General features: G+C 47.1%; 2 protein-coding genes across 6 annotated transcripts in view; both read left to right on the forward strand.

Annotated features, from left to right (window-relative positions):
* Window positions 1-9928: 9928 nt before the first annotated feature.
* Window positions 9929-54691, forward strand: GCLC (glutamate-cysteine ligase catalytic subunit). 3 transcript variants are annotated; one of them, XM_019986064.2, is made up of 16 exons: window positions 9929-10521; window positions 34630-34742; window positions 35566-35748; window positions 38023-38136; window positions 39814-39872; window positions 39974-40107; window positions 43754-43828; window positions 44301-44417; window positions 45659-45797; window positions 46220-46332; window positions 46572-46664; window positions 46978-47082; window positions 51560-51641; window positions 51715-51821; window positions 51908-52028; window positions 53083-54691. In XM_019986064.2, exons 1-16 carry the CDS (start codon window positions 10372-10374, stop codon window positions 53292-53294), a joined length of 1917 nt encoding a protein of 638 aa, XP_019841623.1. In that variant the 5' UTR covers window positions 9929-10371; the 3' UTR covers window positions 53295-54691. The 3 variants fall into 3 exon arrangements, with proteins under 3 accessions (XP_019841623.1, XP_019841624.1, XP_019841625.1); XM_019986065.2 differs by having other exon boundaries at window positions 51718-51821; XM_019986066.2 differs by lacking the exon at window positions 44301-44417.
* Window positions 54692-63106: 8415 nt separating this feature from the next.
* LOC109576545 (DLA class II histocompatibility antigen, DR-1 beta chain-like) overlaps window positions 63107-70840 on the forward strand; it is a 20797-nt gene continuing 13063 nt past the window's right edge. Inside the window, exons 1-2 of one of the 3 annotated variants that reach the window (XM_019985179.2) lie at window positions 63107-63550; window positions 69097-69366. In XM_019985179.2, coding sequence (XP_019840738.2) covers window positions 63451-63550; window positions 69097-69366 — 370 coding nt within the window. In that variant the 5' untranslated portion in view covers window positions 63107-63450. The remainder of the gene's footprint in view (window positions 63551-69096; window positions 69367-70840) is intronic. The other 2 variants (XM_070777793.1, XM_070777794.1) reach the window with 2 other exon arrangements.

Genomic DNA, 70840 nt, shown 5'->3' on the forward strand with positions numbered 1-70840 from the left:
TCTGTCCCTCCCCCTGCTGAACTTCAAGTCTTGAAGCACAGGGTTAGTGCAGAAACATTCGAGAGTCAACGTCCACTGGCAGGTGCTGGCAGAGCTGGAGCAGTGATTAAGTGTTCCCAGCCTGGCCTTATGCTAGTGGTGCCACTTTGGGGCAACATAGGTAACCTCTCAGCCTCAGTATATCCTCCTTGTAAAATTGCCCAACTCCACAGGGGGTGATTGAAGAACCAAATGAGATATCAAACATATATGAAAGCTACGCTGTCATACACAAATATGAGTAATTAGTAGTGCTTGTTCTTAGAACTTGGAGAAGGCAGTGGCACCCCACTCCAGTACTCTTGCCTGGAAAATCCCATGGATGGAGGAGCCTGGTAGGCTGCAGACCATGGGGTTGCGAAGAGTCAGACATGACTGAGCGACTTCACTTTCACTTTTCACTTCCATGCATTGGAGAAGGAAATAGCAACCCACTCCAGTGTTCTTGCCTGGAGAATCCCAGGAACGGGGGAGCCTGGTGAGCCGCCATCTATGGGGTCGCACAGAGTCGGACACGACTGAAGCGACTTAGCAGCAGCAGTTCTTAGAACTAGTGGGGCATAGAGAGAAAATGATGACTGAGCAGCTTAAATTTGTAAAACAAAGCAAGGCCATCTACTATAAGTTCTGTGAATCAGGAATCCACACAGTTAAGAACATTCAATAAAATGGTTGATGGGAAGCCCTGATTGCAGGTTAGGTATATGAGACACGCTCATTCCCTCACCCGCTTAACGCCCCCCTTTCTTCTGTCAAAGCACTTGGTAGGCCATAAAGGCCGATTCAAAATGTAGGTATTACTGTTTACTCAGTTTTGTTTTTAGCAGTGTGAGGAATGAACTTGGACTTTGAAGGCAAACGGGCCTGGTATCAAACCCTGGTTTTGCTGTTTCCTTGCTGTTTCTAGGTGTGGCCTTTGAGGATGGAATAATCTGTGAGCCTCAGCCTCCTCTTCTGTGAAATGGGCTCTTACCTACAGAAGTTGTTCCCAAACTTTTTTATGACATTGAAAATTGAAACTGTTAGTCACTCGGTTGCTTCCAGCTCTTTGCAACCCCATGGACTGTAGCCCACCAGGCTCCTCTGTCCAAGGAATTCTCCAGGCAAGAACACTGGAGTGAGTCGCCATTCCCTTCTCCCGGGTGGGGGATGGGGGAAGTCTTCCCGAACCAGGGATCAAACCTGGGTCTTCTGCATTGCAGACAGATTCTTTGCCATCTGAGCCACCAGGCCACCTTGAAAAGGAGAATATTCTTACTGCAAAGGATGCTGCCACCCACAGTGAGATGTGAACGGACCAGGAGGCTCTGATCACCCAGATCAGGTCCTGCTTTATTTGGCTTTTGGGGGAGGAATAAATGTGAAGCAGGGAGGGGCTGCCCATCCCAAGTGGTGCTTCATGACAACTCATTTTGTGAACTCACTGGCCCACGCTGCCACAAGCTGTGACCTGCCCTCCTTGACATCCTTACAACATCCCCACCCGCCACCACGCAGGCAGCTGCTGGGTAGCAAACCGATCTCCACTTTGTCCAGGCTTCTTCTTGGGGAGAAATATGGTAGAAGAAGCCCATGGAGGTTTGACTGAATTACCCTTCCCAAAAACACACTAGAAGAAATCATAAAACCTTAAAAATGAAACTGTCAGAGAGGCAACTTTCAGTGGCCACTGGAGAGCTTTGAATCCCAGTGTTTACAGGCTGTTGTTACTCAAAAGCCCAGTATCTGTCGGCCTTTCCAGAAAAGAAGCATCCAGGGCTTGGAAGATGCTTTGTGAACTCACTGGTCCTTGAATACAATAGCGCTGGTCCTCTGGAAATTCCTCCCCTGCCTTGGCTGATAAAAAAGAAATAACCATTTCAAGAGCCTCTACCTAATACGTGTCAGATGTTTTGCATGTTATTTTCAATCTTTACAATCAATCAGCAAACTATTGCCCAGGGTTAAAGGTGGGCAGAGCTGGGATTCCAATTTTCAAACTGAAATTTCTTCCAGAATGCTGTCAGGCTGCAACCAGCAGGCCTCAAAGTCCTGAAGGCCAACTTCGAAACCGAAGAAAGAGCCTAGAGTCAGCAACGGAGACATCAATGGTGTAATGAATGGGGGAGCTCGCACGTGGGAAGCAAGGTCCTGGAGCAACACCCCCCCCGCCACGTGGCAGTCTTTGATGGGGGTGGAGGGTGGGAGTAGGAAGGGTATGTGTGCTGCGGCGGGCTACCGGTTATAGAGGAATTGGTGTCAGCTTGAGGTGGCTCAGATGGTAAAGCGTCTGCCTACAATGTCAGAGACCGGGGTTCAATCTCTGGGTTGGGAGGATCTCCTGGAGAAGGAAACGGCAACCCACTCCAGTATTCTTGCCTGGAAAATCCCATGGACAGAGGAGACTGGTAGGCTACAGTCCATGGGGTCGCAATGAGTCGGACACGACTGAGCGACTTCACTTTCCTTTCACTTTGACTCATAGATTACCAGGGAAACAAGCAGAGAGGCACACCCCTCCACTGGCCTTCTGATAAACTATCATGATGGAGATGTTCTAATCTAAAGTTAGGACAATCCCTAGCTGGGGAGGCAAGTATGTAGGAAGTCAGTCCTGTGAGTATGGTGTAGGTGGAGTAGGCGCTGGTGGAGCAGGGGTGGACACGAAGCAAGGGAACAGCCGTCCTGGGGACATCCTGGTGCTAGAAGAGTGGTTGAGACGCCACACTTCTGCTGCAAGGGGCAAGGGTTCGATTCCTGGTCTCTAAGATCCCGCATGCTGCACGGTGTGGCCAAAAGCTTTATTTAAAAAAAGAGAAAAGTACCTTTGTATCTTGGGTGGCCAGATCACACATGTACCATACTTCCTGTCTAGTAGGAACAGAGCTTTTAAGGGAGCTAATGAGTTTCCATTCTTTAAAACTGAATTTTCAAGAAATCTAGACAGGGGATTAAGAACACTGCAGTTTAATGTTAATATTGGTACAGGTATATCTCTCATCTCACACAAACAGAAAATAAGATGGTATGGGGAGTAGACCGGAGTTAGAGCAGTTAGAAGCCACGAGGAAACCAGAAACAGGATAAAAGTAAGGGCCCTACCCTCTCCCTCCTACGGTAAGTTCCATAAGGGCGTTACAGACCAAGAATGTACTAAGACAGTTGTACATATCTGTGTTCATGGTAACTGCAAATAAAGATACTAACCTTTGTATATACTCAGTTTGTCTCAACTAACCATTCTGATGAACTTAGAAACCCTCGCAAAGATTTAAGGAAAAGCACCCATGCAATGCTCAGGATTAATCCTGAGCCACGTAGACCACGGTTTCTCACTGCTGACATTTTGAGCTGGATGATTGTGTGGGGCCGCCCTGTGCACTTATAGGATAAGTTGCATTTTATTTTTTAAAAAACACTTATTTATTTGGCTATTCCAGGTCTTCATTGCTGCATGTGAGAACTTTAGTTAGAGCATGTGGGATCTAAACCCCTGACCAGGGGTTGAAATTGGTCCCCCTGCATTGGGAGCATGAAGTCCTAGCCACTGGACCATCAAGAAGTCTCGGATAAGGTACATCTTAGATGAGTTGATTCTCCCCCACCAAAGGTACCTATTACGTTTTAGCCTAAGTACCTCAATGAATGGCAGGGGTATTGTGCATGGAAAAATACCTTCAGGAAGAAAAATTACATTATTCCTTTTTTTTTTCCTGTTAGGAATTGATCTTATCAAAGCAAAATTGCTCAATATTTAGTACAATTGCCTTTTTCTGTATGTGTAATTATGGTTAGCGCCTTTTCACATCACGTCATCCACAAATGATGGCTTGCTGTGTGACAAAGGTGAATTATCTGATGTCATTTAACCTAGAATGAAGTTTGCATTTATCTGTGTGAACCAGTGTAAGTGAAATGGGAAGAAAAGGGTGTAGACTAACATTACAGATCTTTAAAAGGGTAAATCATGCTTAAAAGGCCTTACACTCCTTTTGACAATGGGCCTACTTTGACCACAACAATTATCCATTCCAGCTATTGTGAAATAGTTTATACTCCATGTGACAAGCACTGTTTTTTGGCTTTGTTTTTGGCTTTGATTTAAACTCAAGGTCCCATAATTTATAACAATAGTTAGAACATTTGGAATAAAAACCACTGGTTAACGTCAACCGTCTCCAGTTTCTGAAGGAAGGAAACCGATTTCCAGTAAGAGATCAGCCGACTGCACACTCCTTCCCAGCTTCCTGGCTCTCTCATCCCCATGTTCCTCTTTCTTTCTTACAGGCAAGGGCTCATTTAGAGCTCACCACTGGAGATCATTCTCAGTAAGATCCGCTCTAATGAGGGGATACCCCAAACAAGAGTAGCGGTGCAGCAACCCTGAGAGGGCGGTGGCCCAAATCCTGGAAATCTCTGCCCCCTCCCAAAAATAGTTGGAATAGTTCTCCCACTCATTAGCATATGAAATTACCCGGCCTGTAAAAACTAACCATGCCCCATTTCACAGCCGCATTCACCCTCTGAAATGGCCCACACTCTGTCTGTGGCGTGTGCTTCTCACTGAATCTGAATAAATCCACTTCTTACCTATCACTTTGTCTCTCACTGAATTCTTTCTGCAATGAGACATCAAGAACCTGAGCTTCATTTGGTCCTAAAACCAGGTACCACGGGTTTTGGCTGGGTTTGAGTCCCAGCACATGGGTTCAAGTCCCAGTCTGTGGTAAAAGGTTTCAGTTTCTCATGCCCACATCTTTAACCTCACCCCTGCTAACTCCTATCCACCTTCTTTACACACCCATGCTTTCCCAGCTTAATAGAGGCCTTCCCTTTACTGAGCAGATCTTTTGTAACTCTACATGAAAAAGAACATGTTTATATATATATATATATTCATATAAACTAGGGGTTGGCTTTTAAAGACCAAGTTAAAAGGTTTTTTTTCTTAAAATAACAATTGTGTATCTCAGCATCCTGTGTTAGAAATACTACACAATACAAAAAGATCTGCACTTTTTTCAACTAATTTAGTACTACTGACACCCGAGCTGTTTAGGTTGGAAAGGAAACCACATTTCCTCCAGATTCTCACTGAAACAGGTGAAGAGTGAGGAGATGGGTGGTCTCTGATGATGACACTGCTTTGCTTAGATCCACGCAGAAGGTTACCCCCTGAGCTAGGGTGAAGCCCGGTAGCTTCTTTTGGCTACTGTTCTTCTATCTTAAGGCTTAGGGACCTTCTTCAACATCATCAATTCAAATGCTGAACACGCAGCTGTGGGGAAAAATCCTTTCCACATCATTTGCATCATGTACGCTGAAGTTAACAGCACTGTGTGTTTATTTTCTACCAATAATTAAAAAGGAAGAAAATCTTAAGCTCCTCAGTGGCAGACCAGAGGTCTTTTGGGGAGAGGTGTGTCAAAACAGGAAGGCTGTGGTGGTATCAAGACCCAAGAAGAGTCCCACGGAAGGAAGCCCTCAGCTTCAGGCAGGATTCAAGGTGCAGCAGGAAGTGCACAGGCTTTGAAATTCACACTGCAGCTCAGCTCTGCATAGCAATGACCTGTTCACTGGATCTCTGCAGCTTCATCCAAGAACAAGGAAACAACCAGCGCTGTTCCATAGGCTTCCAGATCAAAGAGCTTGGTATAAGGCAGGCATAAAGAGTAAGGTGTTGACGACAGAGGATGAGATGGTTAGAAGGCATCACCGACTCGATGGACATGACTTGAGCAAGCTCCGGGAGTTGGTGATGGAAAGGGAGGCCTGGCAGGCTGCAGTCCATAGGGTCACAAACAGTCCAACACGACTGAGCGACTGGACTGAGCTGAAATGGCACCACCCGAGAGACCATCTGGCGGATGCTCAGGCCAAACGGAGCAGTAAGGCCTGGACAGGTCACCTGCAAACGACTTGAGGCTTAGAGGCCCCTAAGTACGGCCCTCTGCTTCCCGCATTGCCTCACTCAAGGCCAGCTGCGGGTTCTCCGCGGAGCTGCTGACTCAGGGGAAACCCAGAGCGATCTGGCTCCAGGGAAACACTATATATTTTTTCTCTTTGCCCGGAGGCCGGAAAACCGAAGAGACTGCAAGGGTAGCGGCTACACCCGCGGCCCCCACCGCCTCTGGGGCGGGAGCGGCGGAGCGCACTCCGACCCCACGCAGGCTCTCCCAGGTTGACCCCGGGGACCGAGCCGGCACGAAGTGCTGAGTCACGGGGAGGCGGTGCCGCGCGCGGGGGCGGGCCGCGGTCACGTGCCGGGGGCCGGACCACAACAACGGCGCGGCGTGCAGCGCCCGCGCCGCCTCCCCGCGCGACCCGCCGGCCCTCGGAGCCTGCGCAGAGCGCCACCCCGCCGCGCCCGGCTCCGGCGCCCGGGTTTTCCCCGCGGCCCTGGGGGCGCGGCTTGCCGCTGGCCCCGGCGCCTGCAGGGCCGGATGAGATGTTCGTAGAGTCACCGGGTTCTGGCCCAGTGGGTCTCTCTCTCTTCTGTAGAACTGACCCTGAATCCGCCTTTGGTGAAGGCTGATTGTGCAGGCTACAAGCGCCTTCCTTTCGTCCTAGCCATCGTTAAAGTCCTGAACGTTCTGTGTGGGGCTGTCCGCTGAGAACCCACTCCCAGAAGTCGAAACCCAACCGTGGTGCAATCTACGGAACAAACTCAAGAAGTAAACCAAAAAATGCAAAACACTAATAGAGGGGAGTGAGTGTTGTTAAATATGGCTTCCCTTGGCCTTTACAAGGCATCCTGGAGGTCAATTAATTTAAGTAATACAAGATATTGAAAATATTACTGTTGCAACATGTAATCAAAATAAAACTACTGAGATATTTATGTCCTTCGTGTGTGTCCTTGAATCTGGTATGTGTCTTACCCTCACAACGCATCTCCAGTCCACTAAATTTTCTTTGGAAATACTTGCTCTGTATTTAGAGTTTACAAAATTAACAGATGAAAAAGTGGATTTCACACTCCCAATCTGTTCCAAATTTACTTAGAAGTTTTCCAGTAGCCACATGGAACATCAATTTAAAATTTTCTATTTTAGTGAATTAAAATCAAAGTAAAATTCAGTTTCTCCAATTAGCCACATTTCAAGTGCTCAGCCACATGTGGCTAATGGCTATTGTACTGAACAATGCCAGGGTATGCATATGTGAGATGAGATTATTAGAATTACAAAATGATCCTTTGGATGCCTGGCTTGGATGAGAAACAGTGACCAATACTATCTCTTCCTCCCCATCCCCACACCACTTTCCTTCCATTTACACCAAGCACTTTTTTTAGAGCTAAAGATACAAGAGGCCTGAAATCAACTCTATCCCAGAGGAAGTCACTATCTAGCATGGAAATATTTTTTAAGCAATTCTATCATGATGTGGAGAAGGCAATGGCACCCCACTCCAGTACTCTTGCCTGGAAAATCCCATGGACCGAGGAGCCTGATGGGCTGCAGTCCCTGGGGTCGCTAAGAGTCGGACATGACTGAGTGACTTCACTTTCACTTTTCACTTTCATGCATTGGAGAAGGAAATAGCAATCCACTCCAGTGTTCTTGCCTGGAGAATCCCAGCACCGGGGAGCCTGGTGGACTGCTGTCTATGGGGTCGCACAGAGTCGGACACGACTGAAGTGACTTAGCAGCAGCAGCAGCATCATGATGTAGAAACAGTGATACGTACAAATGCAACCCAAATACAGAGAAGAGTAACTGGGACCCATGGAATGAATAGGATTGTGTCAAATGGAGAATTCCAACCAGAGAAAAACAACAGAAAGTCAGAACCACACAGGTCTTGTGATTGGTGGGGAGGGTACAAGGAAGATTGGGCTATGGACAAAGTAGAATGAGGCTTGATTTTTATCCCAGCTGTTGAAACAGATGATTGAAACATTATCTTCTGAGCTTCAAATATCCTCACATCCCCACTCACACTACACACACACACACACACACACACACACACACACACACACCCCTACGGACATTACAGCCAGACCTTGGGTTTCCATGTCCCCAGACCCTGAGATGGGCAAGTCCAATATGAAGGGTGGGGAGAAGAGACCCCTATGGTCATTTATCCATTTGATAATCAGTAAGTGTTTGGTTCAGTTCAGTTCAGTTGCTCAGTAGTCTCCCATTCTTTGTGACCCCACGGACTGCAGCATGCCAGGCCTCCCTGCCATCACCAACTCCCGGAGTTTACTCAAACTCATGTCCATTGAGTCGGTGATGCCATCCAACCATCTCATCCTCTGTCGTCCCCTTCTCCTCCCACCTTCAGTCTTTCCCAGCATCAGGGTCTTTTCAAATGAGTCAGTTCTTCGCATCAAGTGACCAAAGTATTGGAGTTTCAGCTTCAGCATCAGTCCTTCCAATGAATATTCAGGACTGATTTCCTTTAGGATGGACTGGTTGGATCTCCTTGGAGTCCAAGGGACTCTCAAGAGTCTTCTCCAACACCACAGTTCAAAAGCATAAATTCTTCAGCACTCAGCTTTCTTTATAGTCCACTCTTACATCCATACGTGACTACTGGAAAAACCTTAGCTTTGACTAGGTGGACCTTTGTCAGCAAAGTAATGTCTCTGCTTTTTAATATGCTGTCTAGGTTGGTCATAACTTTTCTTGCAAGGAGCAAGCATCTTCTTGCAAGGAGCAAGCATCTTTTAATTTCATGGCTGCAGTCACCATCTGCAGTGATTTTGGAGCCCCCCAAAATAAAGTCTCTGTTTCCATTGTTTCCCCATCTATTTGCCATGAAGTGATGGGACCAGATGCCATGATCTTAGTTTTCTGAATATTGAGTTTTAAGTCAACTTTTTCACTCTCCTCTTTCACTTTCATCAAGAGGCTCTTTAGTTCTTCTTCACTTTCTGCCATAAGGGTGGTGTCATCTGCATATCTGAGGTTATTGATATTTCTCCCGGCAATCTTGATTCCAGCTAGTGCTTCATCGAGTCCAACATTTCTCATGATATACTCAACACAGAAGTTAAATAAGCAGGGTGACAATATACAGCCTTGATGTACCCCTTTCGGAATTTGTAACCAGTCTGTTGTTCCATGTCCAGTTCTAACTGTTGCTTCTTGACCTGCATACAGGTTTCTCAGGAGGCAGGTCAGGCGGTCTGGTATTCCCATCTCTTGAAGACTTTTCCACAGTTTGTTGTGATCCACACAGTGCTCACTAAATGTTGGCTGTGGGGTAAGGGAAGCTGGCACAGTAAGCACACACTTTCTGGTCTCAATACGTGTATGACCTAGCTGCTGTCACTTTCAGCCTCATCTGTCATCTTATCGCTCTGTTAACACATTATTTGAACAGTTATTTGGGGGCGAGGTACCTCGTTCCTTCCCTTTCCCATGATCGGGCCAACTCAAGAAGTTTCTAATATCTTCCACCTCCATGGTAAGCTCACAGGAACGTCATTTTAATCGCTTGATGGGTGAATTACAACCCTTTGGTTGCAATGAATGGTTTCTGTGCCATCCAAAGAACCTATGTCATCAAATAGAGACTACACAAATACTTAATTAAATGTTTACGTCTTAAAGCCTATAGACAAATTTTATTGCCACACCATAATGCTCTCACCCTGTTTTTATAAGTGTGAGGCCTTTCTCACCTAAAAAATAATCTGGTGGGTTCTTCATTAGCTCGAATAATCAACTTTCTTCCCCAACTCAGTTTCTCTTTTCGGATTTCAAAAAAATGAATTTCACAGAGATCATTTGCCTAAAGCTAGGCGGACTCCGCCCTAACCACGCCTCCGCACGCCTACCCCGGGCCCCTGAGTCTCCGCAGCGCTCGGCCCCGCCCCTCACCGGCCCCGCCTCTTTCCCCGCCCCTTCCGCAGTCTATAAAATCCGGAGCGGCCTCTCGTTCCCGGGAGCGGCCGGCCGGCGGACGGGAGCACTGGGCATGCTCGGCGGCGCAGGTTTTGGTCACAAGTAGGAAGGAGCTAGTGCACGACACCGGCAAAGAGAAGCGCCAGCCGCCGCCGCCTCGGAGCAGGAGCGGTGCGGGAGCCGGAGTGGGCGAGGGGTCGGGCGGAGGGCCAGCCAGCCAGCCCGGCCTCGGGGTCGCCGCTGCCATCCGCGCGGTGCGCCCGACCCCTGGATCGGTCCCCGGGGCGGCGAGGACCCCGCGCTTGGGAGCCGGAGGGGACCGGACCCTCCCTCCCCGGCTGGGGCCCGAGGGCGCCTCCCCCCCGCCACACCCCACCCCGGGGCTGAGCCGCCGCCGCCTTCGGCGGGCAGCTGAGCGTCCGACCCGCGCCGCGCGCCCCGAGCCCGGAGCGGCCGCCGCCGGCCCCGAGGGCGGAGAGAGGGGGCGGCCATGGGGCTGCTGTCCCAGGGCTCGCCGCTGAGCTGGGAGGAGACCCAGCGCCACGCCGACCACGTGCGGCGGCACGGGATCCTCCAGTTCCTGCACATCTACCACGCCGTCAAGGACCGGCACAAGGACGTGCTCAAGTGGGGCGATGAGGTGAGCGCCCGGCCCCCCGCGCCCCTTTGTTCGGCGAGGCCCCGGCCCCCTCGGTCCGCGCCCTGCGCCGCGCTGCCCCGAGGGTCCCCCCGCGCCCGCGGGCGCCCGGCGCTGTCCAGGGCCCTGCCTGCTCGGAGCCTCTGTCCGGACTTCTCTCTCCCATTCATTCATTTGGGGTTCCTCTTCATTGAGCAAACGCGGAGCAGGCGCTGGGAAGGCGTGAGCGTGCCAGAGTGTGACACCGGGTGCCTGGAGGAGTTTTCAGGCTGGGGTGTCTGCCGCCGCCGCCTATTGACGGCGTCCCCGTCCCGTCTCAAAATGCCACTAACGTGAAAGGGACTAGGTTGGTTTCAGAAGGCCGGTTGCTTTTTGGAATCAGGTCTAAAGGATTTCACTTCGGCCGCACCTCATCCAGGTGCCTTTTAAGCCTCCAGCTTCTCATCAACCACCCCTCGACCACAACTTTATAGGTGTAAATTAAAACAAATTATGGGAACTCGGAGAGCTTCAAAATTAAGATTTGTTAGTGCCTTTCCATGGCCCAGATTTAGCCTGTAAACTTTCCGAATCCATGTGTGCGCTTCCAGGTGAAATGCCTCTAGATTCTCAGTGTTGAACCATTATTGGAAGGATCTGGAAAGCACTGCCTGCTGTTAAGAGTCTTTTCTGCCAGAGCTTTCTGTGCCTTCCTTGGCTTCCTGTTTTTAAGAACCACTTGTATATACCATTCGAATCAAGTGACTTCTCAAAAGGTCCATCTGTTTTTCGTGTTTTATGGTCCATGGCTTGCTCAGGTGTAAATTATTTATCTTCTCGGCAGCGTTATCACTCTTGACCTAAGTGTCAGGGTGCTGCTCCGCCAGCTCCAGGTCTGTCTCCTTGTAAAAAGTTTTTCTATGATCGGAAAATGCCTCTCCCTCTCAGTAGTTGAAGGAATTGTGCTCTTGTAAGCTAGAAAAGTAACTTGACTTGTAACTCATATTTCTACTGTATGGTTTGCCGTACTTTATTGGACAGAAGAGGGGTACAGTATGTATTTGGTGATAATTCTTCAGTTTTAGTCTAAAGCTCCTTGGTTTTGTTTTTAACAACATCCGACATTTTATGTACTTGTATATTGTGTATATTTATGATCTATTCTTGTGTTCCCTCTAGATTTTTTTTTTCTCTCCCACACCTCCCTTTCCTTTTTCCCCAGGAACAAACCAGTGTCCTTAGCAATGAGGACTGTTTAACAGAAACCATGGATTAGAAAAGTTATCTTAGATTTAAGAAATAACCCACTGACCATTGATTATTACTTTAAATCGTGCTTCAGTCATGTCTGGGTAGAGTGTAGGATTTTCACAGAGAAATTCCTGCCTGCCAGTACTGATACTATCAGTCCAGTTGGGAAATGGGCAGCCTGACCCTAGGGGAGACTTGAGGTTGTGTAGACTTCTCAGGTCCTGAAGGGAAAAGCCGCACTCTTCCTCCTCCTGGAATGGCACGGACTGGCCCCTTAGTCTGCCCCAGGTTGGTCCTCTCTTCTCTCCTTGACCTGGGGCATTCAGATGCTGATTCTCCATTGTGGTACCTCTGCGTTTCTGGGCAGAGAGGAGATGTGACTTGGGGGTTGCCGGGGTGGGGCAGGGGAGTGCGGGATCTCATACCTAAGTATTTGCTGGTGTTTGTGTAGCTCTGGCATTATGTAAAGGTCATCACTGTTATGTTACCAAAAATTACTTTTCAAACTGGAGATCATGGTCCATTAGTAGGTTGAGACATAAATGTAGAAGATTTTAGGAATCTTGATGTTTTTAGAGCAGATTTTTTTTGTCCCAAAGGATACATGACCGTTTCGAGGGTGGTTGAATCCACAGATGCTGAATGGAAGGCTAACTGTGGGCCTTGAGCATCTGTGGATTGTGGTGTTTGGTGGGTCCTGGAACCAGCCCCTCATGGATACTGAGGGATGACTGTGTATTCATTTATGTATTGTGTATTTTATGGTCTTTCCTCCTCCGCTAGATTTTTGTCTCTCCAAGACTGTAAAAAATGAAGAGTAGGATGAAGAGTACCGGTTTATCATACATAGCAAGGATATTATGTCAAACCTGAATAATTTGAGTGTGTGGGGGGTGGTATGTTGGGTGCCTGTATTGCAGTAAGTTATTACTCTGGTTGCAGCTAAGGAGTTTGGAAGTCAGGGTCCCACACCGATTGTGGCAGACCTCTGTGTGAGGTGGGGTACTCAGCAGGACAGAAGTTAACACTGATCCTTGCACTTGGTGGGAGCTCCCTGTCACAACCCCTGAGTAACGTCTGCAGGCAGGGTCAGCCCACAAGTGAGCTTGTCTGTATGCAGAAGCCTAGACAACCACCAAGAATCAGGCCGGGCAGATAAAAGTGGGGAAGGGTGTGGTGGGGGCTGTGGCCCCGGAGATGCAGGTTGGCCCCACCAGACAGAAAGGGGTGTTTGGGACATGATACGTTGGGCTGTGTTGGTGTGATACCAAATTCTGCTCTTTCTGGAGGTTTTGGTGTTGTGCTTACAGGACCATGGACTTGGATTAAAAAAAAGATAAAAGGAGTCTAAACCCATGGTTGGAAGGCGAACCTGCCATCTTGGAAATGCCTGGCGCTAGGGCAGGGTTTGGTGGTGTTTATCAGGAAGAACTTGCACTTGGAGCTGCCCTTGTGTTGTATTCCAAGGCCTGCCAATGGCCTGTGTGGTTGTGATGTGAGCCTCAGTTTTCTCCTTTGGAACAAGAGAGAGTTGCTGCTCTTTGAAATCCCCTTGGGCATAGCTCATCTTTAGACTGAAGAGAGAGAAGGCTGGCACCAGTCACTGGCCAAAGGGGTTGTATCGTGCAGGTGTATGTGCTGGCTTTTTGGAGCTCAGAAGTGTTTTCCCGTGAGAACCTTACAACAGGCAGACTCCCAGGTCAGCTTACAGCTACAGGTTTCGCCTTGAGTGTGGCAGGTCCCAGCCCCAGCCACCAGTGATCCCGCTGTTTCTGGAGGGAATCGAAGTTTTAACTCCCAGGTATAGAGAAGATGCATCATGCAGGCCCAGGATGGGGGTCTGGGGAAGTTGAGATGGGTGTTCCTGGGGGCCCTGATGTCCGTTAAGCCTTCTTTTATGCAAAAAAAAAAAATAAGCACTTCTCTCTCCACAGCCCACACACAATGTTTAGTTTAGGTACAGATTTTGTTTATAACTTGGAGTATGCACGTTAAAAGACAAACCTAGGAAGTTTATAAAAGCTGCACATGTTGCAGTAAACACGACTCCAATATCCCTCCAGCGTCAGCTACCTGCCAGCCTTTTCACCTACTTAGTGGCACAGGCATTATCAGAATTGAAATCTGTCTGACTCCAGGGACCTTTCTTAAACACATTATACCAGGTTTTGGATTATTTACAGTGTATGAGATTTCATCAAATTTCTTCAAACTCTCCTGGTTAGAGAGGTATCAGAAAAACGTTTTAAAGGGAGCATATGTTTTTCTGAGTGTTTTTTTTTTTTGACCCAATATTACAGTGGCTTTCAAAGGAAAGAAGGTCAGTTGTCCTCTAATTAGCAGATATAAGTACATGTGAACTTTTAAGAGGAAAATACATCTTTAATATTTATGAGTGCGTTGGTATCATGCATAAAACCATGAGAAGGATTTATAAAGGGCTGGCATATCACTCATTGAACTTCGAATTACTGTGTAGGTTGAGGATGCTTACATGACTAATTAGAAAATGCATAGCTTGTTAATAAGCTTATAATTTCATAGCAAAAATAACATCCTGAATTATAAATCTAGAATGGACAAAAGCATAGTCATTTGAGTCTAATCGAAGGTTCTGTGTAGCTTTGGACAAGTTGTTTAACCTCTCTTAACCTCAGTTTTGTCATCTATAAAATGGAGAGAGTAATTCCTTCGTTATAGAGTTAGTAAGATTAAATGAGATAATGTTGGTGAAGTGGCTTACAAGTCAGTGCCCAGTCTTTTAAGTAAGACTCATAAATGGTAGCTTAAGATATGTGCTTGGAAATGTTTAAATATCCAAGATACCATTCATTTAAAATGTCTCATTTAGGAACAACGGTTGCCGAGTCCGTGTGTTGGCAGGTCGGACCCCACCCCCTCACCCCAGAGGGGCGCGGAGTGTTGGGGGCTAAATTATTTTAAAAAATAAAATAAAATAAAATGTCTCATTTAAATAGCCATGGTCTTTGGGGAATGAGGCATTCCATTTTTGTAGGTTTTTAACTGAAATTTGCTGTTCACATATAATGGTGTTCCATTAGCTTAGTTAGTCATGGTTTATTGTATTTCTTAACTGCATTTCAGAATTTAAATTGTATTCTTTCTTTATTTTTTTTAATCTCAGTTTTATTTATTTATTTACTTTACAACCAGTATTGTATTGGTTTTGCCATACATTGACTTGACTCTGCCACGGGTGTACATGTGTTCCACATCCTGAACCCACCTCCCTCCCCATCCCATCCCTCTGGGTCATCCCAGTGCACCAGCCCCGAGCACCCTGTCTCATGCATCGAACCTGGACTGGCGATTCATTTCACATATGATAATTTACGTGTTTCAGTGCTATTCTCCCATATCATCCCACCCTTGCCCTCTCCCACAGAGTCCAAAAAACTGTTATATACATCAGTGTCTCTTTTGCTGTCTCACATGCAGGGTTATCGTTACCTTCTTTCTAAATTCCATATATATGCGATAGTATACTGTATTGGTGTTTTTCTTTCTAGCTTACACATTTGAATCAGTTCTAATGAGGTGGATGAAACTGGAGCCTACTATACAGAGTGAAGTAAATTTTTTTTTAATGCATTATTTGACACTGACTTCTTAGAATATGGTTTTGAGCATGAATTCCTCAGAGTCATGCAGAGTCCATCGGCCATCGTGTGTTCTATGCACGCGAAGCGCAGTTGCTGCATCTTTCCCTCTCTCACCATCATCATGGACATTAACAGCCTCGACTGACATTCTAAAGCTCTGCAATGAAATCCAGGGAAAAGAGTGAAACATGGTTGGCGCCTTCTGGTGATTTTTTTTTCCCCCTATAATTACCTTTCTCAACCAAGAGGTTCATTTTTGAAGATTAGAGAACCAGATCACTGACCCTGTGTGTACAGTTGAGGTTTTGAGCTGGATTTGAGCTGCACTGGTCCACTTCATACATGGATTTTTTTTTTTTTTCCAGTAAATATGTACTAGGTGATCCGGCCCGTAAAGTTAACATGCAGATGTCAGGCTATGGGGAGAGTCGGCATCACTGACCCCCTCCTAGTTCGAGGGTCAATTTCATGTATGTTAGGAACTGAGTTTGGGTGCCTCCTCTGGTGTCCATCTCACTTTGGGATTTTTTTCCCCTTGTTCATTTTGTGTTGTATAGTTTTATGTGGACTTTCTTTTTAAACTAGTTTCATTGAATTATAATTTACATACAATAATACACACCCATTTTAAATGTAGAGCTCAGAGACTTTTAAGAAGTGTATACAGCCAGATATCTGCTACTGAAGTCAAAATTTTGAAATAAGAAACATGTATATTGTATATAACACTTGCATGCCCTCCAGAAGTTCCCTGTGCCCTTTGCAGACATGTGAGACTCACAACCCCTCAGGTGATTCTGCTGCTTCAGCGCGTCATTGGGAAGCTGCCCTAGAGAATCCCGGCCTTATCTAGATAAAGAAAAGGGAAGTCATTCCAGGCGAGTGAGCAGTGTAATAAAGGAGAGAAGGTGAGCAGCTCTGCGCCTGGTGGTGGCGTCAGCGCAGTGAGCGGGCAGGAGGAGCATGCAGAGGGCTTTGCATGCATAGAAGCTTTGCTGTACCTTAAAGGCACGAGGAAAACACAACGGAAGGAAAGATTTATTCCTTCTGTACACCTGGTTCACCTCGAGGATGTTTCCAGACCTCTGAATGAGTTACTAACACCCCATCGTATCCCTGTTGAATTCCTCTCCAGGAAGAGGAATGTCCAGGATAGCATTTCTAGTGGTACCACTTCCAGAGATGTCTAGAAGTGGTGTTAGCAAATGTACTTAACAAGAACTCTGTGGGTAGCTTCATTTTGAAGGAGAAACCTCAGTAAAGTTCAGTGTAAGACCCCATATCTTAAGGAAAGATGGCAGAATATTATTTGCGCCTCTCACACAGAATTTGTGTTTCTGAATGTTTGTTTCGACCCCTGAGGCATTTGAGTGTGTTGTTATATGGGACATTGCTGCTGTTGCATTAACTGGATAGACCATATCCTAATGAGCTTGCTTATTCATAGTCTCTGTTTATACATTTGACCAAATTAGGTGTATTTTAACAGCATTATTTAGATATAGTTGACATAAGCTGCACATATTTAGACTGTTCAGTTTACTAAGTCTTGATACATACATAATGTGTGTATATATAAACACATACACCTGTGAAACCATCACCACCGTCAGCATAAAGAAGATGCATCGTCTCCAGAAGTGTCCTTGTGTCCCTTCATAACTTGCTTTCCATCCGCTTCTGTAGTCAGCTGCTGAGCTGCTTTCTGTCCCCATAGCTCAACTTGCATTTCCTAGTTTTATATTTAGGAAATCACACAGCATGTACTCTTTGGTCTGGCTTCTGTTCTGAGACTCATTTGTGTCGTTGGATGTATCAGTGGCTCAGTCCTTTTCATTCCTGAGTAGTGTTCCACTGTGTGTATACATGACAATTTGTTTATCTTTTCACTGTTGGAATCGTATCCAATTTTTAGCTACCACAAACAAAGCTATGAAAGTAAACATTCAAGTCTTTGTATGGGCTTCTGCCTGCATCTATCTTGTTTATTATGTAGGAGGGATGGACGTTAACTCTTGAAGGAAACTACCAAACTCTTTCGGAGTGATTGTACCGTTGTGCATTCCCATCATCAGAATGTGCTAGTTCCAGTTCAGCCACATTCTTGTCGCCGCTTAATATTAGTCTTAAATTTTAGCCATTCTAATTGAGAGTGGTGGTATTTTATTGTAGTTTTTATTTGCATTTCTCTAAGACCACTGATGTTGAGTACTTTTCCATGTGCCTATTTGCCATCCCTATTGTTTTTTTTGGTGAAGTGTGTTGAAATAATTTGTCTATTTGAGTTGTTCTCTTATTACTGCAATTTGAGAGGTCTTTGTATTCTGGATGTGGGTCTTATATCAGATACATGCTTTGCACATTTGTGTTCCCAGTCTATTTTCATTCTCTTAATTGTGTCTTTTGAGGAACAGAAGTTGTTGGTTTTGATGAAACCTAATTTGTCCTTTTTTTTTTTTTTTTTTTTTTAAGGGTCATGTTTTTGGTCTGGCTTCAAGGAATTCTTTCCTTAGTTTTGCATTTAGGCCTATGAGCCCTTTGGAGTTAATTTTTGTGTGTGATGCCGGGTGTGGCCTTTGGAGTTTGGCTGCTTTGCGCAGTGCCCTGGCACCACCTGTGAAGAGCCCTCTCTCCGCTCCTGAAGCCTTTGCGAGTTCTCACTGGCGGTTGCCTGTGCTTGTATGGTTTCATTTCTGGACTCTGTGCTGTTCATTGCTATTGTTCTTTATGCCAATACCACACTCTTTTTTATTGCTATAATTTATAATAAGTTTTGATACCAAGTAGTGTTAATTCTCCAACTTTGCTCTTTTTCAACTTGTTTTGATTTTTTTCAGGTTCTTTGAATTTCCACATGAATTTAGCACAGCTTGGCAGTTCCTACCCAAAACGAGCCCTGCGGGGATTTTGTCTGTGGTTGCATCAAATTTATTGATCATTTGGGGAGAACTGACATCTTAACAATGATGCTTCCAACCCAGGAACATCTTTTCACTTCTTTGTTTTTCTCTCAGCAGTGTTTTGTGGTTTTCAGTGGACAAGTCTTCCGTGTCTTTTGTCAGATTTATCACTGTTGCATATTTTTTATTGTAAATTGCTTTACTCTTTGAGTTACAATTTCTGATTGTTTGTTGCTAATATATTCCAATAAAATGGATTTTGTGTATTTATATTGTATCCTGCAACCTTGCTAAAACTGTTTTTTGAACATATGGCATACAGTTCTAGTAACTTTTAATGTTTTTGCTAATTCTATCTTTGTCATTTAAGATTCAATTGATTTTTTTTTTCCTCTTTATTTTCAGTAGGTTCCTCTGCTTCTTTGCATGATTGATAATCTTTGGATGCCAGACGTCATGAATTTTACCTTCTTGGGTGCTTGATATTTGTATTTTCCTAAAACTTTGTTCTGAAATATTGTTATTTGGAGATGGTTTGATAGCTCAACCAGTAAAGAATTCACATGCAATGCAGGAGACTTGAGTTCAGTCCCTGGGTCAGGAAGATCCCCTGGAGAAGGAAATGGCATCCCACTCCGGTATTCTTGCCTGAAAAATCCAATAGACAGAGGAGCCCGACGGGCCACAGTCCAAAGAGATGCAAAGAGTCGGACACAACTGAGTGACTAAGCACATTTGATCCTTGTAGGTCTTTCTTTTACAATTTGTTGGGTTGAGAAGTCTCAGCTTAGGGCTAGTTATTCCCTTCTGCTGAGGGAAGGCCTTCAGGAGGACTTGCTGCAGTGCCCTGAACTAGGAGTCACTCCGTTCTGGCTTGTGGGAAGGCACCCTGTCCCAGCTTTGGGTCCTCGCCTCTCACGTGTGGGTCAGGTCAGTGCCAAGTCCTTAATGCGGACCCTCTGCAGATCTCCGGGGTTGTTTGTGCAGCTCTCTTCTCATTGGTCCTGTGACCTCTAGTTGATTTGGTTCCCTCAGACCTTCAGCTCTCCGTCTTCAATTCAGGGAGCCCCCTTCCCCGACAGGCTCTGCTTCACCTCCCCGCCCAGGGTCTAGTGCCTCTCTGCAGGCAGGAACCTGGGGCCTTTGTCGGTCTCACTCACTCAAACATTTCCTTTGTATCACAGGTGTACAGTGGGAGGGTACAGTTGATCACTGTTACTCCATCTTGAGCAGAGGTGGGTACAGTTGATCACTGTTACTCCATCTTGAGCAGAGGAGGGTACAGTTGATCACTGTTACTCCATCTTGAGCAGAGGAGGGTACAGTTGATCACTGTTACTCCATCTTGAGCAGAGGAGGGTACAGTTGATCACTGTTACTCCATCTTGAGCAGAGGTGGGTACAGTTGATCACTGTTACTCCATCTTGAGCAGAGGTGGAAGTCTTTGCTGCACCTTCTTTGTTTTTCCTTCAGCTTAGCTCTCCTTTGTCTATAAATTGTCCAAAAGCTAGCCCTCGTGCTTACATCTCCAGTAACCTCAGTTCAGTTCAGGCACTCAGTTGTGCCCGACTCTTTGCGACCCCATGAATCGCAGCACGCCAGGCCTCCCTGTCCATCACCATCTGCCGGAGTTCACTCAGACTCAGGTCCATCGAGTCGGTGATGCCATCCAGCCATCTCATCCTCTGTCATCCCCTTCTCCTCCTGCCCCCAATCCCTCCCAGCATCAGGGTCTTTTCCAATGAGTCAACTCTTCGCATGAGGTGGCCAACGTATTGGAGTTTCAGCCTCAGCATCAGTCCTTCCAAAGAACACCCAGGACTAATCTCCTTTAGGATGGACTGGTTGGATCTCCTTGCAGTCCAAGGGACTCTCAAGAGTCTTCTCCAGCATCACAGTTCAAAAGCATCAATTCTTCGGCACTCAGCCTTCTTCACAGTCCAACTCTCACATCCATACATGACCACAGGAAAAACCATAGCCTTGGCTAGATGGACCTTTGTTGGCAAAATAATATCTCTGCTTTTCAATATGCTATCTAGGTTGGTCATAACTTTCCTTCCAAGGAGTAAGCATCTTTTAATTTCATGGCTGCAATCACCATCTGCAGTGATTTTGGAGCTCAAAAAAATAAAGTCTGACACTGTTTCCACTGTTTCCCCATCTATTTGCCATGAAGTGATGGGACCAGATGCCATGATCTTCGTTTTCTGAATGTTGAGCTTTAAGCCAACTTTTTCACTCTCCTCTTTCACTTTCATCAAGAGGCTTTTTAGTTTCTCTTCACTTTCTGCCATAAGGGTGGTCTCATCTGCATATCTGAGGTTATTGATATTTCTCCCAGCAATCTTGATTCCAGCTTGTGCTTCTTCCAGCCCAGCGTTTCTCACGATGTACTCCGCATAGAAGTTAAATAAGCAGGGTGACAATATACAGCCTTGACGTACTCCTTTTCCTATTTGGAACCAGTCTGTTGTTCCATGTCCAGCTCTAACTGTTGCTTCCTGACCTGCGTGTATATAGATACAATTCAAAGGAGGAGGGCATGGCAACCCACTTTAGTATCCTCGCCTGGAGAATCCCATGGACAGAGGAGCCTGGTGGGCTGTGGTCCATAAGGTCACAAAGAGTCGGACACGACTAAAGCAACTGACCACAGCACATACAATTTAAAAAAAAAAAAAACCTTTTTGATCTCACTGCGTACTTTGTGGCTTCTTAGTTCCCTGACCAGGGATTGAACCTGTGCCCCTACATTGGAAGCAGGGGTCTTAACCACTGGGCCTCCAGGGAAGCCCCTACAATTTCTATCTTTTCAGCTATTTAACTGTTTCAGAAAACAACTCTGCATAACTTACGAAAATCAGGAAATGTGTACAAGAGATGGTAGAATCCATTTCATTTCCTTATCCTGTTACCTTTTTGGGTTTTAGCATTTTTCAAACAACATATTTTACTGGCTCCTGGAAAAAGTAATCTAATTACAAACCCGTTGATATTAGGTTTCTAGAAAGTTTTAATTTCCTTCGTAAACCTCTTTGAGCTTCACAATGGTTCTATTTAAAAAGCAAGATGATATTGCAGAATGTTTCTTTCAGAAAAGCTAAGACTTCAGCTTCACTTCAGTTCAGTTGCTCAGTCGTGTCCGACTCTTTGCGACCCCATGAATCGCAGCACGCCAGGCCTCCCTGTCCATCACCAGCTCCCAGAGTTCACTCAGAGTCACATCCATCGAGTCAGTGATGCCATCCAGCCATCTCATCCTCTGTCGTCCCCTTCTCCTCCTGCCCCCAATCCCTCCCAGCATCAGAGTCTTTTCCAATGAGCTTCACTTAACGTGTGACAAAACACTAATGACTTTATTTCCGTGATGGATGACCTTTATATATTTGTCAAGTGACTGCTGTTTATTACGGACTTCCCGTGGTTGGTCATGGGCTTGAAGAGAGAAACCGAGGAAAGGGAGGCATTCTCTGCCCTGGAAGAGCTCCAGTGGCGTGCCTGTGGGGGGCGGTGGAGGCACAGGGAGGAGGGAGAAGTTTGTTCTCTACATGCAAATCCTGGGAGCCTTAGAGATGGGGGTGGGATGTGGGGCTTCTGGGAGGATCTCAGATGGAGGTGGCAAGGGGGCCAGGGATGGGCGTGTCCAGACGTACAACTGTGAAATTCCTGAAGCTGAGGGTCTCTGCCATGGTGTGGGACCAGAGCAGGGCACGGGGCGTGGGTAGAGGCCGAGGCTGTAGAAGGGCCCCCGCGATGGGCCATGCATTGTACTAGGGTCTGACAATAGGAATGTCAGTCTAGGAATGGTGGTACTCGGAGACGAATCCTGGGTCCCTTCAGAAGTGAACTGAAAGTCGCCCAGTCCTGTTCAACTCTTTTCGACCCCATGGGCTATATAGTCCATGCAATTCTCCAGGCCAGAACACTGGAGTGGGTAGCCGTTCCCTTCTCCAGGGGATCTTCCCAACCCAGGGATAGAACCCCGGGTCTCCCTCACTGCAGGCAGATTCTTTACCAGCTGAGCCACCAGGGAAGCCCAGGTCCCTTTGGAGGGGCTGGGAAAATTGCCTGGGAAGGTAACTGGAGGCTGGGAGCTCCCACTGCAGAGGGCGCCTCGTTGCTGCGGAAGGGGAGAGAGTGTCGCCTGGGGTGAGGGCCGGGGGGCTGGTTCCTGGGGAACTGCTTGGGCCTTCTGGGTTGAGACCCTCCAGGTGAAGGAGCCCCATGCTGGTGCAGCAGAGATACTGGGCAGAGGAAGCTGGAGCAACGTCTGGGCGGGCTGTGTGTGTGATGGGGTGGCCGCAGGCCTGCAGACAGGGCTAAAACTGAGGAGGGCGAGGTGCCTGACCCAGAGAGGAAGCCTGGCCAGCGCCCCTGAACCCCGCTGACCCCCACTAGGGACCCGGGCGTGTGTGGGACCCCAAGAAGGACCGCAGGGGCGGTGGGTCACTCTGGGGGCAGGGAGGGCGGCAGGCTTTCAAGGGGATCTGGGGACGGGAACGGAAGTGAGCCCAAATTGGCCGGTTAGGCAGGGACTGGAGGCTTTGGCAGAGACCGATCCCAAACATATTAAGAACTTGGGAAAAGAGCAAGAATTGGTTTCCTGCCAAGATAAATGGCACAAAGCCCATGCGTGTTTTCACAGCTTGTAGGGTCCTTGAAATCTCGATTATGAGTCTCAGAAAGAAACAGAATTGAGCTCAGAAAGCATATGCATTTTGGTCACTGAACTTAGTAGCCAAGGGGATTGTATACTGAAACTGATTTTAAAGGATTGAGTAGTTCAGAACAATGACCCTGAATCGCCGCCTCTTAAAGGCTGAGTTTCTCAGATATTGTTTGAGAAATTAAGGAGTCATAAGCATTAGACGTACATCCAAAAGAACACATCTTCTGTAGGCATCCAGAAAGCTTGGTTACCTGTGTCGGTGTATTTTTGGAGAGTTCCTAGGGCCACGGCTCCACTCTGTTTGGAGAGCTCTCAGTGTTCTTAGATGTTTTTGTCTGCTACGGTTAAGATTTAGTAATTTAACTTATTTCCACAACAAGATTACCAAAGAACCCCCAAACCAGATGTTCGTAATTACGTAGATTTTCACACAAACCCACTGTCTTGTCTCCCATGCCCCAGGCCCGTTTTTCAGTCTTGTGGATTCAGTTAACTTCTTTCTGAACCGTGTGCTGAAGAAGCAGGGTTTTAAAACAAACCCGGAGGCCAGAGCCTCCTCCAACGTTTACATTTTTTTTAATTTAAAAAAGGTTTTTGTTTGAAAGAATATGCTGAGCCCTGGAAGCCTCAGAGCAACCTAGAGAGGTTATTTGGGAGCACTCCCCTCATTTCCCGCTCAAGTGTTCACGTGTTTATACAAGTTGGGCGCTTGGAAGGCGCACCATCCAGCACAGCCTGCAGCAGCACAGCCTGCGGAGCTGCCGCGGCCCAGGCCGCTCTGGCTGGGTGAGAGGGACCCAGCAGTCAGGAATTGCTGGCCTCAGAATGCAAACAGCCGCAGCTAGGAAGCAAGTATGTAGCACAGAGGGCATGCACTTTACTCCTGGAAGCGTGTCCCAAGCCCTCACCCAGAGATCACCCACTTCATATACTGTCCTGCACGCCGGTCATCTCCTTCCTCCGCTCAGGATAAACTACCAAAAACCAGTTGAAGAAGAAGTGAGAAACCAATGCCAAAAGCAGCTTGGAGAAGCAGATCTAGGCGCAGTAGCTGGTGCCTGCTTCCCAGGTCCTTGCTCTGTTATGATCCTCCTTAAAGAAATGAAATTGCCCGGAGTCTGAAGCCTTCGTAAATGGGAGTGTGTTTAGTGTCTTCCTGTTGTAGCACAAGAGGACGTAATCAGCTTTAGGAAGATTTCCACTGATGTATGCATTCAATTTAAGAGATCATGTGCTAGAAGGGGTGAGCCTTGGGTAGCAAGACAATGGATTCGAAAAGAAACTCCCTTCCTGGCAATACAGAGTATGCAATGTCTTGCATTTGAGAGAGAACGAAAAAGAGATGATCCTATACTATGAGAATTTCTGGAAGAGTGCATCTACAGAAACAGTAGTTAAGAGTTGGAAGGGACACGGTTGTTCTTTTCCATATTTTCCAGAGATTAAAACATGTTCCTAATGTCCATGATTATAATATTTGCGAGGAGAGAGGGGAAATTGTGACTGCTCTGGCCAGGCTAACCACCTTCCACAACTTCACCAGGCCCAAGTGTGGGTGGAGCCCTTGGACGTGGGGCCAAGAGGGGTCCTGGTGTTGGGAGCCAGCCAAGGGTCCTCTGAAGAGTGGGCGCTTAACTAGAGCCCCTCCGGAGCCAGCTTCCCAAAGGCCTGCGGCCAGAGCTTGCCAAGCAGATAGCAGAGGAGCTGTCCAGGCCCAGAGAAGCATTAAGGCCAGTGGTCACCTTGGTGCGGCCTGGGGGTGGGGCTGGAGAGGAGGGCTGGGCTGGAGCAGTGCAGGGCTGCGGGGCATGGGTGCTGCCTTCCTCTGAGTTTCAGACCTTGGCAGTGGTTGGGAGGGAAGTGACTTGATCTGTGCCTGCTTTCACAGTGCTAATGGGTGTTGTGCCAGAAGGCTTTCCTTTTACTGAGACCCCGAGTACCGGAAATAAATGCCATGGGTAGCAGCATTAGGGTGAAATTTTCATGATATTCTGCTCTATCTCGAGTCTTTTGGGTAATGTTGATTACAGGCCATTGTGCCCCCCTAAGGACACTTGCAAGACACCGTTCTGCCTCAATGTGTGTGTCCCTGCCCTAAGACTTAGAAAGTAATCACCAGTAATACAGGGGGATACGTGGACTCGCTTCTGCTTTAGGCACTTGACAGGCATGATTCTTTGTAATCCTCACTAGTGACCCCCTGAGGTAGGCGTTATCCTCTTTTTATACAAGAAAAAAATATACAGCTCTTCAGTTCAGTTCCGTCGCTCAGTTGTGTCCGACTCTTTGCGACCCCGTGAATCTCAGCACACCAGGCCTCCCTGTCCATCACCAACTCCCGGAGTCCACCCAAACTCATGTGCATCGAGTCACTGATGCCATCCAGCCATCTCATCCTCTGTCGTCCCCTTCTCCTCCTGCCCCCAATCCCTCCCAGCATCAGAGTCTTTTCCAATGAGTCAACTTTTCACATGAGGTGGCCAAAGTACTGGAGTTTCAGCTTTAGCATCATTCCTTCCAAAGAAATCCCAGGGCTGATCTCTTTCAGAATGGACTGGTTGGAGCTCCTTGCAGTCCAAGGGACTCTCGAGAGTCTTCTCCAACACCATAGTTCAAAAGTATCAATTCTTGGGCACTCAGCTTTCTTCACAGTCCAACTCTCACATCCATACATGACCACTGGAAAAACCATAGCCTTAACTAGACGGACCTTTTTTGGTTAAGTAACTTAGATTTAAATGAGGTTCCAAGCCAAGAGGAGGCTGGAGGTGGAAGGGAAAGGAGTGGAGTGGGGGTGGGTGATGGAGGAGTGGGCTGCTGTGATGCAGGCCTCGAGCCCCAGGTGCCGGCTGTTCGAGGTGCTGTTGGTTCCCAGATGGCTGGTGATTCCCTCCCAGAGAAATGCCAGTGAGCTTTCAGGTCTGAAATATGGAGAACGTGCAGTCGCTTTCTCTGTCCGCAGGGCGGATGTTAACAGGTTTAGAGATGTGACTGCTGCCTTCTCAGCTAATCTTCTGCTGGGAGCCCAGCCCTGGGAAAAGCGCAGACACAGATGAGCCTCTCTGGGGATCAGGCTGACCTCACCTGAAGGTTATGCCAAGGTGCGGATCTTGGACCCAGGCAGCAGGCCAGCGTCAGCACCCCAAATCAGGAGCTCTGATGTATCTGAGATTGTAACCTTTCCCTGTGAATTCCAGGCTTGGTGGGAAGGGGCTTGGGTTGGCGCATCTCCGTCCCCCAGACTCTGTCTTCAGCAGGTCAGAGCTGCTGGTGGGGCCTGCCGCAGCATCCAGGCACCGCCTCTGTGAGATGCGGTTATGAGAGACCCTCCCTGAGATGGAAGGACTTTCGACTTGGCTCTGGAATCCTGGGGGCTTAGGGGGCCCTCCGAACACAGCAGTGACTTCGGAGCTGGACGTCCTGTTTCAACACCAGCTCTCAGTTTCCTTAGAGAGCATCACCCCTCCCTTTGTCGGGTGGGTTAACCTACCACCAGTTCCTGAGAACGAAACCCCTGAATTTCTCCTATCTCCACGGTGGTCCCTGAACTGGGGCCAAGTTCTTCGCTAAGCACACTCACAGGGGCCCAGAGCCCACCCTCCTGAAGCTCAGAGTTCTCCTGCACCTCGTGGGAGTCCTCCAGGGCCCCTCACTCCTTAAATCCAATAAGTCACCTGTGCCTACTGTCTACAATAAGGAAGAGGATGGTGTTTTTTTTCCCCTTGACTGAGAGGTAACGTCCCCTTTATGAGATTCATCAGTTTTTCCCTTCCTGCCCTTTCCCCAGCTGTGTACTGCAGAGCAGTTGATCCATGGCACCCTCTCTTGTCAGCCACTTGGTGACCAGGACCCTGTTCTCAGGAAAGAGCCAAGGAACTAACTTATCCTCAGAGTCTGGAAGGTTCTAATCTGCAGGTGTTTTGAGATAAATAAGAACTACTTGTATGCTTCCCAGTGGCTCAGATCATAAACAGTCTGCCTGCAATGCAGGAGACCTGGGTTTGACCTGTGGGTTGGGACAATTCCTTGGAGGAGGGCATGGCAACCCACTCTAGTATTTTTGCCTGGAGAATCCCATAGACAGAGGAGCCTGGCAGGCTGCCGTTCATGGGGGAGTCGGACACAACTGAGCGACAAAGTCCAGCAGACAAGAACTATTTATATTTTCAATATTGTTTCTTTAGGAGGAAGTGTCTTCTGGCTTAGGTTTCTAAGTTGCAGAGTACCCCTGTTGATGGCCACAGCAAACATCCCCTTTGATAACTTCACATAATCTGCTGTCTTTTCTGAGTTTAATTTGTAAGAGCAGGCCAGTTGGGTTCTGCTAGTTTGATTCAGAAATAAGGTAGGAGTGCCTTAGTCTGGCCTTTATTTCTTGTTCAGTCGCTCAGTCATATCTGACTCTCTGCAGCCCCATGGACTGCAGCATGCCAGACTTCCCTGTCCTTTACCATCTCCCAGAGTTTACTCAAACTCATGTCCACTGAATCAGTGGTGACATCCAACCATCAGAAAATTAAAACCATATGCCTGACATGTAGTGGCATGGTTAAAAAAAAAATCAGCCCTTGTCAGTTCAGAGGCCCAGAAGGTAGAGGTCTCACAGCATTTGTAGAACAAGAAAGAGCCAATCTGCATGCAGGATTCCCTTTGAACCAGCAGCAATGCATCAATAAGTGTGTCCAAATATAATTCCAGGAGGTGAGTTCTCCCGAGCTTAAGTCCAGAGCTGTGTAGTACCACTTGCTGCAGTAATCGAATTGTTTGCAATATCCAGTTAGGAACTTGGGAACTGAAATTTTTATTTAATTTTAAATCCAGGAAGTCACACCTGCCTAGTGTCTCCAATAAAGGAGAGGATTCCCCCCCCCCCCCCCCCCCCCCCCGCCCATTTACTGAAAGGTCTCGTTGTCCCCTTTCTGAGATCCATCACAGTTTTCCCTGCTCTCTCCTGAATCTTAAAAGTTTTTTCACCAAGGCCTCTTATCTTAATCTTGGCCTGGGAAGAATTTGTTTTGGTAGTGATTCAAGGAAGTAACTTTACCTAATCGTATAGGAAATTCGTCACTTTGCACAGTGTTATATTTGAGATTAACATTTTATAAATAAAGAGCCTCCTGCTTTGTTAGCTGAAGTCCACGTCTAGGACACGCCAGCGGAAGGCCAGGCCAAGGTCACTTTATTTTGTGTAAACTTCCCTGGTGTGCACCCCGTGTCATCTGTGGTATGAAACGGCATTTCATAGTAGGGAAAAAGTCAAAATATAACAGATATTCTAAGAGTTTGATGTAATTTTATTTTTGGCCCGTGTGTGTTTTTTTTTTTCCTATTGAAGTATAGTTGATTTACCATGTTGTGTTTCGGGCGTACAGCAGAGTGGTTCAGTTATATGTACATATATATACACACATATATGTACAGACATACACACACATTCATATATGTATGTTTTCTGCAGATTCTTTTCCCTTAGAGGTTATCACAAAATACTGAGTTTAGTTCCCTGATGTAACTTTAGAGTGAGCTACTGAAACGTTTCCTTTTGGGGAAAATAGGACGGTTTTTAAAAGAACATCTCCACAGTTACAGTCTAAAATATCACCGTTTACAGGTGGTTCCTGGACTTGTGGCGGTCAGCGCAGGTCCATCCGCCGTTTCAAGCGCGGCTGTTTGGATCTTGCCGCACTGGTCTCCGCTGTTTCACTGCAGGTGATTCTGAAGCCAAGTAGCATCACCGTGGCAGGCACGTCCTTGGGTGCTCCAGGCTTGGGTGTCATGCTCGATGTGAAAATGGGTGCCATCCAGCTGGATGGTCAAAAGTGCTCAAAAACATCGGTCATTAATATTTGCTGTGTGAGGGAACCGTCTTCTGGTCTCTCGCTTTAAAGCAGTTTAGGATCTAGAGGCGGGCCTACGTGACATGGTCCCCTGGGGGGTGCGCCCAGTTTATCTGTATCTCTGGGCAGCCCGCCAGGTGATTACACTGCAGTCAGGGTAGCTGTCAGGCGGGGGGCTGTATTTATGAGGACCTCCTCCTTTGCCTGGCCAACCCCTTGCCCCAGGAAGCCTTCTGATCCCCAAGGCGGAACCAGACCCTCCTGTTAGCACAGGCCCAGCTCTGACGGTCATCCTGAGCTGCTGCCCAGACCGTTTAGCTCCCTTGGGTTGTTGACTGTCATTCCAGGCCCTGCGTGAGCTGAGAGCAGGAGTCATCCGCCTGGCTCTGCACCGGCATTGCTCCCAGCACTTGGGGAAGATAGGACTTGAGTCAAAGGACTTGCAGGGCGTGCTGCGGGACACTGCGTTTCGGCACTTGAGGGTCATCGGCCACTTACAGCCTGACCACAGGATGGCTTCGGGCTTGTTCAGGAGATCAGTGTAAGGAGAAAACCAGGTTTCTTAGAAATAACAGGTGGTTCCAGTAGGAGTCAAGAGTACTCCCTGCCTGGGCAGGTGAATGGGAGGAGCTGGCCCTAAATCCTGAATTGTGAATGTCAGTAAGGTGGCTGCAGCCCACTCCTCCTGGGCTAAGTCCCCCCACCCTGCCCTCCTGGGCACAGGTGTATAGCGGTGGAGTCCTCCCAGTGCCGGGGAAGCACTTAGGACCTCATTGTCCCCAAGGACGTGGTGATGGGTTCCCTCTCTTGAGAAGTTGGGCACATGATCTGTTAGATACTTAGAGAGGTGGCCCAGGGACCTTTGTGTAACTTTGTTTCAAAGAGATTTGAACATTCCTTTTTTCTAATGTACACAGAAATTGACAGGAACTTTCTCAAAGTACTGTCTCCCTAAATAGGGAATTGCCTATGGCTGATTCTGAGTCTTAATAGATCTAGATTCTGAATCAAGCACTGTTTTCATCTCTGGGAAGCAGAAATTTAAAACTTAATATTTTATAAAACATCTAGTCTTTCCTCAAATTCTGAGCTTCCTGAAACCTTTACCTTCATGGTAGAGTATCAAAATGCCTTAAAAAAAAAAAAAAAAAAAGAATGTTTAAATTTTAAACTAGTTAGTGCTATTGAATGACTTGAATTCTAAAAATGTCAGCATTTTAATATTACGTTAACAGTACTGTTAACTTGAGCTTTAATGCCACAAGTATGTCACTGTCTGTGTTCGGCACTGACTTACATCACCCTCAATTAAAGCTCTTTATTTTTATTGGCCTAATTTCAGGTGAACACACAGCACCTCCTGCTTGTGCAGACCTGCGTTGAATGGCTGGAAGGCTCCCGTGTCCAGGTCCTTCCTAGCAACCCTCTATCGTTAGTAAACCATGTAATAGTCTTTTGAATGTGCCTTTGTCTTTGATTCAGCAGCTCAGAAGTATTAGTGACTTTTATCCTAGTGGGATAGCATTTAGTCTTTTAGCAATAGAAACTTAAAGGATTTTAACTTTATTTGTAGAAAAAGTAGCACACATTTTAAGTAGAGCATCTCAAAACCTACTTGGGCGTTTCTGTTGGGCCTGTCCTCCTTGCATTTAAAGAGACAACTGATGGGCACCAAATAGTAGTGCCTTAAATTATTTGCAGGGAGTTGTAATCTGGTCAGAGAACAGATGGCTATTTCTGCTCCTTGCAAATGATATGCTACTCGTGCAAATTTGAATCAGTCACTCTGCCCATTTATAATGCTCCTTGGGTGTCTGCATCTAGAGCCGTGTTGTGTGCCGTGCACGTAGAGAGACACTGCACCACGCCAGCTCGGGTGCTATTTGAAGCTAGCAGGCGGAGCCAGTCCTTAGAATCGTGTTGTGTGCAGAAGGGCCTCGACATCCTGTTTCGTTTTCCCTTTGATTTTGTCTTTTCCTCTCATCCTTTGTATGTAAATAGCAAGTTTAGGATGGGGACAAAAATCCAGAAATAATCAACTCCTTGTGGCTCTGGGTATTTTATATTGGAAACGAAGTCTTCTAATGTGTCACTTTTTGTAACTGAACCAAACTCCCTTACAGTTCTAGATTGGCGCCTAAAGAACGAGTTGTTTATTTGAGGGCTTGTGTGAACTAGATTGGAGAAGGCAATGGCACCCCAACTAGATTGGAGAAGACAATGGAACCCCACTCCAGTACTCTAGCCTGGAAAATCCCATGGACGGAGGAGCCTGGTGGGCTGCAGTCCATGGGGTCGCAAAGAGTTGGACACAACTGAGCAACTTCACTTTCACTTTTCCCTTTCATGCATTGGAGGAGGAAATGGCACCCCACTCCAGTGTTCTTGCCTGGAGAATCCCGGGGACGGGGGAGCCTGGTAGGCTGCCATCTATGGGGTCGAACAGAGTCGGACACGATTGAAGTGACTTAGCAGCAGCAGCAGCATGAACTAGAATTGGAGATAAACGTAAATATATTGGGATGGAGGAAGGGGTAAATAAGTTAACAAAAAGCTGGGAGGCTAAAGAAGCCTTTTGAGCCATAATTGAGAGACATGGAGGAGGTTGTAGGGGATAATTCAGAAAGCCTTAAATTTGAGTTTATAAAATGTTCAGGGAATTCTAGGCCTTCTAACTGAACTTAGATTTTATCCCCAAAATAAGTAAATTTTATCCAGAAGTTTCCCTTCTTCTTGTAAGTATTCTGTGTTTCTGTTTCACTTGCTTAATGAGATCATGGGTGATTATTTTTTAATTAGGGTTTGGTCTGTTAGCATTTTAAATGCCACCCATTTGGCTGATATTTAAAACTCAAACTGAGTCTGAGCTTTCTATTCTCTTGCCCTACCCAAACTTCTGGGCCAAGCGTGATTCTGAAAACAAGATTTCAATTATTTCAAAACCAGGAAACTAACAAAAGTAATTGCAATATAGGTTGTATAAATTGGTACCAACATTCTTGCTCATTTTGATAAATAGACAGACAGTGGGAACCCAGTCAGCAGGGGAGTATCTCTTCATCTCTGTTTCCGGAAGAAGCATGTTTTCTCGTTAAGAAGATAACTTCACCCCAACAGATGGTGCAAGGCAGATGTGTTGGAACCAGTGATCGAAGGAGGAGGATTCCTTCTACGCGGGACGGGGGGATCTGGGGGGCTCAGAATGCAGCATAGAGCAATGGCAATCTGAGCTGGGCCTAAAGAGGCAAGCTAACCCATCAGTGTAGATCTCCACCTAGAACTGTGTGAGCTCCGCTTCTATGATGTAACATCAGGCCTACTTCATAAAGTGGAGGTATAATCCAGTCTGAGAGATTTGCAGCCAGTATTAGAACCTTTCCCTGCCTCACAGCTTACAGCAGTTCTTTCAGAAGGCTTATCCCTATCCTTATCCAAGATTGAAATCCTCTGTGGTCCTAGCAACAAGTTGTGCTGGGCCTTGAGACCAGGCAGGCTGGGGTTCACATCGCTGCTGACACTCGCTGCCCTGGGCGGTCCACTCAGCCTCTTTGTCCATCTGCAAAGTGGGTGATCGTGCCTACGGGGCGTGGTGGGTAAGACGAGGATCCAGAGGTTCCTAGCAGACCACTGCTCATTGTGCTTGTTTAAAGGTGAAGTTGTTTCTCATACTTACGATATTTTCATATCTCCCCCGTGAGACCTAACAAAGTTTCCTGTTCCATCAGGCTTTAGCTTTTCAGGAGTACTGAATCTGTAGGTGTTACCTGAAAACTTGTAAATGTTGGGAGCAATTCCAGATTCTGCCGCCTGCAGCTTCCTGGCATTTGAACATTGAGTGATTGTACAGGTGCAGATCTCACGTTTCTGGTTCGTGTATGTAAATCAAGCCATCTTACTCATTTTTTTTGAACTAAAGAAATTCGTGATAGAGAACCAAGAGTAGGGACTTGAACTCATCAATAAGACAGCTGTCTCGATCCCCCCAGGCTGCTGTAACAGATACCACAAACTGGGTGGCTTAAGCAACAGACATTTATTTCTCACAGTTCTGGAGGTCAGACAGTCCAGGGTCAAAAATGCTGGTAGTTTTGGTTCTGGGTGAGGGCCCTCTTCCTGGCTTACAGTCAGACGCCTTCTCGCTTTGTCCTCGAGTGGGGGAGAGAACTCATCTTCCTCATCTTTTCTTAGAGGGTCACAAGTCCCATCAAAGGGCCCCACTTTGCTGACCTAGGTACACCCCCACCCCCACAAGGCCTCAGTTCTAAATGCAGTCCAATCGGGGTAAAGGGCCTCAACATATGGTTGGGGGTGCGGGACACCAACATTCAGTCCATAACAGCAACTAATAAAAGTTAAAGTTTATTTCTTGTTGTCATTCAAGCCTGTTGTCAAGCTCTTTCCCAATGGTTACTAACATTTTTACCCTTTTGTATTTTTTAGCTGAAGGGCCAAACAGTCTCTTGAAAGTCTCTGATACGGATGTCTGACTCAGGCACCTTGCAAGGCTGGGGAGGCAGGTCCGTGTGAATTAGGCACAGACCAGAGCCCCCATCCAGGGGGAGCAGCCCACCCCCGCCCCAGGCCTGCTGCTGGGCTTCCCGGCTTTGGTTTGTTTTTAAGGCTGTGATCTGGATTTACATGCAGAATGTCAGGTGGATAAGGCAGATAATGGGTGCCTTGTTGCTTGCCTCTTTTATGATAAGCCAGACAAAGTAATTCCGGAGAGCCGGCTGCCTCGTGGCACAGGTCTGGGGCCTTGTGCAAAGGGTGCTCTCACATGTTTCCCTGAACGATCCAGCTCCAATCTTTTCACTTACGTATGGACGCTGTGTGTCTTACTTTAACCGTAAAGAGTGGTTCACAACCTTCAGGATTAATACCAGCTCTCATGACTTACAGCACACAATTTCAGGGAAAACAAAAGCAGGTTCTATTTATACTCAGCCCAGAAAAGTCTTACTTTGGTATTTCACTCTTGATTTTTATCAGAATTCCACCAGGTATTGTTATAAATGCACTAGCACACCTTGAATTGTAAATTCTGTGTCGGTTCAGAGTGGGGAAGTGGCCTTAATCTACTCTTGAAAAACCGAAACAAAATTGCCGGGCGTCTTCCCTGGCAGTCCAATGGCAAAGACCCCATGCTCCCAAGCAGGGGCCAGGGTTCGATCCTGGTCAGGGAACTAGATCCCACGTGCCCCAACTAAACGCTCGCATGCGGCAGCTAAAGATCCCACCTGCCACAACTAAGGCCCAGTGCAGCCAAATAACTAATAAATACTAAAAAGTGAAAGTAATGACATGTGTATTTTTAAAAAAGAAATTGCCAAAACTCTTAGGCTAACACTTCCATATCGATGTGTTTGATTATGATTTAACAGTCCACTAGCAGGGCTTCCAGTGGGATGATTAAGTAACCTCCCAGTGAGGAAGGGTCATCTACCTTGATGAGTACGCCCAGGTAACCCCTTTCATAAATTTATAGTAAGCCCACTGAGGAAATACATTGTAAAACGCGACTGCTGCTTGGAGCCACGGTTTACAGAATCTTACTTTCAAAACTTCTCTCTCAAAGTACCGTTTGTCAGAGTGGGCGTGTTGACCTTTCTAGAAGGGACTACGTCAAACGGGAGAAGACAGACTTGAGTGAGAGCTCTGGTCCTCCTGCCAGACCACTGTTGGCCGCTCTCTCCGGGTGTCGCGTCATACAGCACCATCGTGTAAGCCACGGTGACTCCTGGCTCCCGTGACCCTTCCCAACCTCCCTGCTTCTCTCTCTCTCGAAGGTCACATCAAGCTCGAGTCTGGATGGAGGAGTGTTCATCTTTCTCTCCTTTATTCTCAATAGGTGGAGTACATGTTGGTGTCTTTTGATCATGAAAAGAAAAAAGCCCAACTGGTCCTGTCTGGAGAGGAACTTCTTGAAACTCTGCAAGAAAAGGGGGAAAGGACGAACCCAAAGTAAGCTGATGGACTGGGGGCTTGTTTTTGAGTTTCTGAAACTGTTAGGACCATCGGAGTGACATCTTTCCTCCCATTTACAGGAGACCAGGGATCCCAGCAGTTTAAGGCTCAGGCTCTGGTTCCCAGTTGCCTGGGTTCAAATCTTGCTCCCTCTACTCAATAGCTGAGCACCCTTAGGTGAGGGGCTTAGCTTCTCTGTGCCTCAGTTTCCTCTTCTGTAAATCAGGGGTGCCTCTTAGGGTGCTGACACTCTAAATACATTATTGAGCACTTGGAAGAGTAAATGCCACATAAAGTCTGTTTACTATTTAAATATTTTTTAAAAAAAAATTGGCAACGTGTTCCCAAGATCGCAAACCATGGTGCCAGAGAAAACTTGCAGATGGATTTTGTTTGGCTAGAAAGATATTTTTTTTTAAATATTTCTTTATTTCAGTAGACAGAGGTGAAGGGGGCATGTTCATTTTTCTGCCCACTAAATTTTGGGAGGCTGGGTTTGCGTTTGGAGCCCAGCGTTAAACTGAAGGAGCCTTCAGCCCTCACACCCTTCCCCGCAGAGTGGACGGGCTTGTTTGTCTTGGACAGTGCATGCCCTGCGTGCAGCTCAGTTATTTATAAATATTTTGGACCCAGCACTTGTAACCCTTACACAGTTAACACAGCTATGGAAGATTAACAGGCTCTGGGAACCGTAAAGCATTCTTGGCTTCTTGTATACCCAGTGTTTTGTAAATTTTTGGAAGCCGCTTTTTCAAAACTGAAAAGGGAGCAGCCTGCAGCAGAAGAATAAGAGGGACCTGAAACCTTTTCTCCTTTGCAGCCATCCAACCCTTTGGAGACCAGAATATGGGAGCTACATGATCGAGGGGACACCCGGGCAGCCGTACGGTGGGACCATGTCTGAATTCAACACAGTTGAGGACAACATGAGGAAACGGCGCAAAGAAGCCACATCTCTCCTGGGGGAAAACCAGGCCCTCTGCACGATCACTTCCTTTCCCAGGTTAGTCCCTGTGTCGACGCCCGCAGCTGGCGCTTCAGAGCATCCGGTGTCCGGAGAGCAGCTCACAACCTAGCACTTGACCCCGCAGCTCTCATACTGTGGACGGTTTATCCTCGTCACGCTGCATCTGATAGAATCTGTAACGTCAGAGCTGCAGGCCGAGTCACATGCTGGCCTCCGGTGGTGATGGTGGTGGTGGGGCTGGGGGACTGCGGAAGGACCCGAGGGCCACACACTCCCCAGGCCAAGGGGAGGGAGCATTGTTTAAGGAAGGGCACACGTTGCCCCCTAGATCAGATCAGCGGGTCAGCTTCAGCGCTCCTGGGACGGGCGATGCACACAAAGAACACGGGAGCCGTCGGGTCATGTTTGGATCACGCTGAAACAAGTTAGGATTTCTCGTCAAATCCGCTTATGGCTAAAAGTTCACAAGAGTGAATGTAAAGTCAGTGGAATTCTGTCCTCGGCTTAGAATGAGGTACATAAATATCACACGGTTTTATGTAGGACCTGTACACAAGAATGCAGTTCTACCAAATCGTAAATCTGGTTATCTCTGCGAGAGATCTCTCAGTCATGGCAAAGTATGCTTACCTCCCCAAAGTTCAGAAGCACTTTGAGGATTGGTATCCAAAGCCTGGAACATGCTGAACTATTTTTATACCTTTTTTTCTTTTCCTGATAAATGTCCACTGTGAACACAGGCATTCAGAAGACACACCACCAGTCTTAGGACACTTAAAGGGAATTTTCTTTTTTAAAATCTCCATGGTCACATCGAAATAATCAAGGCCTTAATTGAAGCACCTCATCAAATATTTTAGAGAAGTATCTTTTTCTCACATTATGAAGGGAGGAACGTTGAGCGAGGAATACGTTTTATTCTAAAAATCTAATTTTTTTTTAAAGTTTATCTTTTATGATGGGAGGGTATTTTTGGATTTGTAAGCAAAACAAGAGTAATAATTATTGGTTTGTAAAAGCCTCATCTTAAATGCACAGTTAAGTGATCAGGAAAGTTTTGTTTGGGGATCAAGAGGGAGAAGACGACGGCTTTTTTCAGTGTGAACAGGGGGATTCTCTGTTCATAAACGGGCGCAACTGCAGGGTGGCCCTGTGACCCCGTGCTCACGTGACTGTTGACACGTCAATTACTCAGGCTGACGCAACCGGAAGTACAGTTCCTCGGTCCCTGTGGCCTTATTCCGTCTGCTGGTGCTCGCCCGGCGGGGCAGGTGGAGGGCGTCCCCACCCCTGGAGGTGCCATCGGATGGTCATCTAGAGGGAAGACCTGCATGCTGGGCATGCAGATCTGAGTCCCGGCCGCCCACTTGGCGCCCAGCGCACTGGCGCTCACCTCCCCGCTCCAGCCCGATCCTGGTCAGCGGAGAGTGCCCAGGTCTCAGCCTGTCACTCTCTGTGAGGGCTTCTCCTAAGGCTTCAGGCTCGTGGTGGATAACGCAGGCTACTGCAGGAACCCTCCCAAGACCCCATCACATCTGGGACTGTTCCAGATATGATGGGCAAGTTCACTGTTTCACAAGGTGGTTGCGAGCAACTGGTTTTATTAAAGCTGAGACTGAAAATAAAGAAGGCACCAGCTAGTTTTGGCTCCTAGGCCAGAAATTCCCCACCCTGGAGCTGCGCACCCCCAGCAGCCACTCTTCCTCTCCTGGCGCTGCTCTGTGAGTCCTACGCCCACCCCCAGCACACTCAGCAGTGACCTTAAATTTGGGAGAGCTGGTGGCATCACTGCCCGTGATGTGGAATTTGAGCTTTACATTTAGGGATGAACGCAGAGCTTTGTTTCTGTGTTGGAATTAAAGCGCTTCTTAAGTCAACTGAGATAATAGGCTTGGATTTCAGCCTCCGGGGGAAACCTGGGGGCGAATGGGGTCACCTGTGGGGGACCTGCCTGATCCGGAGGGATTCGGGAAGTGCTGGGCAGAGGCAGGAAACAGGAGACCCTTCCCAGGGCACCCACGCTGACAACCAGTACAGGAGCACGCCTCAGACAGAAGCTCCTGGGGGAAACAGCTGAGGCGGCTGCGACATGTGCCCTGCAGACCCTGGGTGGACAGAGGCTTCTGATAAATCAGCCCAAGGCTGTGATCACAAGAGAAGAGCTTGGTGAGCAAGGTTGCAACGGGCTGGTTGCAAGGGGCCCAGGGTTGGCAGAACACCTGGACCCCCCTGAAAAAGGCAGTGTTGCACTTGTGAGTTTTTAATCCTTGGACACACATTCTATCTCTTTAGTTCTTCAATTTGTTGTAGATTAGGCTGCCCTGGGTTCACGCTGCCCGAGTTCAAACCCAACCCGGTGGAAGGAGGAGCTTCCAAGTCCCTTTTCTTTCCTGATGAAGCCATCAACAAGCACCCGCGCTTCAGGTGAGTGCCTGTGACTCAGCGCCTGGCCTCTGCCCTGGGGGTGCATTATCCCCCCGCGACCCTCCTGTGCGCTTCCTGAACTCCGCAGAAGCCAGCAGACGCGCAGCTGCACCGGCTCACACCCTCCGTCTCCCACGGCTGCACGGCCCTTGCCGCTTGTTTCCAGGCTGGATCTGCCCGTTTTCCTAGTCATCCTAAAGTTGTTCACTTAGCTGCAAATTCATTTCAACCCCAGGTCATTTCAATTCCTGTTTGGAGAAGCTTTCTTGTCGTTATTTTTATCTTTTACCTCCGGTGTCTGTGATGTCCTCACCCTGCTCGTGTACCTTGACTATAAGGTAACATGTCCAATGCCTGTGTGTGTGATAGGCACGTGCTACCTGCTGCTCTGTAGTTTTGATTCCAGGGTTTCAAGTTGCTTTAGGGCCCCCACCGGTCTGATCTCAGCTTTGTACTTTTGGGTCTCCCCTGTCATCCTGAACCCAGGCTCCTGACCTAGGGTTAGGGACCTGTGACAGCTGTGTTCGTTCCTGTAACACGTCTGCACACCCGCTACGAGTGGAGTCTTTGGGGAAGAGGAAGACCCAGAAGCTTAGTTTCCAACATTAGGGTTAGGGTGTGCCAAGGAGGAGATGGGCAGCTGTAAGAAAAGGTACATTATGTCCAAAGATGGCCGCAGCCGACAGGAGGGTGCTTCTGACCGAGGGGGTCAAAGCCGGCCTCCCGCGAGTGGTGGCGTCATGCCGGGCGGACAGCAGCCCTGCCTGGTGAAACCATAATGCGAGGCACACATGTGATTTTAATAGTAATTTAGTAGCCACGTTAAAAAAGTTTAAAAAAAAAGTGAATGACATTTATAGCTATATCCATCTCAAGGGCCTCCCTGGTGGCTCAGACGGTAAGGACTCTGCCTGTAAGGCGGGAGACCTAGGCTTGACTCTGGGTCCGGAAGGTCCCCTGGAGAAGGGCATGGCTACCCACTCCAGCATTCTTGCCTGGAGAATCCCATAGACAGAGGAGCCTGGTGGGCTACAGTCCATGGGGTCGCAAAGAGTTGGACACGATTGAGTGGCTAATGACACACATACATCCAACTTGCAATCAGTATTTTTAAATTACTAGTAAGTATTACTTTATTTCTTAAACCAAGTCTTAAAAATCTGCCATGTGTTTGCCCTCAGAGGACATCTCTTTTAGGACTGGCCGCATGTTCGGGGCTCACGGCGTCCCTGGGGGCTTCTGGATCAGGTGGTGGGCCGTGAGATGGTGTTAGGCTGCGGGTTGGATGCAGGCAGCGATGAAGTACGGGGTCCCGTGAGGCACAGGGAACATGAGGACCTCAACTTGGCTCAGGTTTTGGACTTAACATGGAAAATATTAGAAGCATAGCGTGAGGCCAGACCACGGCAGACCTTGAACACTTGAGCTTGGTTTGGGGAGTCACCCGGAGCCGGGGATGGGGGCTTGGACAGGAGAGAGGGTGACGTTCTCAGGCAGGAGCCCGCGGGCGAGGCTGCAGGAAACCCCTCAGTCTCGGTGCATGTGATTTTTCTGTAGGGCTGCCTTAGGGGACTTGTCTGAGGGAGGAGCCGTCCCGCGTAGCGCTATGTTATCAAATTCTTCTTCCGCGTGAGGGTTTTTGGGCCGCCCGCTCAGGACGTCTGTTGTCTGTTTCAGCACGCTCACCAGGAACATCCGGCACCGGAGGGGCGAGAAAGTGGTCATCAACGTGCCCAGTGAGTGTGGGCGGGAGGGGCAGCCCCTGCCCCGCTGTTGACGCTGACTCCCTCTCACTCCCTGCTCTCTCCTCTTTCTCTCTCTGTTTTTATTACTGCAGTCTTTAAGGACAAGAACACCCCAGCTCCATTTATAGAGACTTTCCCTGAGGACGAGGAGGCCACGAAGGCCTCTAAGCCCGACCACATTTACATGGACGCCATGGGCTTCGGGATGGGCAACTGCTGCCTACAGGTACCGTGCAAAGACCCAAAGAGGTGCTTCTGCCTCCACTTCTCTCCATTATCTTCTTTTCTTGAGGTGCGCGTGTTTCGTCTTTAAAATTTTGATCAGGTTGAAATATTTTTGTAACTAGTAACATCTTTCTGAAAACCACTGGTTATTGGAAATAACCAGTAAATTCATTGGAAGGTATCTCTGAACAGATTATGCAAAATCTTGAGTTCACTGCGAAGACACAGTTGCTCGTGAACTTAAAATGTGGAATGTTCCAGGGCCACTGTCTCAGTTCTTTCTGTGCCTAATTTTTGCTGCCATCTAGTGATGGTTTAGCTTTGAGATTGTAAACACTGCTCAGATCTGTTTCTGAAAATGAACCCTGGATGCACCCCAGTGAGTTTGTGGTCCAAGGGAAGGGTTGTTTGGACTTTAAGCTTCTATCTTCCTGCAAGGCTGTATAGTGGTATAAAAAGAATCAATATTTAACAGCCCCGGTTTGCCTTGCCCCTGGCTGTTTCACAGGACGTAGAGTAGCCTCGCTTTTAATGACATGATTATACTGCCCTCCCCACCCCACCCCGGGTCTAATCTGATTGCTGGTGCCTATGGCATCGATGCTTCCCCATCCCATAGACGATCTGTGGGGGGACCCCTCAGGCTGCCCGCCAGCCTGCACCCAGGCTTCAGCTGTCATCTCTCGGGTACTTGGCTAACTCCTTTCCCTTCTGGCCTTAGTCTTCTCAACACTTGAAAGAAGAGTTTTTATTAAGGCCCCTTCTAAGTCTGACTCAGCTCATACTCTTTTGTTGTTTTTATTAACAGCAATACTGGTTTCAATCTTTAGTTTGTTTAAAATCATGTTGGGACCTTCCTGGTGGTCCAGGAAAAGACCACCTTAAGGTTAAAGAGCAGGTTAAGAATTCGCCTGCCAGTGCAGGGGGACACAGGTTCGATCCTAGCCCGGGAAGATTCTGCATGCCTCAGGCAGCTGAGCCTGTGCGCCTCGAGCCCACGCTCCACAACACGAGAAGCCGCTGCCGTGAAAAGCCCACGCACAGCAGCCAAAAATAAGTAAATACAAATTAAAAAAATAAAATGTTAGAAGTAGGAGTGGCTCAAAACTAGATATTTCAAACTGAAAATCTCCGATAAAAAGGGGGGCCTTGTTATGACTTACGGAGATTTTTTCCAGTTCCAATTACTTGGCTGGTGGAGCACCGTGAAGCCTGACCCCACGTGGGGTGGCTCTGCTGTGCACACACAGCTGGTGACCCTGTGTCCCACCGTCTCAGGCAGCTTCGCACAGAGGCACGCCTTCCTGCACTTGGATCTCGGATGTGTTCATTTTTCCAACTATGTATAATCAGAATTGAACGTGAGAGTCAGATGTATCCATGCTAAGTGTGTTTAACCGTGGCCGAGGATCCCATTCCCCCACTTTCCCTGACTTGCTGATGTGAGTGGTAGAAAGCGGGTCTGCCAAACAAACCTAGGCCATGAGTTTCCTTCCAGCTGGGCACACTGCATTAAAAAGGAGACCTTTTGACTTTTAACTGCATGTCTGCTTAACTATCTTAATTACAAATATTTCTGAGGAGAGCCATTAAACTCTAGAACTGAACAGTGCGTGGCTTTAAAACTGTAGCAGTGTATTGGGATGCCGGTTGCCTTTTCTCATCAGTTTGCTATTAAACCAAGGTGTTTTGCCGCAGACTGCACTGTCGCCCCATTCCAGAGGGGTCATTCTTTCCCTTGATACAGTGTTTATACAAACAAATGTGTCCTAATGGCAGGTATTTTGCATTTTTATTGCTTGTAGATACAGTTTTCCATCCAGTTTAAGCTTTGTCATGGGTTTAGGGTTGTTTTCTTTTTCTAAATGGCGTATCCAGCCACCCCACTTTCAATACTACTCTTAAAAGTCTTTAGCCCAAATACTGTGAGTAAGTGGAAAATGAGACAGGTTCCACCAATCTCCATAGAAGTCTCTCTGTTATCTTTTAAGTGGAACCCTAGAAACTACCCATTACAGGAAAGCAGGACAAAATGATTTCAAAGTATTGTTTTAAGGCTTTTGAGCAACTCACTATACAGAACAAAATGAATTTTAACCATATTCAAATTTTTGACTCTCGGGGGACTTTTCAGGAATCATTTAATAAGTTCGTGCGTGTTATGATAGGCTCCCTTCCTCCCCCCACCCCCAAGAAAATTCTATGATTTCAACACTGGGTACTAGACAAATTTTAGGTATTTAGTTTTCTAAAATCAATTTTCCTTCTTTTTTTCCCCCTCCTCATTTTCCTGAGGGGAAATTGCTTCTCTTCTTTATATGATACTCTGAAAGGATACCAGAAGCCAAAACCATTCATATATTCATACCTTGTTAAGGTGTTAAGAATTCTTTTTTCCCTTCCCATCATTACGGCAGTGATGTCCTGTTTGGTTTGGCTGTGGCTCTCTCAGTCCTGGGGTAAGGAAGCTAGCTCTTAAATGTACTTAACATAACTAAGCTGTAAGCTGTATCCCTGCTGTAACTTGGTTGCTGAATTCCAGCTGCCAGTTTTCTTAAGCATATTTTTCTAGGGTTGACTTTTCCAGAATTTGCCTGTAAATGTAGCGTGTACTAGACCGTCTAAGAGACACCAATCAAAAAACTGAGAAGAAAGCATGCTTACAGGTCTCTTGGTCACTTCCGTGGCTCAGTAAGCCTGTCGTGTCCTGGTGCTGCAGCTCCCCACCTGCCCAAGGATCACCCGGGCCCAGCCCAGGTCTGCTCTCTCTGGTCTGTGCCCGCCGGTCTCCGGGCCCGCTGTGGCTCTTCTGTGCCTCCTCCACCAGCCTGCAGTTCTTCCTGGGCAGTCGAAGTGTTTTAAACTGCCTTCTCTTCCTGCCTTCTCTACAGTCCTGCCCCCTCCCAAGCTATTACCCATGGTGCCACAGTGGGGAGCTTTGAAGCCCATTATTCACGTCTCCAGATTCTCCTTTTGTACCAAAATGTATATAAGCCCGCAGCCAACCGCACATGGATGGCCAGCCATAGAGGAGAAGTGCCTGGCTGAGCTTCATTGTTAGTATCAGATCAGATCAGTCACTCAGTCGTCTGACTCTTTGCGACCCCGTGAATCGCAGCACGCCAGGCCTCCCTGTCCATCAGCAACTCCCGGAGTTCACTGAGACTCACATCCATTGAGTCAGTGATGCCATCCAGCCATCTCATCCTCTGTCGTCCCCTTCTCCTGCCCCCAATCCCTCCCAGCATCAGGGTCTTTTCCAGTGAATCAGCTCTTCGCATGAGGTGGCCAAAGTACTGGAGTTTCAGCTTTAGCATCATTCCTTCCAAAGAAATCCCAGGGCTGATCTCCTTCAGAATAGACTAGTTGGATCTCCTTGCATTCCAAGGGAGTCTTAGGTCCTGTTTTTCTTTCCTGACTTCCTAGTCTTAACATCAGAACAGGGTTATTTATATCCCATGCAAACATGATTAAAGCCATATTCTAGACAAGTTCATCCAAGACAGCTTTTAAAACTGGCTTCAGTGATGGGATCATTGGAATGACCTCACATGCCATAAGCAACAACCTTCCTTCTCGGACTGGCTCCTTGGGGAGGATGGTGATGATTTTGTATTATTCTTTAATAATCTGTGATTCTTAAACAGGTAACGTTCCAAGCCTGCAGCATATCTGAGGCCAGATACCTTTACGATCAGTTGGCTACCATTTGCCCAATTGTCGTAAGTAGAAATCACACCTAATTTTAAGTACTCTTTTATATCAGATAAAGACTGCATGTGCAAAATTCGCTGACTATGTGCTATTTAAGTGCAGCTAAGACTTCATTTAGAACTGAACTAACACAACTAGTATGCAGACAGAGAGCTCATGGATAAGTGTCTAAGCTGAAGAGTTTAGCAGTGCTTTAGCTAGCGAGGCATTTATGTGTTAAACGTCAAGTTCAAGCATAGCTTTTTCCTTCTCTCATCCCGCCTGCCCTCACCGTCTAGAGAGGATGATTCAAGGAAGCAGAGGCCGGGGCTGGCGTCACTCCCGCCGTCCTTCCCCAGAGCAGGCAGGCGCAGTGCCTGTGGTAGGGCCCGCAGGGTGGTGCACCCTGGCGCTTCTAGACCGGGGGTAGCCGCACAGAGCCTTCTTCAGCGTGCTGGTGACACTTTGACCTTGCAGGTGCTGACTTCTGTTTGTTCCTAGATGGCTTTGAGTGCTGCGTCGCCTTTTTACCGAGGCTACGTGTCAGACATTGATTGTCGCTGGGGCGTGATTTCCGCGTCTGTAGATGATAGAACTCGGGAGGAGAGAGGACTGGAGGTGGGCACGCTTTTCCTTACCAGCCTTTTGAATCCGACAGGTGACGTGGGGGTCTTGTCGCCACTCACAGTGTTGAAGTCTCCCTTAAACCGTTTTCATCTTGAGTGGGTTAATCACACACAGGAAGAAGCTGACAGCTTATCAGCCTGTCTTTGGCTTTACGGTGTGTTTGGGGTGAGAATGTGGGAAATATGATTTGGTTGGGGGGCGGGGGGGCGGTGCCAAGTTAACTTCCATCATTTGTTGAAATCTGTGTTTGTTTTGCCCTCTAAAATTGATAGAACAGTTTTTCTTTATTTTGGAAGTCAGTGCTGATGGCTGTTTTTACCAGAAAGCTTTTTGGCGCTACATGAGTGCTTTGTCTGTGGTGCTTTCTCTGCTGGGGAAAGCGCAATCTGTTGTCAGATTCCTTGGCCCCTTATAAAGGGTGAGTTTTGCCGAAGAAGGGTAGGTTTGTGCCTCTTGTTTGCATGTTGAACTCTGACCCTGCATCTCTCCAACCAAGAGTGCGTCAGAACCGCCTATAGAGCTCTTTAAAAATAGTTACCCAGCCCTGGTGGGTAAAAATAGTTACCCACCCCCAGACCCAGTGAGTAAAAAAAGTCCAGAACTGAGACGCAGATGTGCATATTAGTAAGAGTCCTCACAGGTGATTCTCATGTTCTTGACCAGGGCTGCACTACTGCTGCTCTGGTCTTTATATAATTGTTCATAAAGTGTTGACCATACTAAGTACAAATAAGCTTTAAAGTAGACATTTTAATGGTTTTTTAACGGTTTAAACCAAATTTTTTGGTTTACATTATGAAAGTGAAAGTGTTAGTGGTTTAGTCATGTCTGGCTGTTTGTAGTCCCATGGACTCTATAATATATAAGCCCACTAGGCTCCTCTGTGCCTGGGATTTTCCAGGAAAGAATACATGGTGGGTTTATATTTTTACTCTCAACATGGGCGTTTTCTAGTCTTAATAATAATGGCGATCCACTTGTTAAAAAAAAAAGAAACATGTATATATATTTAATTGAGATCTGAGAACAGATTAAATTGTCTCCAAAAAAAATTTTTTTTTTTTTCTAATACTTTTCAGGGTTAACAGCTATTTTTCAGGATCTCATGTTCAGGTTGGACAGTTTTATGTAATTATTTATAAAGTATATAACCTTTTAATATAATTACTTGGGGTATTAGTTTATTTCCACATCACTTTATATGGCATTCATTTGTATTTTTTCAATTTTAGCCACTGAAGAACAACCACTATAGGATCAGTAAGTCCCGATACGATTCGATAGACAGTTACTTGTCTGAGTGTGGTGAGAAATACAATGACATTGACCTGACAAAAGACAAAGAAATCTACGAACAGCTGTTGCAGGAAGGTAAGCCTCCATTCCCCTTGTCTAGATTTGACTGTAAGCCTTTAGTTCTTCAAAACTCTCTTAAACTCCTTTGCTTACTCCCATCTGGCTTCTATTTTTAATGTGAGGTCTCTTAACTTTTCTTACGAGGCTGTTTGCCCTAAAGTTTCAAGTCCCAGATACTTGTGAGAGCTTAACTTTTAGCAAAAAGAGCTGACTTTGGAGGTGTGTCCCTCAGATCCCCACGGGTGTCATTTAAGGGGTGAACACAACTCCGACACTCCCCTCGGGTCTGCAGGATAAACTCGGGGCGGCACAAGAATCCTGCACAGTCCAGCGTCTCCTAAGCTCCTAGGTGCCTTTCTTCAACCCCCCCGAGCTGTCTGCCGTCCCCGGGGCGTGGAGAGCAGCTCTGGAGTGAGCCTGGTGTGACCTCTCCGCAGGCCTCGACCACCTGCTGGCCCAGCACGTGGCGCATCTCTTCATCAGAGACCCGCTGACTCTGTTTGAAGAGAAAATCCACCTGGATGATGCCAACGAGTCCGACCACTTTGAGGTATCTGCAACAAATGTTTTAAAACATAAAGAACACGACTGCTACGTTCAGAGTCGCTGACATGTCACCTCACTTCTGTTAAATGCTCGCTGTTCAGTTTCCTTTGTAGGTCGAAGGGTATAGACAGTAAATAGTCTGCTTCACATGAAGCAGAGTCACTATTAAATGTGAAATCATCTTAGTATCTTCTTGGATATGTGGAAAACTGGTTTTATTCTCTTTTTTTTTTTTGATTACAGAATATTCAGTCCACAAATTGGCAGACAATGCGATTCAAGCCTCCTCCTCCAAACTCTGACATTGGGTGGAGAGTGGAATTCCGGCCCATGGAGGTAAGCGGCCTGCGGGCAGGAACCGACATGGTCGGACCTATTCCCACCTGACCGCCACCCACCCACCTGTACCCTCCCCAGAGGCTCGGGTTACCCAGACAGCAGCACAGATCGTGTCTGTGTGTGTGTGCACGCATGCGGCATGCGAGCCCAGTGGCTCGGGAGGACTGCTTTCCGGGAGTAGCCTTTGGGCAGAGGCTTCCGGCCCCAGGTGGGGGCTCAGGAGGTGCATGGGAACCGCTGTGACCCGCAGGGCCCCTCGGGGAGGCACCGCTGGCACAGTGGGTCCCTGACATCTTGGCCCCACGTCCAGGTTCAGCTGACAGACTTCGAGAACTCCGCGTATGTGGTGTTCGTGGTGCTGCTCACCAGGGTGATCCTGTCCTACAAACTGGACTTTCTCATCCCGCTGTCCAAGGTAAGGATGGTGTTCAGCGTCGGGCTGGCCGTGGGTGTCTGGATTATCATCCAGTGCACCTTTCTGTATGATACTTGTTTCAGCTCTGACCTCACTTAGCCCTCTTCCTCCTTAGGAAGAGTGCTCCTCTCCCACCCTGTTTTTTTTCCTTTCAAACCAAAGCTTATACTATAGATTTGAGGACCGTTTTGGTGGAGACGCCTGAAAAAAAAGTGCTGATGGTAGCTCCTTACTCGGCCCATTTGAAGGACATTAAGAGTTTCATTTGAATAACCGCTAATTTCTAGACTTTCGATTTAAGACGGTGGGAGGGGGTGCCCCCAGTGTGTTTCATCCTGTCAACTCCCAGGCCGGTCACAACCTTCGCAGGAGGAAGGGACCCGTAACTACTCAGTGCAGGGAGGGGATGGCTCAGCGGCGCTGAGCTGGGGAGGTTTCTGGAGAATGTGGATGTCAGGGCACCATCGGAAAAACAGATCTGAATCCGCTTTAGCCCAACTAAAACCAAGATGGAGCTTTCTGGAAGCCGTTCAAGGCCTTGAAATAGCTCCAGGCTGTGAGGCTGCAACGCTGCAGACCCTGGGGCCATAGCCAAGCAAGCACGGAGGCCTTGGGCTCCCAGCTGGAGGGTCTCAGCACGGAGAGGGGCTGGGAGAGACTGCCAGGCAGAGTGGGGGTCTGCGGGGCTCAGGGCCAGAGCAGAGACAGCGGGACACGCTGCTTGTCCCAGCAAGCATGGGAGGAGGACCAGAGCCGCCGGGCCAGCGCCTGCCCCCGATGCCCCCTTCCTCTGTTGGGGCCACTCCCGTCGGCGCGCGCACACGCACCCTGAAGAAGTCTGGCGGTCAGGCTGACCCTGCCTGCCCACTGCGCCTAGGCCCAAGGTGACCTGCAGGACTCTGTGGGCCCCTGTTAGTCTTGTGGGGCACCCCCTGGGGAGATCAGCCCATGTCACGGGTCCCCAAGAGCTGCCAGTCTAAGCCTTTGTTGATGAATGTAAATACACTTGACCCTTGGACAACACAGGCCTTAGGGACTCTGACCCTCACACAGTCAGAAAACTACATGTAACTTACAGTCGGTTCCTCCGTGTCTGAGAATTAGAGCAGCAGCAGATCATGGAGTACTGTGATGTTTACTGCTGGAGAGCATCTTCATCTAGGGGGACATGCGTTGTTCCAGGGTCAGGTATAGATATCTGAAAGGCAGGAGAAACTTGAAAACTTTTAATAGCCTTATAGAGAAGAGCCCATGGGCCCCCAGAGTGTGTTATCCTCAGTAGGACATGGTTAATTTGGAAACTGGAAAGAATATTTTAAGAAATTCTCACTAATGCCCTTGAAGAAATTCTAGAGAAGAGTCGCATCTTAAATAAACAAGCCCTGTGGATCAAAGAACATTTGGAGAGCAGAGGAGTTCTCAGAAACAAAGGACGTGGTGGCCACACTTTTAATACTCAGTATGCTCGCCAGTAAGCAGATGTGGTTGAAGGTCAAAGTCACTGATTTCGGGAACCAAGCTGAGTTCGTCCCTGTAGGACAGCAGAGAAATGGAACTCATGGGAAAAGCAGGAGAGAAATTCTTTGAAAAGTTCAGTGTTTATCTGTAGTCTACACAGAAGAGATGTGAGATACAATAAAGAACATAAATGAATATAATTTTTCCTGAGTAAGAGTCCATTAAGGATGAGACAGAAATAGGTAAAGAAGAACCAAAATCTAGGAAGAATCTCAAAGTAAAGATCAGTTTTCCAGAAAGGACAGGAAATTAGGCTACTTAGCTTTCTGCCAAAAAGAAGAAAAATCAGTTGGTCTCATTTCTCATCTGCAATTTTAAATGCTGGAAGAGATGGAGAGAAGTCTCCAGAATCCTGAAGGTAAAGAACTGGAACCGTGGATGTCTCTGGCAGCCAAGCTAGTCTTTAAATTCCAAGTGATTATAACAAAAAAGGTGAAGTTAGGACTCAGAGTCAACCAGAAATCTTACCTAGCAAGGGGCCAGTGGAAGGAGGGGAATAGTAGATGCTTCTTAATGGCTGACATCTGGGGAAAGAATTTCAAAACTGCTTGTCCGTCTAGTCAAGGCTATAGTTTTTCCAGTAGTCATGTATGGATGTGAGAATTAGACTAGAAAGAAAGCTGAGCGCCGAAGAATTGATGCTTTTGAACTGTGGTGTTGGAGAAGACTCTGGTCCCTTGGGCTACAAGGAGATCCAACCTGTCCATCCTAAAGGAGATCAGTCCTGGGTGTTCATTGAAAGGACTGATGCTGAAGTTGAAACTCCAATACTTTGGCCATCTGATGCAAAGAGCTGACTCATTGGAAAAGACCCTGATGCTGGGAAAGATTGAGGGTGGAAGGAGAAGGGGACAACAAAGGATAAGATGGTCAGATGGCATCACCAACTCAATGGACATGAGTTTGAGTAATCTCCAGGAGTTGGTGATGGACAGGGAAGCCTGGTGTGCTGCGGTTCATGGGGTTGCAAAGAGTCGGACACGACTGAGCGGTTGAACCGAACTGTCTGAAAGTAAGAAGAAACACTTAATGCTTAGAAATAGGATTTGTCGCCTCTAATCTCCTGGCTAAAGGGGGTGGGGAAAGAACAAAGACAACTTCAGAGCCACAGCAGTGGGTCTCTGGCCATGGGCATGGTAAGACAGTATGCCCAAGAGAGCACACAATGGGGAAAATAAGATGAAGACAAATTTGAATAGACTGTGTTCTCCTATTCAAATGCTGAAAGCGGTGATCTAAAATGGCAGTGCAATTTGCATAAGATACACCTAAAACACGGACAGATATAGACAGTAAAGAGCTCCATAATGACCTTTTAAAAAGAAAACAGGAATGGTGAAGTTGTAACAGAGAAATGTGAGAAAGTCTTAAATGAGATACAGAAAGCAGGTTTATCCACTTGCTCATCCAAGATCTTTAGAGCCATGATTCTTTTTTTTTTTAATCTTCCAGAAAGCATAGCTTCTCAAGAGCATAAGCAAATTTAAGGGCACTGTCGTGCAGTGGGTAAGATACTGGTCCGGGTGAACACTCAGTTTGCTTGCACCACTTACCAGCCTTTTCACCTGGACGGTCGGTGTCTTCTCGGCGTGCAGGTGTAGAGTGGGGCCGCGCGGACTGTCCTGAGACCCCGTCGGGATGGTGGAGTAGACCACTCACAAGAGCGCCCGTCCCGTTACTCAGTAACTGAAGGCCGCATAGTCAGAGGAAGAGAAAAGCCACAGCGGAGGCAAACAGCATGGCTAACGAGCCGGGCTGGGTCGTCTGTGTCGCAGACCTCATACCACACACGCCTTTTGAGTGCCCTGAGGAAGAATATCAAAAATTAATCGAGGGAAATTTTCATTTCTCAAAACTAGACAGAGTACAATAAGTCACATTTCCACCAAAACTCATCAAGAAAATGTTCAGGAAAAATTTAGCCGTTGGAAATTTTAAATTGTTTTCCTAATAGGTTCTAGATTAAATCAAAATTAGAACTGTAGATTGTATAGGAAAATGATGCTGGCAAAGCTGGTCTCAAGGGAAAACCGTAGCTTTAAATGCTTTAACAGAAAGATTAAAAATAAACCCAAGTAGTCAAATTCAGAATCTAAAGAGCAGTAGTAAAATAGACTGAAAAAGGAATTTATAAAAGCAGAAATTACAACTGTTGATCTTTGTGACTTTTTGTCAAGACTAAGAAAAAGACAAGTGTTGATTAGGGTTTAAGCCAGACATAGGAGGATTATTATTTGAACATGTTCCTAGGACTATCTATATTAATCAGAAGGTCATATGTACCTTTTAAAAAAAATAAATAACTGTAGGAATTAATGGGTGCAAAGCTGATCCAGGACTTTGTCTCAGCCGTCCCTTCCAGTGTGACCTCTGACTTGTGTCCGTTTTGTATATTGGAGTGTTCTCTAAGATTTCGTTATGTTGATCGAAATAAATGAAGAATTCACGAAGAGGGAGCTGGGGGCTCCTGAGGAAGTGGGCAGAGCCCCAGGCGGGCAGGCAGCATTGGCGACCTGCCCACTGCCAGGTGGTCGGGTGAGACAGCAAAGCCCTGGGGGCAAGGAGGACAGAGGGCCCCCCACCCCCCAAGGCAGCAGGGCCTCTGCGCTTCCCTTTGCGCCTGCAGCTATGAGCTGGGATGGCTCCGTGCCTCCCCGGCACCGTACATTCCCCCCAGGTTTTCCCAGGCAGCCTCCACGCGTGTAAGTTTCACATGGATTTCTAAGGTGCGCATCTGTTCAAGTTGCCCCGTTATTGAAAAGCATGTCCCAGGCTCGGGTTGAGAGACACGACTCCACGTGACCGTGCAGCCTCTCTGGCCCCAGCCAGCGCTGGGGATGGGAGCGTTCGTCTCAGGTGGGTGCCCACCACAGAGGCCAGTGGCCCCACCCACGTGGGAGCAGGAGTGTCCCCAAATTCGGGAACATTCTGACGTGGCCACGATGGTTTTCCTCCTTAGGTTGATGAGAACATGAAGGTCGCCCAGAAGCGAGATGCCGTCCTGCAGGAACTGTTTTATTTCAGGAAAGACATTTGCAAAGGTACCGCCTTTTCTTGCATTTCTGGGGTCCCCAGAGGCAGCACCGGTGGCTAACGCGCCCTGCTCCCCTCTAGCAGGTGGCAACGCCGTGGTGGACGGCTGCGGCAAGGCCGCGGGCAGGGCGGAGCCAGCGGCGGAGGAGTACGCGCTCATGACCATCGACACCATCATCAACGGCAAGGTAGGGCCCGCCTTGGCCTGTGCCCCGCCTACCTGCCCAGAGCCCCCCCAGAGCGCCCCTGCCTGACGGTGCCCTGCTCCTCGCAGGAAGGCGTGTTCCCCGGGCTGATCCCCGTCCTGAACTCCTACCTGGAGAGCATGGAGGTGGACGTGGACACCAGGTGCAGCATTCTGAACTACCTGAAGCTCATCAAGAAGAGGGCGTCCGGTACGGCAGCCTTGGCTTTACTTTGTTTTTTCAAAAAGAATCTCTTAACATAGGCTTAACATCTTAACATAGGAATCTCTTAACATAACTCAGAACCTCACGGTCTTAAAGTACTCAGTTTTTAAAGCGGTCTTTTATTAGAGTATACGGCATCCTGATCACTGCACTTTCCCAGGTAGTGCCATCTCTGCGGTTACACACCCCTTGTCTTTTGCAGTCTCCTTTGAATCAACAGCGCTTTTTCTCTTACTGGTTCATAAACTAGTGTTGAATCTTTAACCCGATGGCATTTTAGGCGATGAAATACCGTATGTGGATGTTTGTCATTACTGCCCAACTGTGTGTGCTCTGCAGCACCCCGGACTCTCTACATGAGTCTAAGCAGCTCCAAGGTGAGCCAGCTGAGCACACAGCTTGGACTCGGGCCCTCTAGCCTGGCTCCCTGTAGGGCCGCCCAGGGACCCCTGCTTTCCCAGTTTTGAGATCCTGGTGGCCAGGGAAGAGGACAGCAGCTTGTGTGTTTCGCCTGAGGCTTCTGTAATGTTTCCAGAGCCAAGAGGATGACCCCCCAAGTGCTGTCTCTGCGGGTTTCTCTCTGAGTGCATCTACACACTATTCTGTCTCCCTCTTGGATCAGGTCGCTCTGGGGAGCACAGAGTCCCCCGTCCAGGGCAGTCTCTGACACCAATACGGGCAGGTTTGGCTGGATGGGAGGACACGGACTGGTCAACGTGTGTTGGCTCCTGTGTCTTAGGGCGGGCGGCGTCCCTGTATGGCTGGCACCTAACAGGTCTCATAGCAGCAGGGCATGTGTGTTCTTGCAGCCTGCCTGCAGCATGAAACCCTTCCCAGGAGGAGTTCTTCAGACGAGGTGAAAAACGTCTTGTTCCCAGCCCCTGTCCTGTGGCTCGGCCCAAACGCCACTCTTGATTCTTCAGGGTTGTGATGTCCAGCTGCTAAATGTCAGGTTTCTAAAGATAAAAGCCAAACCCAACAAATAAAAAAATATTACTAAGTTGTCATTAAAAAAAAAAAATTATTTTCCCCCCTCCAGGAGAATTAATGACAGTTGCCAAATGGATGAGGGAGTTTATCGCAAAGCATCCCGACTACAAGCAGGACAGTGTAATAACTGACCAGATGAACTATAGCCTTCTTCTAAAGTGTAATCAAATCGCAAACGAATCGTGTGAGTGCCCAGAGTTACTCGGACCAGCGTTTAGGAAAGTCAGGTACAGTGGAAGTAAAACCGACTCTTCCACTTAGACACCCTGCAGGACGAGAAGCCCTGCCCCGCGTTCCCGAAGAACTGACGGCTGGACCGGCTGTGTGCATTGTGTGAGGAGCGGGGGGGTCATGGCGCGCTGCACTGGCAGAGGCGGGATTAAGCAGACCTAGAGTTTATACAGTGTACATGTACATACTAAAGTATTTTTATGATTAACAATGTATTTTAATAACATTGTACCTAAGGTTCTCATGAGCTGGCTTGTACATTTTTCAATTCTGACTCTGGAGCAGCTGCTGTCTGAAGCAGTTTTGTAAATGTAACTTACCGGTAACTGTACTATATCTGCATTCCAGAGTTTAAAATGTTTACTGTAAATTTTGGCTTTTTTTTTTTTTTTTAAGGCTTTAACCTGGTACCTGATTCACTGAAAATTCTGTCACTTTACCTTGAAAACAGATTGTCCTGCTCATTTTCTTTGCATCATCTCCTTTGGCATATATGTAAAATCAATTTTGAATCCACCAAAGTGCTTCAGGGGGAAGCTTGGGGTTCTGGCGCCTTATCTGTGACAATTCTCTCCTAATTTGAATAGCTAATCCCTTGGTAACCCTGTCCCAGGCTTTCCCTACTAAAACAAAACCCACTGAACTGATGGTACTTTTTATCCACATTTGCTAATTTTGGTGTTAAGTTTAAAGACGACTCTGGAAGAAGAAAGACTCTGAGTTCACATGTAGTGATTATTGGGGGTTTTTTTTGTTTTTTTTTTAAGGACAAAAATAGGGAGAATCGTTTTTCTCCTTGTACATAACAAAACTAATATCAAAAATGCCACCAGCTCTTCTCTTGTGGCCCCTGTTTTTTTTCTGATTGCTGCTGTCTACTTAAATTTTCAAATCAAATGCAGCTGCTGAAGTTTTTGTTTTGTTACTTTTCCTCTGGTTTCCAATAAGCATATTACAGACATTCTTCGAAAAGCCATTCATTCTAGATTTTACCCAAGGAATATTTTGCATAGCTGCTCTGCAAAAATCATGATATGCACTAAGTTTTGTGAATCAGGACCCTAAATGTTTAATTGTAAATAATTTAAGTTGCACACAATTGTTAGAGCTTTTTTGTTGACATTTTTCTCTGATTAATTAAATGTCTTAACTACTTCTGAAATAACTATGTATAGTAGATTATGCAAACCTTTACAGGCATAAATATTTAAACTGTCATGTTCATTTTAAGAAATTGCCATAAAGCTTCAGCTAAGCCTGTTCATGTATAAATATTAGAGTTTGTGCTATATTTCTTACATGCATTTTGGAGGATAAAAGAATGCCTGTTTTTCCTTTGCAATTTGCTTATGTAAATTCAGGTTGTAAAAAGGCAGTAAAACGTTTGTGGTATAAGGAAATAAAAGAATGGAATTGGCATTGTGAAAGCTCTCGAAAGTGAGTTCTACAACTAATCGGATGGTGGTGGATTGTTTTTTTAATTAGCCCAAATACGCCAGAAAATGATTTCTTCATCATGCTCCATCCTCAGCGCTTTCTAGAAAGAAGCACAGTGATGAGAACAGATGCCTGACCTCCCCAGGAGCCCTCAGCCCTGTGGGGAGGGGAGCAGTGACCGCCGGACATGAATTTTCCTTTTATCCCAAACCATCACCGTGCTGAGTCAGTGATCACATAGTGAATTACATGCAAGTAACTCAGGTGCTGTGTGCACAGTGGTGAATCCACTCAGACTGGATCAGCAGGCCCGGCAGACAGCCATTGCCCACACATCCCTCACCTACCCAACCCCTAGTTCATCTGGCCCGTCCACTTTTCTCAGCTTCACCTGCTGGTCTGCTTTTATCTATCTGAATGATCCCAGGGCAGGATCACTGTCAAATGAATCTGCACACACGTCTGAAGTGCAGCCCTGGCTCAGTGGGCCTGGGATGGGGGCCCACAGGCAACGCTGATGCTGCTGGTCTGTGGACCATGTTGGGTAACAAGGACTTAGATGACTCCTGTACCTCAGACACACATCCGTTCTAAGTCGCAGCTGATACTGATCTTTCATGTGTATATGAACATCAAATAGCACTGTCTCTGTCCAAGACAAAGCATCACCTTTTCCTCCTGAACACAGCTGAGGGTTCAGGCTTTGGTAGCAAAACAGTAAACAGTGAGATAAGCAAGGAGTGCCTTGTCCTTGGTGGAAATAGCATTGGCTGAGCCCAGACACTCACTCAGAACACAACTGGCCCTTTCTTGACCTATCAAGTCTCCTGGATTTACAAGAGGTTTCCAAACAAACAAAACCTGTGAAGGAGGCTTCCCTGGTGGCTCAGTGGCGACGAATCCACCTGCCAGTGCAGGAGACACGGGTTTTTTGATCCAGGAAGATCCCACATGCCACAGGACAGCTAAGCCTTCGGGCCACAACTGAACTCACCGCCCTGGGGCCTGTGCTCTGCAGCAAGAGACTCCACCACTGTGAGAAGCCCACGCCACAATTATGGAGTAGCCCCCGCTTGCCACAACTAGAGAAAAGCTTGTGCAGCACTGGAGACCCAGCACTGGAAAAAAATACAGAAAAGTTTACAAACAAACCCCTGGCAGGCTTGTGTTGTTAACACTCAAAGCTTTTGAGGCAGGGGTCTTAAGTTCCATCCCTGGTCAGGGAACTAAGATCCGTGTGCCTCATGGCCTGGCCTGGCCCCAGGGTGCTTCTGTCTGCTGCCCGGCCCCTGGCTGTTGGTGAGCCATTCTGTCTCAGTGGAGGGAGCCAGCCTGGGCTGCCTCCTGAACTAGCACCTGCACAAAAAGTGCAAAGTGTGGAAACCCAGGATGAGGCCACATCTCAGGAGGTTCCTTGGGGACCCTGCAGAGAGAAAATGTAACAGCATCCTTCAAGCCCTGGTGGTGTCAGATGTAGGGAAAGGGACCTGGGCTATGGGCCTGGGATTCCAGGGCGTCAAGGTTCCCTGCTGGGGAATGGGCCCTTCTCAGAACTGGGCATGGGCTGGTTAACAGCAGGTTCTTAAGGGTGCTGCTAATAAATTTTCCGTTTCGATTAAGGCTCCCTGCTCCTGCGTTCCCTGAAGATAAGCCACTGAGATCTACCAGCTGTTCTCTCCTCTTTATGCTTTTGTGTAAATATTTAACATTCCCTGTAAGTGCTTCTGAACATATAGGCCAAGTGATATTTAGGAAAGTGTAAATTAGAAGGGAACCAATGTCTGGACTGGACGTGAGGAGGCCTTAGCAGGTGACCTTGGCTGGGAAAGATGCACTCCTCAGACTAAGTCTATACATGAGCAAGTTCTGTTCATGTTCTGACCACGTTCGTAAGTCCAACAAAGTTAGCCTAGCACAATCAGCTATATAGTACTGTACAGTAATAGGTTTATAATACTTATCACACAAATAATACCTGAAAAAACAAAAGATAAAACATTTTTAATCTTACAGTTCAGTTCTTTGAAAAGTACAGCAGTAGAGGACAACAGCTGGCATGCACACACGGGCTGGCATCAAGTGAGCAGGCAGGAAGAGTTACCAACGAGGAGGGAGAGAAGGTGGGAGACGGCAGAGCTGAAGGGTCAACAGTAGGAGACAGGACGAGCTGCAATTTCACTAAAGCCTGACCATGATGGAAGGCAGGTTTGCATCTTTGAAAGTTCAAAACTTAAAGGTGTGTACGTAGGGGACTTGCTGTATTTGCATTATGGTATTATTTGTGTTTATGGTAAATGGAGGCAAATTGCCTGGCTAGTCCCTAAAAGCCCCTTTCATTCTTAACATTTTGTGAAATGAAACATTACAAAGTATGTGCATGCGTGCTAAGTCACTTCAGTCATGTCTGACACTGTGCAACCCTATGGACTGTAGCCTTCCAGACTCCTCTGTCCATGGGATTCTCCAGGCAGGAATACTAGAGTGGGTTGCCATGCTCTCCTCTAAGAGATCTTCCAACCCAGGGATCGACCTTGTGCCTCTTACATCTCCTGCATTGGCAGGGGGTTCTTTACCACTAGCACCACCTGGGAAACCCATGAAGTATGGAAGATACAGTAAGAGCAATCGTGCCTTCAGGCTTTATTTCAAACCACATTGCAAAGCTGTGGTCATCAGCATGGATTTAGTATAAAAACTGACCAATGGAACACAATAGAGAGCCCAGAAATAAATTCACATATATTTGGTCAGTTCGGTTCAGTCGCTCAGTTGTGTCTGACTCTGCGACCCCGTGGACTGCAGCACACCAGGCTTCCCTGTCCATCACCAATTCCCAGAGCTTGCTCAAACTCATGTCCATCGAGTTGGTGATGCCATCCAACCATCTCATCCTCTGTCATCCCCTTCTTCTCCCGCCTTCAATCTTTCCCAGCATCAGGGTCTTTTCCGATGAGTCAGTTCTTCACATCAGGTGGCCAAAGTATTGGAGCTTCAGCTTCAGCATGAGTCCTTCCAATGAATATTCAGGACTGATTTCCTTTAGGATTGACTGGTTTGATCTTGCAGTCCAAGGGACTCTTAAGAGTCTTCTCTGACACCACAGTTCAAAAGCATCAATTCTTCAACACTCAGCTTTCTTTATGGTCCAACTCTCATATCCATACATGACTACTGGAAAAAACATAGCTGTGACTATACGGACCTTTGTCAGCAAAGTAATGTCTCTGCTTTTTAATATGCTGTCTAGGTTGGTCATCGCTTTTCTTCCAAGGAGCAAGTGTCTTTTAATTTCATGGCTGCAGTCAATTAGTTTAAAACAAAAGAGCCAATACACGATGGGGAAAGGACAATACCTTCAGTAAATGGTGTAAGGAAAACTGGACAGCCACATGCAAAAGAATGAAATGAGACAACTATCAATAATAACACCATACACAAAAATTAACTCAAAATGGGTTGAAGACTTGAATGCAAGACCTGAAACCACAGACTCCTAGAAGTCAACGTAGGTGTTAAGCTTCTCGATACAGGTCTTGATGACTTTTTAAAATCTGACCCCAAAAGCAATAAAAATAAACAAGTAGAACTACATCAAAGTAAAAAATTCTTGCAAAGCAAAGGAAACCTACCAAAAATGCAACCTACCGAATGGGAGAAAATACTTGGAAATCATGTATCTGATAAAGGGGTTAATATCCAAAATATATTTAAAAATCCATACAACTCAATGTGTGTGTGTGTGTGTTAGTCGCTCAGTCGTGTCCGACTCTTTGTGACCCCATGGACTGGAGCCCACCAGGCTCCTTTGTCCGTGGGATTCTCCAGGCAAGAATACTGGAGTGGGCTGCTGTTTCCTTCTCCAAAAAGGCTGATGAAAGAATGTAAAATAAGCACACTGCACGTATTAATAAACTCTGTTTTTCTTTTGTTAAAAAAAAAATGTAAAATGAAGATGATAACTGTACTTGGCAGCACAGTCGCAATAAAGCATCACTGGGATCTGAGGAAGTATTATACAACTCAATATGGGGGGGGAAATCCCATTAAAAATGGGCAGCGGACATTTTCCACGGTGCACATTTACCCAGTGCTGCCCTGAAAGATGCCCTGGGTACCCCGTCTCACCAGCACCTCCCTCCTAACACCAAGGGCATTCGGCCTGACAGAGGGAGCTGGGAAGCCTGACCATCTGCAACTTCATCCTCTAAAAGAAGTCCCATGACCCCCTCGGCACACCCCGGCCCCGCCAGCCGCCGAGCTCCCAAGAACCAGAGGGCATCCGCCCTGCTCCTGGGCTCCCCGGCTCCAGAGGGCCAGGACGCCGGGGCCGTGGAGGGCGCGGTCGGGGGGCTGCGTCTCTCCCGTTAGTGCTCCGGATGTCCGCTCGCACCACCTCCCCAGCGACAGCTCGGGGGTCTCTCCTTCGCGCTCTGAAGTCCCCTGGCACCTTCGCCACTTCGCTCACCTCTGTCCGCAGCGGGCGAGGCTACGCAAGCTTCTCCAGCCGGTGTCCGGATCTGGGCCCGGTGGCCAGCAGGGGGCGCGCGACAGTGTTGCTGCTGCACCTGCTGCTGCTAAGTCGCTTCAGTCGTGTCTGACTCTGTGCGACCCCACAGACGGCAGCCCACCAGGCTCCCCCGGCCCTGGGATTCTTCAGGCAAGAATACTGGAGTGGGTTGCCATTTCCTTCTCCAATGCATGAAAGTGAAAAGTGAAAGTGAAGTCGCTCAGTCGTGTCCGACTCTTAGCGACCCCATGGACTGCAGCCCACCAGGCTCCTCCGTCCATGGGATTTTCCAGGCAAGAGTACTGGAGCAGAAAAAGGTTTTTTTGTTGTTACTGTTGTAGTTTGTTGGGTTTTTGTTTGTTTGTTGTCCCCAGAGCATCTTTAAGCATCTTCCTGGTGGTCCAGCGGCTAAGATTCCGAGCCCCCAGTGCAGGGGGCCTGGCTTACATCCCTGGTCAGGGAACTGGATTCACATGCCACAGCTAAGACCTGGCACAACCAAATAAATTAATAAATAAGAATACTTTTTAAAAGTTCCTAGTGGAGGACATCGCTAAAATCTCACTGGAAAGCATTCTACTAAGCCTGCTGAGGGCTGATGCAGCCTGTAAATGACAGTCTTCTGTGGAGGATATGCGTCTCCCTTGGTAAGAAGAAATGCGACCTGTTGATCCATTTCCTGTTATTAATATTTTTCCTTAAATAAAGGAACCACCGACCTGCTTCTCACTTTAGTTTCCAGCTTAGTGCTGATAGCTTCTGAAAACTACAGAGAATATATTAAACTACTTGGACAAGAGAGAGACATTCTATATGCTAACTAGCTTGCGATAATGAAGAACCCATTTTTCCAGAGGTATTGCAACTTTCCAGGCTTTCTACAAATGAGTCCTATTCTGTGACAGTTTGTGGGACTCAAAGCATCCTGTAATGATACAAACTTCCACCTGCTTGTTGTTCGGTGAAGGTCTGTTCGTGTAATGTCACTTGTTTGCTCCCGAGTGTTGATTTATTGCCCACAGAAGCAAGCATGTGGTCTCATGCATCGAGAGCAGAGACTAGAACTTCTACCCTGAGAACCACTTTATTCCAGAAACCAAATTAACTGCATTTTCCTCAGGAGATAAGCTCTTTCTTGAGACTTCTCTTACATAGTCGGAGCCGAGCAGGATTGCTTCTCCTCCTGCTTTCAGTGAAGAAGTTCAGCCTCAAGATCACCTTAGGGATGATGGTGTGGTGACAGTTACTGCATTGTTTTACCTGAATTGTCCTTATATTTAATTAGTATTGAAGAAAAGTTGAGATTTACAACATTTAAAGCAGTACATCTTGGTTACGCGTAAATGTATACATCCCATCCTTTTTGAAAAGAAATTTGTATGAGTTTATAAACTCTGTGTCGGATTTACATGAATGAGTTTTGGTAGTGCCCTCTTTCACGGGGCTTTGGTATGTTTGTGACATTGAGTTACTTTTCCTCGGCATTCCTTCTATCCTGCCATCTCAGGTGGACCTTTGTTAGGCTTTCCACACTGTCACAACTGGTGAATTCTGAGTAAATTATGACTTTCTGTTTGTCGAATTAGATGTGATAGTTTCCTGGGGGCAACTGCACAACCGCTGCTGGTGCTGCTAAGTCGCTTCAGTCGTGTCCAACTCTGTGCGACCCCATAGACCACAGCCCACCAAGCTTCCCCATCCCTGGGATTCTCCAGGCAAGAACACTGGAGTGGGTTGCCATTTCCTTCTCCAATGCATGAAAGTGAAAAGTGAAAAGTGAAAGTGAAGTCGCTCAGTCATGTCCGACTCCTAGTGACCCCATGGACTGCAGCCCACCAGGCTCCTCAGTCCATGGGATTTTCCAGGCAAGAGTACTGGAGTGGGGTGCCATTGCCTTCTCCACTAGCAGTACTGAATTATCACTGGGGTCCTGGGGACATAGACGCTTCTCAAGTCCAGGAACAATAGTGACTGCTCCTCAAGCTCTACCTGTCCAAGAAAATTTTTGAACTTTCCACAGGCAAAGAAATCTTTTTTCCCAAAGTAAGTGAGGCACCATTTGATTCTCTTTTGCAGTGTTCAAACTTGCACTACATTATGCTGAAAAATCTGGAATAATAAGTGAGACCAATGGACTGGGTTTAGGAATGTTCAAGTCATTTTTATCTTCAATAAAAAGGAGACTTGGACAAGAGCTCTAGTGTCATTAGAAAAGATCCAAGCCAAGTTTGTTGTTTCCAGAGGAAAGCAACAGTGAAGATGAGGGGAAACTTTTGGAGGAACTAGAATTGCAACACTGCAACTGCCTCAGTTTGTATAAAACACTGTCATTCACTAAAATGAGCCTCTCATAGATTCACATTTCCATTGAGATGAAGTGAAAAAATTGTTTTAATCTAAGGACCCTGTATGGATGTGAGAGTTGGACTATGAAGAAAGCTGAGCGCCAAAGAATTGATGCTTTTGAACTGTGGTGTTGGAGAAGACTCTTGAGAGTCCCTTGGACTGCAAGGAGATCCAACCAGTCCATTCTGAAGGAGATCAGCCCTGGGATTTCTTTGGAAGGAATGATGCTAAAGCTGAAACTCCAGAACTTTGGCCACCTCATGCGAAGAGTTGACTCATTGGAAAAGACTCTGATGCTGGGAGGGATTGGGGGCAGGAGGAGAAGGGGACGACAGAGGATGAGATGGCTGGATGGCATCACTGACTCGATGGACGTGAGTCTGAATGAACTCCGGGAGTTGGTGATGGACAGGGAGGCTGGCGTGCTGTGATTCATGGGGTCTCAAAAAGTCGGACACGACTGAGCTACTGAACTGAACTGAAGGAACCTGTTCTCTTCAGAAATTGAATGTAAATTGTTGTGAAATAATAGCTGATCTTGTGGGGTTTGGAATCACATTTAACTTGGTTGAGTGTGGAGAGTATCACTCATCAGATTTGCATCCTGGCAAAAGTCATTTTTCTCCACCATTTTATTCTGTCCATCTTCTGGTAATTCAATCACTGAGATGATGTGAGAATTCAATAAAATGATGATACAGAAAGCCAGCTCAAAAATTCCTCAATAAATTCTAGTCATTTTAAAAAATATATTTATTTATTTGGCTACATTGGGTCTCAGTTGTGGCAAGCAGAATCTTTAGTTATGACATGTGACTTCTTAGTTGCGGCATGTGGGATCTAGTTCCCTCAACAGGGATCAAACCTGAGCCCCCTGAATTGGGAGCATGGAGTCTTAGCCACTGGACCATCAGGAAAGTACCAGTTCTAGTCATTTTTATGGCAGCATGGTGAGTTTCCTGTCACTAGATACATTAAAGCATGTAAAGATGGACTGTTCATCAGAATTGTGGTAGAATAAGAATTAATGCAGAACTTTAGATAGACAGCTTTCCTTTAAAGTCCATTCTGAATCACAGATACTGCATATATTAATATAAGATGTAATCATTAATCTAAAAGTAGAATGATATATTTAAATCATATGATTGCATCAAAGGAGGTAATTCATAGTTTTTTTCATAGGGTTCTGTTTACTGAACACTCTACAATGTGTTCTGAGCAACATGCTTGTATCTTTCCTTCGGGTAAAGCAAGAGAAGGGGACATGTCCCCAGTAGAAAGAGGAGAGTCAAAAATGGGAACCAGGAGGAAGGGATTAATCACTTTTTCACATAAAATACTGATTATTCTAAAGCAGAGTTGCTGGTTTGAGACCTATCTCTGAGCCCCTGCAGGATGAGATTAGGACATGGACCCTGTTACACTATTAGTTACACAGTCTGCAAAGGTACCTTCAAGACCCTCCGTTGCACACAGATCGCTCTCTATAAGCGGCTTTCTCTTATGTGTATTCTAGAGGTGCCACTGACGGTAGAGGCAGCGCTGGGAGATGATCCTGAAAAACTTAGGTGACCATCACTGACCAGCAGAGCTGGCTCACGATAGGGCCCCAATTAAAATGCTACAACTACAAACGGATCAAACTTATAAAGCACAAAATTAAAACAATCCTAAGGTTTCAAAAGAGGAACTGCATACTGAATATCTGACCAGCAACTGATGATGTTATCCGCGGATGAATCTGATTGGCTTTCCCAAACTGAGCCGACCCAATCCAGGAATAGAGCAATGAGTTCCTAGGTTGGTAATATTTGAGATGTGGGTGGAGGGGGGCCTTAGTCCTCACCGAGATTTTTCTGCTCCCCTGCACTTTGCCTTCTTCTGTTCTCCTGCATGGTGTGCCTTTGGTTCCCCCCAGGCTCCTGGACAGTAATTCTGCCAGTGATACTGATGGTGCTGAGCCCTCTCCTGGCTTGGGCTGGGAACACCCGAAGTAAGTGCACACCTTGGATGGTGAGCTGCTGTGGAGGGAGGGAGAGGGAGGGAGTTAGCTTTACCTCTGTGTCCAGGCCACATCCCTCAAAAATCAGCATCCTCTCCAGTGACTACTTATCTTTATCATGAGTGCTTGCATGCAGGCTCAGTCACTTCAGTCGTGTCTAACTCTTTGCAACCCCATGGATTGTAGCCCGCCAGGCTCCTCTATCCGTGAGATATTCTCCAAGCAGGAGTACTGGAGTGGGTTGCCATGCCCTCCTCCAGGGGATCTTCACAACCCAAGGATCGAACTTAAGTCTTCTGCATTTCCTGCATCGCAGGTGGATTCTTTATCCATTGAGCCACCTGGGAAGCCCTATCTTTATCATATGAATCCTCGATTCCTTCTGCAAACAAAAGGTGCCTGGATACTTGCCCTCTTTAGGAGACCTGCCCAAGGAGCCTTCATATACATGTATATTTCTTCTCAACTCTCTTCTAATAAAACCTCTCCAGTCTCGCATCCCATTCCCTCAGGTTTTTGAGAGGATTTAGAAGTGATTTCCAAAATAATTCAAAATGTTTATGCTGCTGCTGCTAAGTCGTTTCAGTCGTGTCTGACTCTATGCGACCCCATAGACAGCACCCCACCAGGCTCCCCGGTCCCTGGGACTCTCCAGGCAAGAACACTGGAGTGGGCTGCCATTTCCTTCTCCAATGCGTGAAACTGAAAAGTGAAAGTGAAGTCGCTCAGTCGTGTCCGACTCCTAGCGACCCCATGGACTGCAGCCCACCAGGCTCCTCAGTCCATGGGATTTCCCAGGCAAGAGCACTGGAGTGGGGTGCCATTGCCCTCTCCAAAATGATTATGAGTAATTTCAAAATAATTCCCGTCCGTGATTCTGTTTATTCTATTAAGCTATGCCAGAAAATGGGAACGATCCTCTGAAAACGTTAAGGGGATGCAAAAGGAATTAGAAAGACCTCTTCTGGAAGACCCTTCTTGTGTCCTCCAAAGGATCTGTGACCCTGCTTCTTCTTCCCAGTATGTGAGGATGTTCTATGTGAGGATGTTCCAAGTGGCCTCCCCACTGTCTCCTCTTTTTTTCAATTGAAGTATCGTTGATTTACAATATTGGGTCAGCTTCTGGTGTACAGCACAGCAACTCAGTTATACATACGTATACATGATACATATGTGCTGGGCTCTCCTGGCGGCTCAGACGGTAAAGAATCTGCCTGCAGTGCAAGAGATCTTGCTTCGATCCCCTGGGTCAGGAAGATCCCCTGGAGAAGGGAATAGCAACCCACTCCAGTATTCCTGCTTAGAGAATTCCATGGACAGAGAAGCCTGGCAGGCTTCAGTCCATGGGGTTTCAAAGAGTCGGACACAACAGAGCAACTAACACTTTCACTTTTTCATAGTTGATTTACAATATTGAGTTGGTTTCAGGTATACAGCACAGCAATTCAGTTACATATATATGTAGTATGTATATTCTTTTATATATATAGTATATATATTCTTATAGTATAATATAGAGTATGTATATTCTTTTTCAGATTCTTTTCCCCTTTAGGTTATTACAAAATATTAAGTAGCATCCTCTGTGCTATACAGTAGGTCCTTATTGGTTATCTATTGTCTCCTTTTCTTTCTCCCTAAACCCCATGGTTTATAAGGCCTGTGTCCCTGGACTGGAGGTTCTCTGGCACAAGTTGGGGTTAGTTTTCTCTTGTTTCTCCTGCGGTATAAAGCACTCTGGAACTAAAGTGGGAATCCTCAGTACTCGGAATGACCCTGTAGTTAAGGAGCATCTAAGGGGCATTCTGTGATGCCTTAAAGAACTCAAGAAGAACTGAAAACCTGGCACAGGCCAGTGCTTATCGTGACTATTTTGAACCTTTCTAGCCTCTCAGTTTCTGCTACATCACCTCTTGATCTGGCCTGAACCCACAAGAAGAGATTCAACTAATATAGAATGCGAGTGTGTGTCTTCAGTCGCTCCGTTGCGATCCTATAGACCATAGCCCACTAGGCTCCTCTGTCCAGGGGGTTCTCCAGGCGAGAATACTGGAGTGGATTGCCATGCCCTCTTCCAGGGGATCTTCCCAACCAGGAATCAAACCTGCATCTCTTACGTGTCTTGCATTGGCAGGTGGGTTCTTTACCACTAGTGCCACCTGGGAATCCTGGTATAGAACAGACCATATTAAATTATATTTTTATAAATTCAAAATAGTCACATATCAGCCATTTCATATGGTTCAAACCATATACCCTGAGCAGGATACTGAGAATGTCAAGGCTGTTTCCATCCCACGGGGCTGAAAGCCAATAAGGAAGTCAAGGGAACTCATTACCTCTTGGAGTCTTGAGCCCAATTTTCATATGTTCATTCCTCATGCCAACAGTTTTCCATAATCAGCCATCTCCCTCCATTTTTCTGTATCCTTTCCCCAACCATGTTATCACCATTACTGAAAATTCCCAAAGTTTGCACAAACCTTCAGCACTATAACAGACCCATTGGATGAGATGAAACTTCATAAAATGTTGCCTGTCTCTTAAAATCACCTGTGAATGTTTCTTTACAGTAGAAAGAAGAGAAAGAGGAAGTTAGTCTTAATTTCTCACAGGATATAGAAGAGACATAAGGTATAGAGTCTTCCCCAGTGGTCCGGTGGTTAAGACTCCACCTTGCACTGCAGGGGGCACAGGTTCGACCCTGGGGAATTAAGGTGTCATGATTTCAAAACTGTGTTGGAGTGGGAGCCCCTTCCTGCTTTCCAGAAGCCCCACAAAGATTAGTTCCCCAAACCATAAATGACAAATACTTTTTTGAGCAACTATTAAGTACTAGGCTCAGTGAATTCTATTTGAATAATACAGAGAAGTCCATTATGATTGTGGAAGTTACCTAATGACAAGAAAGACAACAACCCAATAAACACTGAACCAAGAAAAACATTTGAAACAGTAGTAGATGCTGTTTATATGTGTATATTATATGTGATGAGTGACTGTTAGCGTGTCCGACTCTTTGTGACACTATGGACTGTAGCCCACCAGGCTCCTCTGTCCATGGAATTCTCCAGGCAAGAATACTGGAGTGGGTCGCCATTCCCTTCTCCAGGGGATATTCCAGACCCTGGAGGGATCAAACACAGGTCTGCTGCATTGCAGGCAGATTCTTTACTGTCTGAGCCACATATTTTATATATATATATATATATATATATATATATATATATATATATAGTATTCACCTGACTTCAGTGCAAGTGTCTAGGGGGCTTTTCCTGAGAAAGTGACATCCAATAAATGATGAGAAGAAAACAATCATGAGAAAGATCTGAGGGACAAATACTCCAGGGACCAAGGGAAAGGTAGAAATGTGGGAAGATGTTTGCCGTGTTCAAGGGACAGAAAGAAGGTTCAAGCAGCTGAAACAGATAAAGCAGGTGGGGGAGTAGAATAAGGTGAGGTTGGAGAGAAAGTCAGGAGCCAAATCACGTTAGGCCCCAATGGCTATGATGAGAAATTTGACTTTTATTTATAGAGATACGTGAAGCTACTAAGGGAAGTTACAAAGTAAGTCCATTTGTATATTTTTTAAAATATTTATTTATTTATTTGGCTGCCTTGGATCTTAGTTGTGGCACACGGGATCTTCGATCTTTGTTGTGCTATGCAGATCTGTAGTTGTAGCATGCATGATCTTTTTTTTTTTTAGTGGCAGCATGTGGGATTTTAGTTGTGGCACGTGGGATCTAGTTCTCTAACCAAGGAGTGAACACTGGCCCTGTGCATGGGAAGCTCAGAGTCTTAGCCACTAAACTACTGCCCTGTATTTATTTTTTTTTAAATAATTCTAGCTACCACATGGCGATTAGATTGCAGGGGTTCATGCATCCCAATGTTGCACCCCACAGAACATGCATCCCAATGTTCATTCACTGCAGCATTATTTACAATACCCAAAATGTGGAAGCAACTTGTGTCCATTGACAGATGAATGGATAAAAATGTGGTACATATACAATGGAATATGACTCAGTCATAAAAAAGAATGAAATTCTACAATTTGCAACAATATGGATGGACCTAGAGAGTATTAAGATTAGTGGAATAAGTCAGACAGAAAAAGTCAAATACTCTGTTATCACTTATAAGTGGAATCTAAAACATAAAGCAAACAAATGTATATGACAAAACAGAAACAGAGACACAAAGTGTGAACTAGTGGCTACCAGTGGGGAACCGGAAGGCAGGAAGAATGAGACAAGGGTATGGTATTAAGAGATTCAAAGTACTATGTATAAAATAAATAAGCAACAAAGACTTATAGTACAGCACAGAATATAGCCATTATCTTGTAATAACTTTAAATGGAGTATAATCTATAAAAGTATTGAATCACTGTGTTGTACACCTGGAACTGATATAATATTGTAAATCAATGATACTGCAATTTAAGAAAAGACCCAAAAATTAAAAACCATATACACTCGTATGGTATGTATGTGTATATTTGTATCTCTGTATCTTTACACACAATGAAGCTACAGAACCATGGGTAACCAATAAGAGCCCTGAGATCCAGCTGACCCTTTCCGTCAGCAGGTCAGAATTGCCAAATGAATCTTGCCACCAAATGTTTAGAAAATCTGGCTTTCTGAGCTGTCCAGACTTGGAAAAGGAATGGTGGACCAGTCCTGGGCTTGCGATTTTAATCTCCTATAACCCATCAATAGTTTTCATCACATTTAGCATAAAGTCAAAATCCTAATATTGCCTACAAGCACCTGGTTCCATGTAACTTCTCCAGTCTCATCTTTTAGCCTCCTTTTTCTCACTTTTTTTGTGCTTCAGTGAACTGTCTTCTTGAGGAAGTCCATCAGTTCTTTCAGCTTTTCCACACTTCTACTTCTTTTCCACATTTCTACTTAAAATGTGTCTCTCTTTTTCCCCTACACACACACACTCTTCCTCGAGCTCCCAGCCACTTCCCTAAGTGTCTTCAGAGACCATGCCTCTGAGCTCTAACCTAACTTAGGTCCTCCCATCATTCACAGATCCCCACCCTGGTATCCTGACATTTCTCATTCCTGTATAAATGTGTGCATTTGGCTTCCGTCCATCACTTTCACTAAATTTCAAGCTCCACGAATAGAGGGACGGTGCCCGTTTCCCGATTCCTGGCATCTCAGGGGCAGCGAGGGTTTGGCAGGCGGGCAGTCCTGACCAAGCACTCACAAGAGCAAGGGGGCGGCCGTGTTGTGGCAGAGGTCGTGCGGAGACTCAGCGCTAGTGTCTCTGCGGTGGAGGGTCCCAGGAGGAGGTGGTGGTGGGGACCCCGACCAGGCCACACTTGGCGACGGCCAGGCGAGCCTGGTGGCCAAGTGGAGCCCGATTGGCTCAGGGGCAGAGCTCGTCTTCCCTGCGCGGCTGGCGGGGGAGGACGGACCCGGGCTCCGAGGGCCCGGGGGAGCCCTTGGGGGTCCCCGCTGCCCCGCGGCGCCGGGCGCCCGGTCACCAGGGCACTCCCCTCCCCACAGCATTCTTCATGGTGCAGGGCAAGTCCGAGTGTCACTTCTCCAACGGCACGCAGCAGGTGCGCTTCCTAGACAGGTACATCTACAACCGCGAGGAGCAGGTGCAGTTCGACAGCCTCGTGGGCGAGTACCGGGCGCGGACCGAGATGGGGCGGCCGGCGGCCGAGCGCTGGAACCGCTGGCCCCAGGCCCTGCAGCGGGCCCGCGCCGCCGTGCACGCCTTCTGCGCCAGCAACTACGAGTTCTTTGCAAGCCGCACGGTGCAGAGGAGAGGTGAGACGGGGTGGGGGTGAGAGGTCAGTGCAGGGGAGGGGAGTGTGAGAGCGACCGAGACAGAGACGGAGAGACAGAGACGGAGACAGAGAGACAGAGGTGGAGATAGAGAGACAGAGAGAGACGGAGATAGACAGAGACACAGAGACCGAGAGAGACAGAGAGAGAGAGAGACAGGGACACAGAGAGACAGAGAGAGACAGAGAGAGACGGAGATAGAGAGACAGGTGGAGATAGAGAGACAGAGACACAGAGAGAGATAGAGAGACAGAGAGAGACGGAGATAGACAGAGACACAGAGACCGAGAGAGACAGAGACACAGAGAGACGGGGACACAGAGAGACAGAGAGAGACAGAGAGAGATGGAAATAGAGAGACAGGTGGAGATAGAGAGACAGACACAGAGAGAGATAGAGAGACAGAGAGACACAGAGAGAAAGAGACAGAGACACAGACAGAGATGGAAACAGAGAGACACAGAGAGACAGAGATGGAGAGAGAGAGACAGAGACAGACAGGCAGAGACACAGAGAGACCGAGAGAGACAGAGATAGAGAGACAGAGACAGAGAGACACAGAGAGAGATGGAGAGACAGAGATGGAGAGACAGAGACAGAGAGACACAGAGAGAGATGGAGAGACAGAGATGGAGAGACAGAGACAGAGAGACACAGAGAGAGATGCAGAGACAGAGACAGAGAGACACAGAGAGAGATGGAGAGACAGAGACAGAGAGACACAGAGAGAGATGGAGAGACAGAGACAGAGAGACACAGAGAGACAGAGATGGAGAGAGAGAGACAGAGACAGACAGGCAGAGACACAGAGAGACCGAGAGAGACAGAGATAGAGAGACACAGAGAGAGATGGAGAGACAGAGACAGAGAGACACAGAGAGACAGAGATGGAGAGAGACACAAACAGACAGGCAGAGACAGAGACACGGACAGAGAGACAGAGAGAGAGACGGAGCTAGACTGAGTCCAGTGAGTGAGTAAGATTGGGGAGGACAGTGCAGGCTACGAGGGTCCCCGTGTGAGAGCCTGCTGTCAGAAAGCTAGTGTGCGATTTTGTCAGTATGCGGTGGGCGGAGAGAGGGTATATGGTGGGGAGTGGACCGGGGTCTGAGACGGGGAGAGAGGGGCGAGGTGGGAAGACAGATGTGGGGGACGGGGGTCTGGGCCTCCTGCCGTCCAGGGAGGGCTGGGGCGGGGGTGGAGGGGAAGGCTGGCTGAAGTGGGGGCAGAGATTCGGGAAGGGGCCTCGAGGTGTCCGTGGTTTGAGGGAGCTGAGGAATGTAAAGGACTGTGAGACTGTGAGAAGAGCTCCATCTACTCTGGGCACACCCCTCACTGCTGAACGCTCCGCAGTAAGTGTGCTGGCGTCTGTGTGCAGGAGTGTTGCGTTGAGAATAAATTAGTGGGGGCACTAATTTCTAGGGGTGCAGTGGAGAGGAACCTCCCACACCCCTCT

This window comes from Bos indicus, chromosome 23 (genome assembly GCF_029378745.1).
Source record: "Bos indicus isolate NIAB-ARS_2022 breed Sahiwal x Tharparkar chromosome 23, NIAB-ARS_B.indTharparkar_mat_pri_1.0, whole genome shotgun sequence".
Taxonomy (NCBI): domain Eukaryota; kingdom Metazoa; phylum Chordata; class Mammalia; order Artiodactyla; family Bovidae; genus Bos; species Bos indicus.

Bases quoted from the DNA above. Each gene is read 5' to 3' on its own strand.
- GCLC (XM_019986064.2), top strand. From the start codon at position 10,372: ATGGGGCTGCTGTCCCAGGGCTCGCCGCTGAGCTGGGAGGAGACCCAG. The intron at 40,108-43,753 runs GTACCGTGCAAA...ATTCTTAAACAG, and splicing joins TGGGCAACTGCTGCCTACAG to GTAACGTTCCAAGCCTGCAG. The intron at 51,642-51,714 runs GTACCGCCTTTT...GCTCCCCTCTAG, and splicing joins CAGGAAAGACATTTGCAAAG to CAGGTGGCAACGCCGTGGTG.